Raw genomic sequence first — 69,418 nt, 5'->3', positions numbered from 1 at the left:
TTCAGGCCCCGTTCTTCACTGGAAGAATTGAAGCATATATTAGTTATTTTTTGGGTTAGTTTCTTAATTTACGTGCATAAGATGGTTAATAAGCCTAAGTAACACATCGTACTCGCTCGTTCCCTCAACTGCTGGACTGAAAGAACTCTTTGTTCTCATTATGTTTTTTCATGTTCTTTTAGATTCAGGAGAAAGACTTTCTTTAGAAAGAGGAGGTCAGGTGGATAGAGATAGGTGGACTTCTAAGCAATGTTTGATGGAGTTCATTTCTGATTTGTGACAGCGGGGTACTTTAGAAGCATGTTCTTAACGGCAAAGGTAGGTAATTTAATTACAAGTATGTTAGATCCAATGGCTACTTCTGTTAATTACAAGTATGTTCTTTTTTTTTTTGCTTTAATATATTGCGACTTCTCTCTTTTCCGCGTCTTATTCGAGAATTAACATGGAAACCTTTTAAAAGGGACATCTAGATAGTAATGGTAGGCTCACAACAATATCCATAATTTTTTCCTACATATTTTTATGAGTGAAAATTTTTCATTTCATTCTGGATCAAGTTGCTACTAGTAATTAAATTGCATGTTTCTCATGTTCATACTTTTGACCAATTTGCCGATTCACATACTTAGCACTTTCAAACTCCTCGATGGCCCGACCTATTATTGTGATCTTTGGGATTTTAGTTAGTAAGACCTACTACACAAATTAACACATTTTCCTACAGTTTTATAGAATTACCAATAATCTTGTTGCCTACAGGTTCATTACCCACGTTATAGTACAAAGTTAACTAAATACATTATAAAATGTTGGCCACTTTCAGGGAAACCGTGGGGAAATGCTGTTAGTCTTGTATTAGTAGATGTTTTCAGAATATTATAGTATAGTATAGTATATGCTAGTTCCTTTTTAACAGCAGTAGTAACAAGTAATAACTGGATGTGGTAAAAACACGCACTGTACAAGGAACGCATGGGTCTGCGATTTCTGTTTCTTTCTTGGTGACTCATCATAAGTCATGGGCTGGCAACATATATCTTGGAGCAAGAAAACAAGACGGCCTCAAAAGGCAAGTTAACGTACGTACCCCTCTCCCTGGTGCAGGCATGGCATGCGCTTGCGTGGTCCTCCTCGATCGATTCGATCATGGATCGGCCGATCGATCCATCCTAGGCTAGCTGAGCTGCCGGTGTAGCTGAACACCTACTCCTTACACATCTGATCATCTTAAGTGTCAAGCGCGCGCGCACGCTAGTACGACTAGTACTGCCACTGCGTTGTGAGTGGTGCCCGGCCTTTGTCCTCACGCTCTTGCTGCTTACTCTTGTAGTTGCTGCCTCTGCCTTGCTGTGCGCCGTCCTCGTCCATGAGCAGAGTTTCTGAATATTGTAGTTGCTGCCTTTGAGCTTTTTTTTTCCAATAATGAGAAGAATTCTGACTTCTCAAAATTACTATGAATTGTAGCGTTCTGATCCTTAATACAGCCGGTCTCAGTGCACAATTATCAAGACTGAAAATTTGGTACCTAAACCTATCTGACAGGTGTCATGGGATGAAACTCCTCTCGCATCTGCATCTGATAAAACTCTCTCCTCTTTCTCCTTATAATTACCCTGCCAAGTCAGAATTTTTATGATGTAGCATAAATTAATGTTTATGGAACTGTCATGAAACCTTCATTGAGACTCACCTAACTGTTCCTGAGGCAGGGTTTGGAAATCAAATGGTAATTGATTTTTAGTATTTGCTAGAGGGCCTTGTGAACCAAGGTCAACATGGACCCAAAAGTCAAAACTCTTGGGCATGCAGCTCGTGCTCCCGTCAGAGATCAATTGACTTTTTTTTAAAAAAAAATAAAGATCAATTGACTTTCAGCATGATTTTCACACCCAAAATAAACAAGTATATTGACTTTCCTTCCTTCCAAGATGAGGTGTGGTACGGCCGTACTGGCACTACCACTAGTAGCTTTCAGGTGCTAGCTGAAGGCCTTGTTTAGTTGGGGAATTTGGGAGGTGCCAAATTACTGTTACAGCACTGTAGCACACTGTAGCGTTTCGTTTGTATTTGTGAATTATTGTCCAAATATTGACTAATTAGGCTCAAAAGATTCGTCTCGCAAAGTACAACAAAACTGTGCAATTAGTTTTTAATTTCATCTACATTTAGTACTCCATGCATGTACCGCAAGTTTGATGTGATGGGGAATCTTCTTTTTGCATAGTGTCAAAGTTGGGAGTTGGGAGTAACTAAACATGGCCGAAGTAGAGCATTCATCACCCCAGCCCCCCTGCTTTGATCGGCGTGTCGTCGTCCCTGTGCCGGAGCGCTTTCCAGTTCGGGCGCTGCATGCCCCGCTAGGCTTTCGCCGTCCTATACCTACCTCCAGCCCATGTCCGGCCGGCGACACCGCCCCTGGAAACCTGGCGGCAGGCCGCGGCCATGTGGATTCCAATCGGTGTAGGAAGGGGGGGCTGCATCGCTGTGCGGCGCAAGGCATGCCTGAAAAGAGACGCAGGCCATTGGAGCACACGCATCATTTCTTCGTACCACACCAATTGCACCTGCAGGTTTACAGGATCATCTCTTTATCTGACCGTTGGATCATCAATTCAGATTTCAGGCTTCATGTACATTAGTGGGGCAACTTCAGTAAGCTCCATCCATCACTTCTCTACTCACCTGGCCTACTTACAAAACTATAATGTTCACTTGTACTATATGCAGATCGAAGCAAAGAGTTCTATGTGTAATGAGGTCTTGGCCTGCCCATACGTATATGTTCAGTGGGGCGCATTCTTTCATCAAGAAACAAAAACCTAGTACGGCGTCCTTGGAGGGCCTGATGATGTTCTAATGATTTCGGAACCAAGCTCGTGTATCTTGTGCAGCAGCATTGCCTTCTCACGCTCCAGCACTTCTATGTACTCTTCCTGCTCACCCTGAATACCTTCCATCTCTGTCACCGCCAAAGACAGGGCCTCCGGGTCACCGCCCTCGTCAATCAAGCCTGTGAATTTCTTCAGGCTGTCCCTCATCTGTGGGGGGGAAAAAACACAGCATGTTCATCACACTATCAGAAACTGAATATCAAAAGGAGAGTATTCAGAAGGGTGTGGCGCAAGCAAACAGAATCAATTGAACCAAGCCTTCGCACCTGTGTTGCTATCTTGTGTCCTTTACCAGATGGATCTGTCCCTAGCGTGGTTTTCTTTTCCGAGTCTGACATCGGCACCCTTCGTGCGATTTTTACACGGATTTCTCCACTTTTTACCCCTTGGAGCGGTATCCATTTCTCCGCGGATTGATTTGGAGATAGCATGCTGTATTCGACAGTGCAATGGCCAATGCTAGCAGTTGGAAGGACAGCGTTGTGGTCCTTGACATGCAAAGTCAGGGGTTCTCCGGTTTCTGGGAACTCAAACGTCTGGTTCCACTGCGGAGAGAGTGTTTTGTAAATGACCTGCACATAAAGAACGAGACAGCTTCAACATACTGCAACTTCTCCATACATAGCATATACGAGAACTAGGCCAGCCAGGCGGCCATAATATGTTCTGAACCCAACGCGAGAGGCTGAAAAAACAATGGCAGAGCCATGGCTGCAAGGGTGTAAACTAAAAAGTAACAAGCCTCCTCGCATTACCAAGAAAGTGCTTCTATTATACTTTCTCTACGAGAAACTAATCTGAAGTAACCACTAAGCAACAGGAATGCCAGATGCTACTACAGCACAGAGTTGCAAAGTTGCTCAGAAAATCAGTATGTTTAGCAGCTCCCATTAGGCAGAGATCTCGTGCAAACATAATAAGTCAATAAATTTGTCATCTAACCTTGGTACGTTTCTTCTTGTTCCCATATTGCACCCTGACATAAGGATCACTAGTGCCTCTCAGATCGGCAGCAACAAGATCTCTAGCTTCAATTATAACTAGCTCAATCCAACCAGCTCCAGCGTTACTACTTGAGCTCTGAAAAAGGAAGGACAAACAAAAATTTAGATGCAGAAAAGAAGATTTGCAACTAACAAGGGTAGTGTAATTATCAATGAACTAGCATTGCTGCAAGCTTCTGATATTCAAATTTATAATGTTGGAAGCTCTTCACAATCCAATTTAGTGCTTAAGAGGAGAGCACATATATACCTGCATGCTATTGTTGTGATCATTCTTTATTGGCTCTATTTCAAGCCTGATCTCTCCCGAATCTATTTTTTCAAGTGGGACCCAAACATCGCGGTTAGCACCATCTAAAAGTCCCTCCAAGTTAACCCTTGCACTACCAATGCTTTCATCACCAAATATATCTGCATTATAGCATTTGATCTTCAGGCATTCACCACCAGCGATCTCATCAAACTCAAACTTGTCATTCCAAACTGGACGAACAGTGTGTGACAGCGTTTTTGTTCGGTATAGAGCCTAATAGCAAAATAAAATATTAGAATTTGAAATTACCTTAACCCAATAGTTTGTGGAACTAAACTTCAGCAAGTGCACAACTAACCTTTCCGTACTGAAGTTTCACATAAGGATCACATTTTCCAGATTTACTGTTTGCAGTGAGGGCCCTACCCTCAACAACTCTGACCCTAAGTCTCCTTCCTGTTACGGACTGAAGATTTGGTGATCCATCAAATGGGGATTGATGACCATTGCTCGGAGAATTACTCAATGTAACTGACCCATCTGAGAACTGCCATTCTTTTAGCACAAGGCTTACAGTTAACTGCAATAAAAAGCATTCAGAACAGCTTCATACCATCATTCATACCTCATAGACAAAATAAGCAAGAACGAGGGGGGAGGGGAACAAGGCAAGAAATGGCATTGCTCGTCTTTCTTACAGTTACCCAGTACATAGTCAAACAAGTAAGAATGCATTTCTAATTGTTATGCCCGTTTGATTTTTCTTCTTGTTACAATCAGGATTCTATCCAACGAAATAGTGCACCTAGTTCGATTTCTTAGTTATGTCATTTTGACTTTTTTTTCTTAACATAATGATACACAGCTCTCCTTTGTGGTCGAGAAAAAAAATAGTGCACACCATGAGTAAGATTTAGGACATTAATTGAATATGAAGGAATTTTTTTTTAAAGAAGAGGTCAACTGGTCAAGTAACAACTTAAACAAACAAATAGTGGGATGCAACTTTTTGAAATTTCCGAATGTCACAAGTCTACAAGGTAAATGTACACTACTACTATCAACAGTTTGGAAATAGGAAGGATTAATAGCCATGTTATATAACACAGCATTGCACTGTATCATCAAAATGACACCTAGTTATTCAGCCGTTTCTAAGGAATTATCTACAGAGTTTGTGAAGTCTAATTGAATGAAATTTCATTACTTCCACTGGTTCTTTGAACGTGGATGAATTTCTCTCCAATGCTTTCTCTTTATTTCCCGCTTCAAAAAGTGCTAGTAAATAAAAAATCAGCAAAACTTCCATTTTTGTATATAATATATCCAAAGTTCCAACAATAACGACTGTCAGAGTGACAGTTTAACAGAAAACTAATGTAGAACTTTGGAGAGCAATGGAAGTTTACAACTATAGTTACATAGGTCCTTCGTGTGTGTTACTTCACAACATGTGTAGATGATAATCTCCTAGAAACAAGTGGCATAATGGCAGACCAGACAGGTATGGTGATGACTTGAGAAAACTAGCCAGCACATGCTATTAAATTTCTATCAATCGATCATTCATGTCTTATAATCTTATACCATGTTTAAAAATTAAAGTAGGAATGTAAAGAATAGGAAAGGTACCTCGCCATTGATATCCTCAAATGGAACAACCATTCCAACTTCTTGTCCGCAATGTTGAGTATGCTTTGCGACAACACCAGAGTTATGTCCTATAGCCCAAAATATTGTTGAACCGTCATGAACATACTTGACCTGTTTACATTACTTTTTTACTTGAGTGTCCTTGGATATATAGGAAGAACCACAGTTGTCACAAGAACAGGGGAAATATTCACTAAAATAAGAATAGCTTTATATCTAGAATACCTTTATCTCACAGCTTGTCAAGAAATTGAATTTGACACCACCAGAATCCAATTCATACAGAAGAAACTTGACAATGCCTGTCTCTCCATGCAGTACCATGTTAAATGTACTGTTCCACGTAGGATTTAGACCCTTACTGGTACTTGTTTTCCTCATTAAATTGCCAACTTCTACCTCAACAAATGTCTGTGATACCTTGTTATCAGCAATTCCAGGCATGGTCCCTCCATTTGAGCTTTGACGGTTAGCTGTGCTCTTACAGAGGTTACTAGCTGAAACAACAGTAACTGAAAGAACACCTCCAACTGCTTCTTTTCTTAGATCTACGGCTGGCAAAGAAAAACATAGTCGGCGTGGTTCAACCATTGTTTTCCCTATGGTTTCAGTCAAAAGCTTTACCTGCATGGTCCATGAAGTACGCACTACAAATCATTAGATATTCAGATATAGCATCCAAATTATGTTATGCAATGGCTGCCATTGATGAAGGTGACGATATCACATGGTATTAACAACTTTTTACACAATTTGAACCTTATTCTTGGAATTTTGGCCCTAAATGGCCAGCACAAACCCACCAGCCATGTCGAGACACCTGGCAACTCCATACCAGGAATTGCTTGGCTTCCACCACTTCCAAATGCTACTCCAATCCTGACTTCCGGGGTAGATTCAAAAGAATAGAGTATAGCTTCACCATCAAGTATGGGTGATAGTAGAAGCTGCAAAAATATAATATGAATCAGAGATAGTGCAAAAACTCAATCTGACACAGACGAATGGATGATGCAATAATCGTCACTTCAAAATTCAGACTAATTGTACATATAGCGTGATACAAGGACAAAAGCGTAACAGTTGTAAGCTTTAAAGTGATGAAAGTACTTATGCACCCAAAATTCTCTCCCCTGCAGCAAAGAGATAATATTTATTACTATATTCAGTGAAATAACACACTCGGTGTACCAATTATCATCAAATCAGTTGTTGTCACACCACTATTTCCTAACCACGTGAAACTACAAATAGCTCAACAAGACCACTTTTTATCATTGCTGCTCGTAGTAGCCTACTCAACTCGTTCACAGTGACGGAATTTCTCAGCTTTTGGAATTAAGAAAAGTAATTTACATAATTATATAAAACAATATATAATAAGTCAAGGAACAAGACAATGGAAGAGGAAAGAACATACATCTCCCTTGATGTGAATGCTGTTTATGACAATGCGACAAGTCCCGATCAGTGGCTTTGCTAATTTCGCCAAAAACATTACACTCATCTCATGGCTATTCCAATCAAAACCCAAGCACATGACTTGCTGCGAGAGAGAAAAAAGGAGTTCATATTAGACAAAATGTAGCTACTAAATTGCATACCCCATAAAATTATGTGCAGAAATACAGAACCTCTTCAGCTTCTTAGGAAATATATTAAAGATGGAAATGTCAAACAACTAAAGCTACAGGGGAAGAGCTGAGCTACTTGTTTGTACAAACAAATATTACAAAGCTGACAACAGAATAAACAAAGACGTAATTAGCAGTACTGTAAAATATCCAAATGATTCACCTTTATGATGTAGGACTAGGTTTGATAATAAAAATAGCCAACATACTGACAACAAGCCAAATCACTGTAATATAATTTGGTAGGACTACAAACTGCCTAATACCTCCATATCCGTCTTAACGAAATTATGGGCAAGTGAAACTTTCAGATGCACCTGCATTTCAGAATAATACACAACTAACCTGGTCACCCGAAGTAATCCAGCGCATCCCCTCATCTCCCAAGGTAGGTGGACAAGAGCCAAGTGAGAATTCCAGTAACTCTATTTTATCCTGGTGATAGGGAAACAAAACCTTAGTACTAAAATCAGATGATAAACACATGAAAAGAGAAACAAATTAGAAAAAAAGGAACTTACTATTAATTTTGGTTTTCGATTCTTCAAACGTCTCTGCAAAATCATAGAGCTCTGTTAGCTGTGTATGGACGATGCAAGATTTCACATGTATATGTTCCAATACATATTTAATACATCAAATACAGGAACATGCTAATGAGTATCTTTATCTGGGACCTATCCACTTCCAAGAATCAAATACAACAAATGTCAATAACACAACCTACTCAAAAGCATGTCTTCCCTCTAATGTTAACAATTAATTAACTTACACTAAAATGGAGTAAAAAAATTCAGAACCTCTAAAGTTCATTCCTTAGATTACATCCCCCAAGGTCAAAATTACTAAGGGTCAGTTTGTACTGATGCCACTGTGCTTATTTTTTGAAGAAGTGACTGAAAAACAATTGTCAAAAACCTCAGTTTAGTCGGAAAATTAAACTAAGTTTGTACAAAGTCTGCTAGACAACCCTTGCCTCTCACACAATTATTGGTACATTGAAACAAATCTATATATATGTTTGTAACTTAAATTAAAAGAAAAGCAGTTAGCCAGAACCTAAATTTCTAAAAGCAGTTCTAAAAACAATATTACCAGTATCCACCGTCAAGCAGACCCTAAGTATAACTGACATCTTTCATGTAGCACCTTAGTATCTGGAGCTCAATAGCTAAAGAAAATGCACTCCTCAGCGAAGAGCCATAGAGAACAAATATTCAGCAAGATTGCAGAAACAGACCTCAACAGTAGATTGAAACCTCCTCGATAGTTTTGGTTCCATGTAATTGGGCCAAACTTCTGTTAGAAGTTTGTTTAACCACTCGCAAGGCTCAATCGGTGTGGTAGGCTATAGAAGAAAAAGTAATACGACTGAGAATTTATGAAAAGAAACCAATAAAAATAGGGGTAAAGGAGCATACGGTTGTATTCAGTATCAGATGCTTCCATCTTTTGTTCAAATCTTCTACAGTTATCCTCCTTTTAAACCTCCCATACTGCAATAATAATACAACAAGGTAAGAAGACAAAGCAAAATATAGTAACAGGGAGAGAAACAACTCCTAATGAAAATAAAATGAGGTAGGAGCGAAAGCATAAGGTTGCTTGACATTGATTTTCCCCTGGAATTATGAGCACTTCTGATAACCCAAAGGGAAGATCAGGAATTCAACATGAATAAGAAAGGAGAAATTGCTCGTGCTATTGGTACTTTGCTGCTACCAATTAAGCATGGTATTAAAGAGACTGAGCAAAATTCATCACCATCCTTGAATCAATTCAGATGAAACAACATGGCAGAAACAAATACCTGAATGGTAGCCCAAACGGCAGCAGCGAGGGGAACCCAGTTGGAAAATGGCACAACCCAGCGTTCGACGAACCACGCAAAGAGGCCAAGTGGGATTAGGAAGGGTAGCAAGGGCTGCTCCACCATGACCTGGTTAAAGAACTCCCGAGCATCCTTGCCATACAGCTTCTTCAGCTTCTTCTTCACCATGGTTCCTCCCTTGTCTCTGTAGCTTCAGCAACCAGCTCCTTTTCACAAATCACACCTCTCCTGTAGGAGTCACCTTCACCTTGGTACAGATACCTTTGCCGCTTTATGCCTTTGTTTCCACTTGATCCTGAGTTGCTGTCGCCCTAGCCCTCTCCCTCTCCCCCTTTTGCACTGTGAGTAATGGGTACCTGTCCACCTACAATTCAGGCCGAATTAATACCCACGAGAAGAGCGACACCTAAGAAAACGCATGTTAGATGAGTGCGACACATTGCCCCCACACTAGTTGAGATCTTTCACATCCCAGCTTCTAGAGTTAGGACCTCAAATTTCCTATCCTCTCGTGTTGACTTTTTTAATGGCTCTCATGAACAAGAAATTGACCCTAAGAATCTCTTCAGCCAAGTCAACAGATTAATTATACGACACAAAGAATAGATGTCTTCTAGATCACATAAACAAGAAATGAAGTCTAACATAACACACCAAATCGTCCAGAATAGCTGAATCGGCCACTCAAAAAAATGGGCTTGCAGTAATCGCTGAAGTTGCAGAGCAAGATTGATGGTCAGAACGGCAAAGGGTAGCCAAATTGCAACTCCTCCATGAAAGCAAAATAAAGAAGACGCAAGGCTTCCAGCGATAGAACGAACCAGTTGAGTGCTGTAGATTCCAGTAACCACCTCCTTGCCGATCCAGCTTGCCGGGGACGCCCCTGGGGAGTGGGGACGCGATTGGGCACTAAAACCCCAAATCCCAGAACCAATCACAAGAACCGCTGCTGCCGGCGGAGCCTCCTCTCGAGCCCAGATACCACTCGTTGGGCCCTAGAAGCCGAAGAGGCCGGCAAAGATCGAACCTTTTTAATCCGCGATGAAGGCAGAAAAAGGATCAAACTTCACAGGGTTGGAGCGGCTCCAAAGTCCCAGAGCCCGGAGCAAGGGACAGGAGGGCTCTACTGGTGGGATCGAGGAGGAGGGTTGGGGCTGGGACGCTGGGAGGGCGGAATCGAGTGGGCTTCTGGCACCCCCATTGTTGGAAGGCGTCAAATTTGGAACTCATCGCCTGCCGCGGCCGCGCGCGTGGTCGCTGCCGTTTTCCTTCTTTTTCTTTGCGGGAGTTAATTAATCGACTGTGACAGTGAGATCTGTTTCCTTAGATTTGAGCACATCTTATACGATTCGAGCAGGAACTTAACTCCCACATCACTGTTCGTGGGGACCTGCCCCGATGAACGCCGCGTGCGACCTGAGTTGGGTGGGGAAAAAAAACCTACTAGATCATTTCGAGACGAAAATTCTTGATCCATGAATGTTGCTGGGTCAAGTTTTCAGGTCGGACATTCCGTTCTTTTTAATAAAAAAAATGAAACTAATTATTTGGGCGAGCTCAGATTGATCCGAATTTTTTTGACTGGTTTTTACGGACTACACTCGACCTGACAGCTAGCGTAAACGAGCCAAAATCTACCGGGCTCGGACCACATGGCACCTCCAGCGATCGGATTGGGTCGAGTCGGGTATCTTTCATTCTTTCGAATCGGACAGCCTGTAACCAATCTCCTTTGACCCCGTTTGTTTCTGCTTATAATCGGTAAGCGTACGTGATCCAAAGCCTAAAAGCCTCGTAGCACTGCACTTCGGGCCCGTTTGGATGAACAGAGATTTTGAGAATCCAAAATTCAAAATCTGATCAGCTTCCAAACAGGATAGATTTTGCCTCGAATTTTATGAAGCTAGATTATGGATTCTCAGAATCCCGGAATCCGGAGCGGACTAGCTTCCACTCAAAATCCAGATTCTTTGCATCCAAACGAGGCCTTCGTGCCTTTGCCCTCTTGGGTGGGAGCCGAGAGAGCAGTGGGCGTCCGATCGCTGGAGGTGCCGTGGGGCGTTCATCGGGGGTGGGTCCCACAAACAGCGATACGCGGACTGTCCCCCCATCGAATTTTTGCAATGGCCTGAAGCAACATATATATATAGTCAGAATTGATGTAATAACTTTATACAAGCCACAAAGGTTCTTTGGAAACAAAGGAAGAAATTAATAACTTTTGCTTGTTCTGTCAATGTCAAAGCGCATTTAGGTTTCGTCATTTTGTGAGATTTTTATCGATGAACTAGCGGCTATTTTGAAAAGTAAGCAAGGATCGGAACCTTTCAATCCTATAGGATCCAACAGCAACGGCACCATATGTTCTTGAATGAATCATGGAGCCATTGGCCGCCCTATTTGATTAGTTGCCATCCATCGTCCAATGGGTCAGCATCGATTAGTCATGACGGGTTTGGGTGGAACCGGTGTGCTATCAGGTACGGACGTCAAGGCGAGGGTTCGTTCGACAGCTAGAAAATAAACGTCCCAGCCGGCCGTCGTCGTCTCGTCTCGAGGCCTTTGCGTTTTGTCGACTACGGAAACGGAGAAGCTTCGTAACAGGTTCATCGGTAGCTGCTACATTTTTCACATGTGAACGCTTCTTGGTGCAGCAAAGAAACGCCGCTAGTTTCATATACTGTCAAAGGGTGTTATGTGTCCGCTCACGCCTCATGGAGCAGGCTGATACTGCTGCTGCTAGACTGACCATGGCATGGATTGGGAGGTTGGTTAGGTTAGCATCAAACGCAAGTCAATTCTTTGATGATCCTTGGAAACGGGGTTTGTTTGGTTAATCCTTTGTCGTGGAAGCTTTGTGCACATCAAATGCATGACAGATACTGCATCTAAACACTACGACGCTGATTTTTCATGCAGATGAGCTGAGAAGTTCTTGTCTTTCTTTTGTCCTTGATTATACGTGCTTCTTGAATTCATTTTTCCTTTTTCTCAGGAGAGAGCCCGTGCCGGAATGCTGGGCTGCTTCCGTGTGCTGGATAAGCAACATAGCTTTAGAATTCATTAAGCCCAACTTATAGATAAATAAATTTAACATTTCGGAAGATTACATTCAATATTTTCTGAGTAATAGATCAACATTTAGAAATAGTACATTCAACATTTTTGGAAAAATAACTACTTTCAACATCTTTCACCTTCTACTTCAATGTCGGTCTCAAAAGGATTCAAGCACAACAGATAAAACGGGTGAACAGCTTGTAATCTCTTGAAAAACATCTCACCCTTTACAACAGGGTAGGGTTCTCTTTTTATAGTCACTCGGAGGTTATTTTACATACCGTGATTACCCTTTCTCACCTACTATATTCCTAGAATATGCCGTACATAAAAGTCTTTGGAGGTAATGCGTACAAATTGAACTCTCCTACAGAGTCACGCTTATCATGCCTCCTTGTAGTCATGCTTCCCACACCTCCTTGTAGTCACACTTCTCACGCCTCCTTGCAGTCACGCTTCTCACGCCCTCGATCCCTTAACCTCGAGGCTTCTTCTTTTGTCTAAGTCTTCAGCTTACAACCTTAGCTTCGCGTTGAGAACACTCCTTAGCCTTGTCCCTTCAACCTTGACATGTACAGCTCAGTCCTGACCCTGAGTAGAAAACATAACAAAAGACTCGGTGCTCAAGATTAGCTTTGAGCGTTCGAGGGTAAGTTAGTTCACATCTTTAGCCATTAGCAAATGGTCTCTAGCCTCAGAATCGAAATGACAAAGAAGATGCGAGGTTAATGTAGTTTACATGCTTATTTACAACCTGCGAGGTCAAGAGAGTTTTGTTCATTGACCTTGATCTTGCGAGGTTAGCTAGTCTTTGCCGATGAACGCCGCTCGAGGTTGATCGGTTTTTGGGCGATCCCCAACAATAGCCCCTCGTGGGCGACGGTCGACTTCGACAGGATGAACCCGTGACAAAGGATCGCTCTACCAAAAAATGTCACCATCGAGCGTCGGAGGAGAGATGAGCCAACAGTTACTTTTTTTGCCCTACGTGTTGACTTCCGATTGGTTGGCAGTTCGTTTTCAGCTCGAGGTTCAAGGCGCCCTTTCGTGCCTGCTAGCGTGCCTATAAAAGGCGGAGGGTGCGGGTCGCTTTTAGATTGCCTTCGTGTTTCGCTGCTACTGTGCGCACCGTTAACTGAGCGCTTTAGGATTCGCGCTTACTTTGTTGTTTTCCTCGAGCTTCAATGCCTTGAAGGTACTGTTGCTGTTCACACTTTTTATTCTTTCTTGACTTCGTTTTGTTACTCTTTTAAATTTTCTTGTACTTTTCAGCTGGCTCGTATTATGCAAACGGCGAGGTTGATGTCTGCCGAGGAACATGCTGAACAAGCGAGGTTACGCGACGACGTTGCCGAGGGGCACGAGTCAGGCGAGGTTGGTCAAATTTTGGTTTCTTCTGGTATTGAAAGTGGTGAGGATCTCTCGAACGTGGAAGCTGACCCATCGGAGTTGATGGCTGGCAAGGAAGAGTACCCTTTTACCTTGCGCTTTAGGAAATCACTAATCTCGCAAAACACTATTGACTTCTACATTAGCAAAGGATATTTCCCTGAGGGTGTTGCTAGGTCTCCTGGTGATGAGTTGGTGCCGACACCATAGATTGGTGACGCTGTTGTATTTAGGGATTTTTTTTATTGCCGTCCTGAGGTTTCCCTGTGACAAGACACTGCCTAGGATTATGGAAAGCTACAGTGTCAAGCTTCACTAGCTAACCCCAAACTTTTTTGTTGCACTTTCTAAGTTATACTAGGTTCAACGTACCTTCGATGGTGCAATTGATGTTGATGGGTTTGCGAGGCTGTTCGAGCTTCACATTCAGAAGAAGAGAGTAGAGTTTGATGATGAGGATGGCATTTTTGAAACTCAATTTGGCTGTTGTACATTCACAACTCGAAGAAAGAACGAGAGCAAAAAGATTACTAGGGTTGAGCTTTCCTTGACACAAAAGAATAGATGGGATGATGATTGGCTAAAATATTGGTTCTATGTTAAGATCGACATGTCTCAAGCTTTTGGCTTCGGCCAGCCTTTCTATCCATTCTACACCTCGATGGGTCTTTCCGAGAATGCGCTTTTGTGGTGGCCTCGTCGTTGATCACTAGTCGAGATTTATTTGAGGAGATTTTGGTGGCGAACATTTGGCCCCTCTCTAGCGGATGGGAGCCAAAGGAAATTGTTATGAAGTCTGTGACTTGGTATTCTAGTCCGGTCACCTATCCTATCTTTGGATTGACCTTGCTAGAAGGGTTTAACACCAGCCTTTTAGTTGATGAGGTCGAGAGATGGGTCGTGGATATTATTGGACCCTGCCATGTGAATGAGCACACATCTGCTCATAAGCTTGTTGCACACGGTCTCCTAGTGAATTGTGTGCTTTCGAAGATGGGTATTGAGGTTGAGCCTCACGTCAAGCCTCGTAAGCTCTCTAAGCGGATGCGCGAGCCTAGCGCGACTGGCTTAGTTGAGATTGGGAATGGGGGCAAAGGGAAGAAGAAGAAGGCTAAAGACTTAGCTTTTAAACCTATGGTTGAGGTTGGGAAAAAATCCAAGACCTCCAGCCTCGAGGCTATTAAGAAAAAAGGGATGCTCGGCCAAAGCTCTGGCGATCAGGCTGCTAAAAACTCTACGCCTGTGACTCACAATCCCGAAGCTAGGCCAACAGTTACAAGGCCTGAACTCAAGGCTGCCGGCGCTCTTGCTGGTATGAAGGTGAAGAAAGCTGGGAAGAAAACTAGCAAGCTAACAGCCGGGGGGTCTAGAATTGTCAAAGCCGTGGATGAAGAGGAAAACAAGGGTTTTCTGGATGAGGATTTGTCCCTGGCCTCATCTTAGGGCCCTGAAGCTAAATCTCCACCGAAGAAAACCCAACTCGAGGCTGTTGTTGCCCCTCCACGCACTGAAGCCAATCCTCCTTCGACATATGTGCCGCCCGAGGCTGCCGCTGATGAACAAACAGATAAGCGTGGTCTGGTGCCTGTTGAACCAGGTAAAAATGTTGCTGAATTTTTGCCTAAGTTAGGCCTTGTTGATTCTAGGGGCGCTTCAGTTAAGTTTTCGAAGGAGTTACAAAATATTGTTGGCATAGCTGGAGAAGCATACAGTGAACCCGCGTTGCTTCTTAGGGTGGAACCATTTTCTGAGGGCTCCAGTCTGCCTCCGTCCGTTGCCAGCTATAACAAGGCGTTTGGCACTGATATTAAAGAAAAATTGTTATCTATCAATGTGTCTGGGTCAGGTGAGGATGATGACCCTTACAATCCACCACTGCTGTAGGGTATTAAGGATTCACTCCATGTTGTAGATGAGGTTGCAAGGGCGGCCTTAGGGAAGGCTGAGGGTAGCGCAGACGAGGTTCATGAGGAGGAACCTAAAGAAAAAGACAAGACCAGTATCCCTCAGGTCTCTAAAACGGCTGAGAAATCTATTGAGGATGATGGTGAAGACAAATTTTGACCCTGCAAATTAGTCTTTTTTCCTCCTTAACTTTCTCTGTACTTGCTCTTTGTTTGTTTATCTTTCTTACATGTTGTCCTATTTTGATAGAGTATGAGAAATCCCTTTGTCGCTTCGATCTTGATGATCTGGCTAGGATAACGGCTACCCTCGAATACAAGGTAACATTCTCGCAATTTTTTTCTTCTTTATCATTGCTTTTCTCCAATAGGCTGTGATTGCTAGCAAAGTTGCTGCTAAAAGGCTTGTGGAGAAAGAGAAAGACATGCTCAGCCGCAGTACCAGGTTGATAGAGCTCGAGTCCGAGGTTGCGAGGCTAAAGAAAGAGAACAATGCTTTCTACGACCTAAGGACTTCTCTCTCTGAAGCCAACACTGAGCTGCAGAAGAATAATGATCTGCTTGTGAAGACATGTAGTGACCTCGTTCAGAGGGTAGATGTAATACCTGCCATTTTTAGTCATCAAAGTGACTCTGAAGAAATGGAAGCAATTCATGAAGAAAAGAAGAAGAAATTGACTAAAAAACAAATTCGGGTCAAATTTGACCGAAATTTGAATTTTGAATTCGAAATTCAGAAACATTCGGCAAAAATATGGAATGGAGGTGTAAGGGTGATTAGAACTTAAATATCAAGATTTGGGACAAGACCTGGTTCCAAATACCTCAAGAAAAATCAAAGAAAGAAATTAAAAACCCAAGTACTGTTCACCATCCGACAATAAGGAATTCAGAAAAACAGCAGCAGAGTCCATTTTGGAAATTAATTTCCGACCAATTTTCCAAGTAAGTGGACCGAGACAACTACACAGTGATGAAGTATGGACTTTGGACAAATAGATTTGGGTGTTGTTGATCAGGAACCCTAAGAGGGGCACATTCAAATTTAAGCTCAAAATCATCACTTTGTCACGGTAGGCAGCATTGCTGAAAATGGCTAAGTCTGAAACAGCAGTATGTAGTCAAGTTTGGAGCCAATTTCAGCAAAATCTAGTGTAAAGGATATAGGTGTTTTTGGGCAAAATGGAATCCTTGGATGTTGTAGAACACATTTGGGAAGAAGTTGGACTGCAAGGAAAGGATTTGGACCACTGAAATCATTTGCAAAGTCGAGTAAATGAAGCTGCCGAATGACTGACGAACTGAATACAAGAACAGAAAAGTTCAGTTGCTTGCCAGAGAAAAATTTAAATTTGAAAACATTTGGATGCTTATCTCGGGCAAAGGTTTATATATGAATTGAAAAGCTCAAGATTATCTACAACTTTGGTTAAGACACTTGTGGGCCGTTGGATGCACTTTCGACCGTAATGGAGCTCTGAAGATTTCGGGCGTCAGAAATAAAGGGGGGGAGGATGACAGAGTCAAGCTCGACGTGTCGCCGCCGGCGCTTTCAGTCGCCCGCCAGCGCGGCAGCTACGCCACCTCCTTGCCACGCGAGTCCATAGGTAGGCCACGGTGTCGCCCATGCGTGCAGTAAATCGTTCGTATATCTACCACTCCCGCGCCGCCCGTTTACCGCCGTTCTTTTACCGCCGCCGCTCTTCTGACCAAGCCACCGCCGCCGATTCCTCTCACCCACTCCTCCACAGATACCCCAGCTACACCCCAGTCGAGTCGTTGTCCAGCATCTTTGCCGGTATACCCTATGCCGCCGTCGTTTCTGTCCGCCGTCGCCGCACCTCCTGCTCCCGGTGAGCACCTTCTTGCGCTTGTTCTTTTTCTTCTTGGGTAGTCGTAGGCGGGTCCTTGGGATGCTAGGAAGCCGTAGAGGGAGTCGTTGGGGTAAGCTAAGCCGTCGACGTGCGTAGCCATGACCGGCCGTAGGCGCCGCCGCCGTGGAGGGAGTGGCTCCGGCCATCTCCCGGGGAGCTGTCACCGCGCACGGGTGAGTTAGGGTATAGGGATGCTTCCCCGACCTAGCCCCGTCGCCGGTAGGGCGCCGGCCGGCGAGCCGCGTCGCCCCCTGTCGCGCCGGTTTTTGGCGGGAGGAGGAAGAAGGTACTGGAGCCGCGGGCCCGCGCGGCAGTGAGGAAAAGGAGAGAAGGGAGAGAGGCAGGCCGGGCGCGGGCGTTAGTGGGCCAGCGTTCCGGCGGCCCAAGGAGCCGGTGCGGTCGGCCGTTAGAAGAAAGGCCGGAGGCCCAGGCAATCAGCAGGCCAGGTTTCGCGGGAAGGAAAGAAAAGAAAGAACGGGCCGTTGGGCCGATGCTGGGTTGCGGATTGAAGAGGAGAAGAAGAATCGGCCCAGTAGGGCCCGACCAAGGAAAAAGGGGCCGGCGGGTAAGGTGAATAGGAGAAAGGGTGGGCCCGCGCCGCGGGCCCAGCGCAAGAGAGAGGGGGTAGAGTAGGGTTGCGTGAGAAAAGTTGCCGGGGGTGTTTTTCAGGAAAAATTAGATTTCCTTTATAGAATAATTAGTTTAAATCCGAATCTCACCATTTAAATCACAGAAATTTCTAGGAGTGTCCAAAATTAGTGAAACCAAATTTGTTAGGCTTGTTTTATTTTCCTTTATGCATTAAAATTTTTATACCCTAGAAAAATAATAAAAATTTGAGTATTTGTTTAATGCCTTTCTTTTAAGGTATTTAAATAAATACTTAATCTTTATTAAATGCATAAAATATGGAATAATATTTTTATAATTACAAATTATTATTAATTCATAGGAAATTATGTTTTAAAGCTAGAAAATAATTATAACATTTTCTAAAAATAAAAGAAAAGGCCTTAAGTAAGGATAATTAAGAAAATAAAAATTGTGGGCTAATCTTTTCGGGTTTTTGTGTGTTGGCTTGCAACTTTATCATGATAAATTGTATAGTCCTTGTTGGCTTGCAACTTTATCATGAAGGAAAGTTATATAGTCTTGTATTCAAAAAATTGCATTCCTAACCCCTGCATATGTTGTGTTATAGACACCGAAGCACCAGAAGGAGATTTTCCGGAATATTCAGAAGGATCTCCGGAGTTTGAGGAAATCTTTGAATTGGTCCCCTACGAGGCCAAGCCTTCGGACAGTGCTAACTTTTTTAGCGAACAAGGCAAGCCCCGGTGCATTATACCTATTATTTTGGAGTCAATATTTCATGTGTCCATTATTGGTTATTTGCTATATGTATGCACTAAGTCTAGGAGTTGCTTGAAACCCATTCTTGTGCATTATCATACCTTGTATTAAGGACATCTTTGCCACTTGTTCAAACCTTTAGTAGATAACCCAAGTCTAGAATTGCCTAGTGCTTAAATGCTTGGCTTACCAACCTTAAGGAAAAATTTTGAGTCATACATGTTAATTATGAAAAGATGACTTGGAAATTGAGAAGCGGACAGAAGCTAAGGATGTAGTTCTGTCTGCTAGATTAATTTGGTTAAGGCCGATTCGTTGTCTTAACCTTTGGTCAAGTGATAATCATCTGATCACTTACTGGGTATGGGACCAGTAAAGCCTAGTAGGTTAGTAAACTCTCTGATCGGGAATACTTCGTACCCGTGCTTGACGTGCTGGAGATTGGCAGGGGCGTAGCCTGAAACTCACATGGTGATCGGGCCAGACGTGGGGTCCCATGTGGGGGTGCGTCCCTGGGTCCGGGTAGTCTTATTCCCAATCATTGATTTTGCTAATCGAAAAGTTGTTACGTACGACCTGGACAGTCGTATATAACTGGTGATCAGGGTACTCTCCTGCAGGATGTAATATGATCCGGATCGCTGCAATTCTCGGTTATGAATGCACTTGATCACTGTTGAGCATCGTAGCATAAATTCATGAATGTCATATCTTTATGATAATGTTTGGTGTATGACTTAATACCTTGTTGTTCGCAATTAATCTTTTATCATCATCTAGAATGGTTAGGTAACGACTTAACTCAAATAAAAGATAAAACTAAGGTCTCACTTGTAGTAAGCTTTTCAGCAAAAATGTATCAGCCAAGTACACCGAAAAAGCTATCATATATTTCCAAGAAAAACTATTATATTGGTTAGTCGGGTAAGACTTGCTGAGTACCCCGTACTCAGGGTTTTTCCCTTGTGGCTATTTTCAGAAGCACCACAGGAGTCCACCGAGGAGGAAGCCCTGAAATCCTAGGGTATTGTTACGAGTCTCACAATACCCTTAGAAGAAGTTTTATAATGCTCATCTCCACCGAACCGTTTATGTTTAAATCCTAGAACTCTGTCTAACACTGCACTGTTAAGTTTGCTTCAAACTACGTCTTGTATTAACTCGTACCTCATATATGTATGTAAAAATGTAATATTTGTTGATGCTATCCCATCGCGGATACAATCCTGATGTATGGCTATGAGACACGACGTGGATCCTTCGAGGAGTCCTAGGGACACTCGACGGACGACCAGGCTTATACTATTTTAAGTGCGTTTCGGATAATTGCTGCATCAGCAGCAATTAGACGCATTTAAACCAGTTTAAGTTGGACGGTTCCACCACAGTAGAGAGTGTGAAGAAGAGCTCACAGGACAATCTTGGTGTTTTAGAGAAATTTCGAAACACTATAGAACAGGACTCAACAACTATCTCGTCCTTGAAGAAAGCTTGTGCGGCGAAAGACAAAGCTTGCGAGGAAAGAGATACGGTGATCTAAACTCTTTCCAAGAGCCTCGAGGAGCAAAAGGTTTTTGTTGAAGAAGCAGAACAAGTGTTAAAGAATAGATTCTTAGAGATCTACAAAGGATACGAGGCAGCTCTAGCGGAGTTTGGGGCTAAACCTCTTCCTTTCCCCACCAACGAGGGTGCCAAGGAGATGTTCAATTGGATGGATCAGGAATTCGAGAGTCTACCTGGTGTCATAACTGGAGCTAGCGATTATGCTGCTTCTTTTTGTATTGAGAGCATGCTTAAGCTTGTGGAGAAAGAGAGCTGTTCCGAGTTTCTCAAGTTTGGGGCACATAACTATCAATTTCACTTGGCTTTAGAGCTTGATGCACAGGAGAAGTCCAAGAACATTAGGATTGTAAAGATGAACTTCTATAAACAACTTTAGGCTACTTCTGGATGTGAACACACGAGGCTAGTTGCCCAAGACCGTCTTGCAAAGGTTAGGGTTCTTTTATCTCTGTTTGTTTTGGTTTTGCATTTCTCTTGATTGCTTTTATAACTTATCTTGTTTTGCTTTTTATTTAGGCCAAAGGAGAGGTCTCGAAGGTTGATGACGAGGGTGAAGGCTCTGGGCGCCAAGAGGAATAGTGCTTGAGGCTACGAGGGATCATTGTAGCGGTTTTAGGCTTATGCTGTGAAACATTTTGTGGCTATTGGTTTGGTTGTAAATTGTGATGTAACTACTAGCTATTTAGCTTTAGATCCTTGAACAATGCTAAGTATTCGTGCTAATTGCCTTGTTTTTGACTTTCGCGCTTTCACGAATTCTTTTGCTCCAAGGTTGATTGTTTGCGAGATTTTCTTGGATTTACAGCAAAACTCATAGCATAAAGGAACGAGCGGCGTGTTTCTTTAGAAAAAATGTCACCCCCCTGTTCCTTTATGCGGAGGCTTTTGCCGAGGTTGTTGAGCATCCGCGACTACTACCTTTTGGGTTGTTGAGTTTCTAGGCTTAATGCTTAGCTATGCGATGAAAAACCATTGTTAGATTTGTGGCAAAATCCTGAGGACAAAGGGATGAACATCGTTTTATTTTTGAAAAAATGTCACCCCCACCTATTCCTTTGTGCGAGGGTTTTGCTTGAGCAAACAAAGCTTTGGCGTGTTTGCTCGAGGTAAAGGAACCTTTTTTCATGTATAGGGATGAAACGCTTCTTTCTGTTAGAAAATCTCAACCCCCCCTTTCATTCCTTTGCGTGAAAGAAATTGATTTTTTTTGTTTTAGGTTTCTAGTTGACTTATAACTTAAGTCGACAAAAACTTGTTTTCGAGTTTTGTTGACTTAGCAATATAGCAAGAGCTTGGTTGATGTCGCAACCCTTGGTTTCTTCGACCATAAAGTTTATAAGGGCTCGAGGTTTAATAGATTTTTATTAACTTGATTCCGTTGCTAAACCCGCGAGGTTAGATATGAATTTTTTAACATGAAAGAGTGCAAGGCTCGGTTACTGAGGGCTATTGTTTTTTTGTAGCATTTGAATAGAAACGAATCTTCGCATGTATAATGCGTATAAAAGATGAGGTTATGCAACTTATTGTTGCTTTGATACACTTGCGCAGAAACGCAAGTTTTTCATCACACAGAAATACGAGGCTGGGCATCTTGTTGTTGCTTTGATGCACTTGCGCAGAAACACAAGTTTTTTATTGCACAGAAATGCGAGGCTAGGCAACTTATTGTTGCTTTGATGCACTTGCGCAGAAACGCAAGTTTTTTATCGCACAGAAATGCAAGGCTAGGCAACTTGTTATTGCTTTGAAGCACTTGCGTAGAAACACAAGTTTTTCATTGCACAGAAATACGAGGCTAGGCAACTTGTTGTTGCTTTTGAGATGAGATAGCGTAAGTTAATAGTCTCTTTGAGACAATAATCGAGAGTCATTGGGGGGAATTGCATTTCATTAAACAGTAGAAAGTTTACAAGGATCTGCCTCGTTAAAACCTTACCTCCAGAATGGAGCCCCTCTAGCAAGGAAAAGAGTGCAGTCCGTTTGTGAGAAAGTAAATGCGATAAAGTAAATTTGCTGCCCTCGACATTGTTTATAGTTTCACAAGTTGATGGCGCTACTAAACGTGATGGCTAAGGGTAGTACTTGCGCAAGTTGTCCACATTCCATGTGTGTCGCAACTCCGCTCCAAGCTGGTCTGCGAGGTAGAAAGATCCTGGCGTGTTACTCCGAGTGACAATATATGGTCCTTCCCAAGTTTCTTGCAATTTTCCGAGGTTTTCCCAGTTTTTCCTCTTCTTGATGATGAGGTCACCCACCTTGATTTCCTTTTGGATCACTTTCTTGTCCCTCCACTTTCTTGTTTCTTGTTGATATTTGTCAAGGTTTTCTGCAGCTTGCAGTATGTCAAGCTCTATCATGTCTTTTTCAATTTTTTCATTATCTGAGCTAGCCTCGATTTTCAGCACTCTGAGGCTTTTGTTCTTTATTTCTTTAGGTGTGATTGCCTTAGAAGCAAATAAGATCCAAAAAGGTGTAAAATCCGTTGCTCTTGATGTTGTGGTGTTGTGGGACCAGATTACCCTCAGAAGCTCATCCACCCACTGTCCTTTCTTTTGATCAAACAAACATTTTTTATGCTTGAAAAGATAAGCCGTTTTCTCTTTCCATAGCTCCGTTTGACTGAGGATGATACACCGAGGCAAATTGTACCATTGTGCCAATGCTTGCATAGAATTCCTTGAAATCAATGCAGTCAAATTGCTTGCCATTGTACACTACTAGTTCTCTAGGAACTCCGAATCTGCAAATGATGTTTTGCCAAAAAAAAACTTTTGTACTGAGCTCGAGGTTATGTTTGCTAGTGGCTTAGCTTCAATCCACTTGGTGAAGTAGTCGACTGCCACCACTGAAAATTTGCAGTTGCCTTGAGCTGTCGGCAGTGGTCCTACTAAGTCCATGCCCCATCTTTGCAGCGACCAAGTTGGCAGAATGAGCTGTACTGGAAGCGAGGGTGCATTCTGTTGATTTGCTATTTTCTAGCAAGCCTCGCAGCTTCTTACCAAGCCTCGAGCATCAAGGATTGCAATAGGCCAGTAGAATCCTTGTCTTATAGATTTGCCTACCAAAGCTTTGGCTCCAATGTGTGAGCCACAAAAGTCTTTGTGAATTTTAGCTAGCAACTCTTTCCCATTTTCTACGGTTATGCACCGTAGCCAAGGAGATGATATTTCTAATTTGTATAACTCTCCATCAACTATTGCGTTGCCCCTGGCCCTTTTTTTCAATCTACTCAGCTCAGCTTCGTCATGAGGCTCGAAATGTCCCCTGAGATAGGTCATGATTTTGACCCTCCAGTCAAATCTTGTGATAGCATTCACAGTTTTTGAGGCTAGCTCTTTCGTTGATGGCATACAGATGGTCTCGTAAAATGCATCAGGAGGCATGGGCTGACTTTGTGTGCTGCCTTTGCTAGCCTATCTGCCTCATCATTCTCCACCCTTGGGATGTGTTGTACAGTAAAACCTTTGAAATATTTCTCCATCGTTCTTACCGCGGTCAGGTACTTGATGAGCTCTGGCTCTGTAGCCTTGCTATTCTTTTCAACATGCTCTTGAATTACTTTGGAGTCTGTTTTTACAATGAACACTTGTTGTCCCAGGGCCCTCATTTTTCTTAGCCCCAGAAGCAATCCTTCATATTTGGTGTTGTTGTTTGTGGACCTCACGTCACCTGCGAAGTCAAGCCTTGCAGCGTATCTCATTTTGACACCCGATGGTGAGGTGATGATAGCTGAGACCCCAGCCCCCTTGTCACACCAGGCTCTATCACAATGCATGATCCAAGGGACCTCGACCTCAATTGGCTAACACATGGGGATGTTCAATCTACTATGAAGTCCGCTAAAACTTGAGATTTGATTGCACATCTTCTTTCAAAATCCACAACGTACTCTGATAACTCTGATGCCCATTTAGCTATTCTTTCCAAGGCTTCTCCGTTTGTGAAGAGGTCATGCAACGGTTGGTTGGTAACTGCCACAATTCTGTGACCCTCGAAGTAGTGCCTTAGCTTGCGGGCTGCCATTACTACGGTATATGCAATTTTTTCCAACTTCGAGTAGAACACTTTTGCTCCTGACAATGCCTCCGATGCGAAGTAAATTTGAATTAATTTCAGCTTGCCATCAATCTCCTTTTCTTGGACTAAGGTGGTGCTAACCGCTGAGCTCAAGGCTGATAAGTATAATAGCAAAGGGGACTTTGGCTCAGGCGGACACAACTTTGTCATGTTTGTTAAATAATTCTTCAGCTACTGGAATGCTTTGCTCTGCTGCTCTCCCCACTCGAATTTCTTAGAGCTTCGCAATGCTTAGAAAAATGGTAAGCTTCGTTCAGCTGCCTTTAGGATGAACCTATTGAGGGCTACAATTCTCCCTGTCAGCTTTTGCACGTCCTTCACCGAGGTTGGCTCTTTCATGTCGACAAGGGCTTCAGTTTTGTCCGAGTTAGCCTCAATACCTTTTGTTGATACTAGGCATCCTAGGACTTTGCCTCACTGGATTCCGAATACACACTTTTCTGGATTGAGCTTTAGATTTGCTACTCTCAAGTTGGCAAAAGTTTTTGCGAGGTTGAGTATGTGGTTCTCTAGCTTGTCACTTTTCACGACAATGTCATCAACATAGGCCAAGATGTTTCTTTGGAGCTGCCTGCACAGGACTATTGCTATCATTCTTGAAAAAGTTTGCCCCACATTTTTGAGCCCCTCGGGCATTCTCACGAAGCAGTAAGTTCCAAAAGGAGTTATAAAACTTGTTTTTTTTCCCTTCATCTTCTTTCTTTATTCTAACTAGGTGGTATCCTAAGAACATGTCCAGCAATGACAACACCTCACTATTTGCAGCGTTGTCTACCACTTTGTCTACTCTCTCTAACGGATAATCATCTTTTGGGCAAGCCTTGTTCAGGTCAGTGAAATCTATGCACATTCTCCATTTGCCATTCTTCTTTTTGACTCGCACCGTGTTGGCTAGCCATTCTGGGTACACGACCGGGCATATGACATTAGCATCAAGAAGTCTTTGAACTTCTGATTTTACAACTTGCGCTTTTTCTTCTGACATTTTTCGGAGTTTTATTTTTTTTGGCTTTGCGCCTTTCTTTATTTCGAGCTCGTGCTCGATTATATCTCTATCAACCCCTTGCAGGTCACTGGCAAACCAAGCGAAGACATCTTTATTTTTATTTTAAGAACTCGATTAGTTTATTCTCTTCTTCGGGCTCGAGGTTAGCCCCTATCATCACATATCTATCCATGATGCAATAATCTAGGAGGACTCATTTTGTTTCGCCATCTGCGCTTATTTTTACTTTTTCTTTGTCCCTCTTATGCTCAACGTATGGCGTTTTCCTTTCTTGTTGCTCAGCCTCGTTGGGACTTGTCAAATGGCACACATTTTTCTAGCTGGGGGTTTCACCTTTTTCAGTGTTTCTGTCGGGTTGCTGATCGCCATAAACTGTGATGACCCGTTTTAGGGTTGGGATCTTCATACATAGGAACAGCTACCTTATTGCCGCATCAAACTTGTTGATGAACCCTCTGCCAAGGATAGCAAAGTATGGGTAGTAGATTTCGACAACGTCGAACGTTATGCGTTCCGTTCTGGCGTTGTCTAGATTTCTGAATGATACGGGTAACGAAATTTTTCCCAAGGCTTTAACTAGCCTCCCCCCGAAGCCAAGCAATGACACTTCTGCTGGCTCTAGTAAATGAGGATTAATCTTCATTTCTCTAAATGTGTTTGTGAAGATGATGTCCGCAAAGCTTCCGTTGTCAACTAGGACCTTTCCAATTTTCCACCCAGCTATGATGGCCTCGATCACCATCGCATCGTTATGCGAGGCTGTCTTCAGTTTGAAATGTTCTTCCGTGAAAGAGATAGGCATGTGCGCCCACTCTGGCTTGGCTGGAAGCCCATCAAGTATGATTGTAATCATTTGCCTGAAGTAATCTCTCTTTTCTCTTTTATTTTTGAACTCAAGGGAAGATCCTCCAGCTATTGGCATTATCATGCCATAGGTAGGCAAGGCGTTTTGGCTGTCTTCTTGATGCTCGACTTGCGTGGATCCCCCTAAAATTGGCATTATCATGCCGTAGGTGGGTAAAGCTTTGGGGTTGTTGTTCTATGAGTTGTTGGACTCGGCTTTTGGAATCTAGTTTGGAAGATTTGATGGAGGTAGCAGTATCTCGTGTAGAGGCTGGGAAGGCGTGAAGCTCGCGGTTTGCGAGGCTTGCTGAGTTTAAGGGTGGAATTGTGGTGAATGTTGCCACATCATGGCGGCTTGAAAGTTTGCGAGGTTAGTGTTTGAGAAGTATGGTTGTTGTGGCCAAAAAGTAGTATGGTGGATGGTTTTGGGTGCCGCAGCTGCTTTTTTCTCTTCGGCTATTCTTTCAAAGGTTTTTTTGGTTTCTAGGAAAAAATCAGTTGCGTGGTCAAGCTTCTTGCCATGGAAGGTACAGTAGAACATTCGAGGTTGGTTGTTCTGGTTATGCGGCCTCAGAGGCCCTATGCCTCGGGCCTCGGCCTCTTCCCCTTCCGGCGTAACCGCCTCTCTAGCCACTAGCAAAGTTTAGTGGTGATTGCTGTTGAGGCTGCCTGTTGTGGTTTTAATTTTGTTGCGAGGGTTGAGTACCCTCGATCGACAGCACTTGTTGAGCTGGATATGGGCGGTGGTGTTGCTGCACGTAGTTGTACCTCAAGGCTTGCCAATTCTGATCTTTTTCTGCTTGCCTTTGATGATTTTTTTCCGTCACTCTCCTTCTGTGATCTTCATATGATCTACAATACTTTTTTAGCTCTAAAGACAAAGCGTCCATGGTTTTTAGCTTTTCTCTTGTTAGATGAGAGGTTGTTGGGCTTGGAGTTAGCCCTTTGATGCATGCAGCTATGGCTATGCTTTCGTCTACATCAGGAGTTTGTGACTTCAACAGAACGAATCTTTTAACATAGCTGGCCAAAGGCTCTTTGTCTTTCTGGATGCAAAGGAATAGGGTGCTCTGGTCAGAAACTGCCTAATGGAAACCTTGAAAATTTTGTATCAGCTTGGTCCTGAGATCTATCCAGCTGTATACTGATTGTGGTGGAAGCAGTGAATACTAGTTCAACGCAGCTCCCTCGTAGGCTATAATCAAGAACTTGGCCAAGACCACGTCATCTCCTCCAGCAGACGCTACTGTAGCCTCGTAGCTCATCAAGAATTGGTGAGGGTCATTTTTTCCATTGAATTTTGGCAATGCAACCATCTTATAAGTTGTGGGCCACGGGGTTGTTTGTAAGCCCAGGGATAGTGGAGGGTTCTTGTCGATTGTGGTGTAGGTGTTTGTTATCGCTAGGGTGTTGTGTCCAACGAGGTTGGGATTTGGGTGTGGGATAGGTGTGTCATTCGTGGCATGTCCTGGAAGTGGCGGTTGTGGTGGCGTGGTGTGCAGGTATTGCAGCTCGTCCAGCTCTTCTTGCAACTCTGCTAGCTATCCTTTTGCTTCGTTTAACTTTGCTAACTAGCTGGCTGCTAGTCTTTGCGCCTGTAGTTCTTGAGAAAATTTTTCTTTTTCTTTTTTCAATGTTTCAAGTTGTTTTAGCACCGAGGCTAACTCCTTCTCTGTTTCTCCAAGTGGATCATTTTGTGCGTTTACTTATGGTTGTGTTTGGCTCGAGGTCTCTACCTCAATTCTCTTTTTCTCACTCCTTGTTCTTAGGTTGGCTTCTATTCTTTTTAGTTTTTCTAGCTTGTTCGTGTTGTCTTGCTCAACCCGGACAAGCTGCCTTTCCTACTCTCTCTCATCCTCAATAGTCTTCTTCTTCTTCTAGGGTGGCATCGTGGGTTTTTTTGTGGCTGAAAACACGGTGGGCGCCCTGTTGGTCTCAAAATGGGTGAACAACTTGTAATCTCTTGAAAAACATCTCACCTTTACAACGCGGTAGGGCTCTCCTTTTATAGTGACTCGGAGGTTATTTTACATACCATGATTACCCTTTCTCACCTACTACATTCCTAGAATATGCCGTACATAAAAGTCTTTGGGGGTAACGTGTACTCTCCTACAGAGTCATGCTTATCACGCCTCCTTGTACTCACGCTTCCCACGCCTCCTTGGAGTCACGCTTCTCACGCCTCCTTGCAGTCACGCTTCTTACGCCCTCGAGCCCTTAACCTCGAGGCTTATTCTTTTGTCTAAGTCTTCAACTTCGTAACCTTAGCTTCGCGTTGAGAAGACTCCTTAACCTCGTGGCTTCAACCTCGACACGTATGGTTTAGTCCTGACCCTGAGTAGAAAACATAACGAAAGACTCGGTGCTCAAGATTAGTTAGCTCACATCTTTAGCCAGTAGCAAATAGTCTCTAGCCTCGGAATCGAAATGACAAAGAAGATGCAAGGTTAACATAGTTTGCACGCTTGTTTACAACCTACGAGGTCAAGAGAGTTTTGTCCATTGACCTTGATCTTACGAGGTTAGCTAGTCTTTGCCGATGAACGCCGCTCGAGGTTGATCGGTTTTTGGACGATCCCCAACATTCAACATTTGGACAAACCCGGTTCGATATTTTTCCAAACAAGGATCAACATTCCAAAATTTTGTATCTTCTTCAACCTTGAGGCAGCTTCTTCCTCAACCTCAATGGAGCTCGGCGCGCGCTAGGGGCGGCGGCGCACGGGCCGGGGTGGCGGCGGCCGAGCCTGGCGCGCATCAGGGGTGGCGGTGAAGCACGTTGATTTGAGGGAGATGAGGACGATATCCAACGGATGTAATTTCTCGCACGAATCTTAACACACCGGAACCCACGTAACATATAGGCTTCCGGAAGGCGGATAAGATTGGCGGGAATGCCTATTCATCGATTACGTGCTCGAAACCTGATCGTCGTGGGCCGTATCTTTGTCCACCTGTCCCCAAAAAATCCTGATTTACAAAACATCAGCCCAAATTTTAACGCCGGCCCATGTGTGATTTTTTTCTTGGGAATTTGGTATGGCTGCATATATGTAGATTTTAGCATGATGAAATGGCACACCTATATGAACTTTTTTCCAAAAAGACTTTTCTTTTCATGATAATTTTTCACTGTATCTTTTGGAAATGCTTTTAGGAAAAGATTTATATAAACATGTTTAGAAAGCTTTTCATAAAATATTTTCATCCGAGGCATTTTTTTTCTTAAGAAGCTAGGCAAATTAGATTTCGAGAGACGTAGTAAGCAAAAAGAGGGGAGTCAAGAGATGACTTGGGAGGATGGAGAAGCATTGAGTTGGTGGACCTCATCCATGCGAAGGCAACCATGCATTGTCCTAGGTATGCACTTGTGTTGACGGCAATTAGCGCGTCAATTCATAAACCGCAAGCGCACGGATCAGTTGTAGCTTTTCTCTTAGAGTATTCCCCCAAGGTTTATCAATCTGTGGAACAAGTAAGTTGCTAGCTCTCACTTTGTACCAATCTTGCTTAACGAAACTGAGTGTACGTATTATGTAGAGAGACAAACTAAACTAATAACAGAGATTGAGGCAATATAGCAAAGGTTGACACTAGGAGATAGAGATAGATATAAGCGTTCCCTCCCTAGGATTCAGGTTCACAAGAATATGCATCTACTACACAGATGGATGTTGTCCTCAATAGTTATTACAGTGGTTACATGCTCGCTCGGCCTTTTCCTCACTGCATGCTATCACTACACAAGGATAATCAATCACCTCGCTCACACACACACTATATCAAAGCATCCGTAGAGTTAAGCTAATTACCACGATTATCAGAAACTCTACTAAGAACATATGTTGTACATGATAGAGATCTCACATATGTAAACGAAGCATTGCAACAACACAGACTATGATGCATTAATGGGCATAAAGAACATGTAGCAGTTACATATCAAGGACCATATCAACCTTAGGAATGAACAAATGCTTTACCACATGATCTTACACATGTTGACAAATAAATAGGGTAAGGAGCACCTGGAGAACACCCTGACCGAAGATGAAGACAAGGGGAGGCGCAAGCAACTAAGCCACCCTAGGCCGATCGGCCTAGGGGTTTCCTCCCTCCTTTGGAGGTCCCTTTCAACGACGCAGTTCCTGATCAGATTTAAATCCCTATTTCTTCTCTTGTGGCGGCGACGGCTAGGTTTAAACTCGTCGGGCTCCTCTCCTTGTTGAAAGTTCTTATAGTTGGCGGCATCAGTTGGGGTGCCTTTGAAGCCAAGTTTCTGGAAAATAACGCTAGGAACGTCGTGGGCGCGAAAGGGCACGACGATCGGGGTCGAAAACGGACCAGATCAATTGCCCTGCCCTGTTTTGGTCTCCAATGCCCGAGTGCTTCATACAAAAATTGTAGATCTCGTCAAGCTATGCAATTTTCCATATAAATTCGCCCTAATCGGAGTTCGGATGAGGAAGATATGACCCGTGCAAGTTTCAGCTCCTCCTGTGGGCCTGCAGTTCAATGTTCGTGTTTGGGCCTTCCAATATCCAAAGTCCAGGCCCAAATCCAACTTGTAGAAAAACCCTTCATTTATGTCATATTTCCTGTGATTTTGCAATATGGTTCAAAACACAACACATATGCAAATATGAGATTATTTTAGGTACCAAGTGGCTGAAAATACTAGTTAAATGGTACTAAAAGTGTGTCAATAATGAGCGTCAACAACCTGCAACCAAGATGTGCATGCGTCAATAATTAGGTATGCCAAGAGAAGAGAAATGCTGCATTTAGATAAGAAATTGAGTCTACGATGTTGAGAGAATTCACTAGTTGATACTAGGAAAATGACTCGTTCCTTCTTTGGCGCTGAAAATTTCTTCCTTCCTTATTTGACACTGACTTCAACTTTCATCTCTAAAATGACATCGCAGTCAATTCTGTTAGCTACCAACGTGAAAGACCTGCTTGTTTTCTTGTAGTTGGACAAAGTTACCCCTACCAACCGAATAGATGGAAGCAATCCCCTTCTGGCTCCCTTTCTTCCTCACTCGTTAATCTCTCACCCTCAAAATCGGGAGGCAGCAGCGGCAGGGGGATTCGAAGGCGGCGGGGCACATATGGACGACGACGACATGGGCCCTGACAGCCTTGCTGCGGCGGCGGTCGTGGGCCCCATCACGTGTGTTGTTGCGGCAGTCGCGGCCCTGTTGGCTGAGCGGAGGCGACTGCCGTGGGCCCCCTTGACCGGCCGGACGCGGCAGGCGCGAGCCCCATCGGCCGGGACGACATGGCGTCCGAAGGCCACGACGGGCGAGCCGATGCAGCGGCCGCGAGCCATAGTGCTGGGACTTGATGCAAAAAATGATGCAGATTTGCTCATTAATATGCAAAAATATGGTGAAAAAAGAAACAAATTATTCAATATAATAAAAATTAAATGTTGAAAAAAATGGGCAACATTATTGCTACAAGTACCCTACATGCGCAACAAATAGTACTATCGGTTAGAATTTAGTTATACAACTATATGAGGGGCAAAAGCATCTTTTCAACTGGCACTTAACGATGTTATCTAACGGAATTGACTGCGGTGTCATTTTAGGGATGAAATTTGAGGTTTTTCAGGACCAAGGAAGGAACAAGTCATTTTACTGGTGTCAAATAGGGAATTCTATGTGTCACATATCTAAGGAAAGCCATGAGCCACTCCTACAACAAGAAAACTGATAATCTAATGAAAGATGTGGTGTACGAAAGGTTAGAACTTAGACGTGACAAGCTTGAGGGGGTGTTTGGATCCTGGAGCTAAAGTTTAGTCTGTGTCACATCGAATATTCGGAGGCTAATTAGGAGGACTAAATATGAGTTAATTATAAAACTAATTACACAAATGGAGGTTAAACGACGAGACGAATCTATTAAACTTAATTAATCCATCATTAGCAAATGGTTACTGTAGCAACACATTGTCAAATCATAGACTAATTAGGTTTAATAGATTCGTCTCGTCGTTTAGCCTCCATCTGCGCAATGGATTTTTGTAAATAGTCTATGTTTAATACTTCTAATTAGTATCTAAATATTCGATGTGACAGGGACTAAAATTTAGCCCGGGATCCAAACACCCCCTGAGAATGAGAGCAAAATGAAGCTCCCTGAATATAACGCCTAAAATATATCTTGCATGTGTTGCGCCTTTCCCATAAATGCACAAGGACAATATATAGCTATAAAAGTTTTTGAGGCATGTTTGGTAGACCTCCTCCTAATTACTTTGAGAAGCCATTCTATTTTTATGTGTGAAGTGATACTGAGCGGAAATTGAAAACTACTTTTTTTTCCAACTCGTAGCCCGTTAGTTCATTCAGAAAATCACTTCATGCAACTTTGAATCACTCCTCTCCAAATTTATTTTGACAAGGCTCCTAGACTGGATTCAACCTAAAAGCTAGCTATTTGGATAGCTCTGCCAAATCCCTGGTACCAGTAGAAACATTTCTCCTTGGAAATCATCATCTTACTAGGGTGGAGTATCCGGATCTCCCGAAATGATTTCATCTCCGGCAATCAAGAGTCAGTCCAAAGCAATGTTTGGATCAAGTTCAAGCATGAATTTGTCATGCTTAAGTACAGACTCGCAGGTTATCAAGTCCGAAGCCGCCAACTGGCCAACCAAAACTGTATTGGCACTGTAAGTCAACGTTACTGATGTATCAAAAAAAATTTAGTAATGCAAGATTCCCTCATGTCCCAGCTTATTATTTATTTTGATTTTTCTACAACACTTATTATTTGTTTTGATTTTTCTACAACACTTTGACTATGTATCTAGATGTAGGTGTATCAAAATGTGTATTTAGAAAAGCGAAAACAAATAGTAATATTGCCGCGATGTATCTTTTGCTGTGCCCGGCTTTGGTTTGGTCATCCATATGTACAAGATTTTTCTTAAAATAAAAGATGGGCAGCCATTTAATACCATGGTGACGCAATCGCAGCTGCATGGTCGTACTTGCCCGTTCCACGGCGGACACAGTGATCTCAGGCGGGGCGTTGGCAGGCACGGCATGTGGGCTGACATGAATTGCTTCTGGACGGCAAGATCATTCATTCATTAGCCGAAAGAATCTGCTTACTCCCACGATTCGGATCCAGAGGGATTAGCCATGGCTTGGCAGGATTCCATCTCGTCCTCATCACGCGTGCAGCCAGATCGATTGGCAGCGTAGAAATGCGGTGGTGCACGTGGCGTCCTCCACCCCCCACAGCCACAGATCACAGCGTCATCTCATCACCTACCACCTTCAATTCCACCCGGTGAATCACTTCTCATCTACACGTACAGAGTACTCGCTAGAAGTCTACGTGAGTATCATACACGTGTACATATCCGTCACGTTTGTTTTGCCAATAAAAAGGTTACCAAGGACACCAGACCAGAGTCAGTGATGACCTTGCAGATGCCACCGTAAACGAGCCGGCAGCCTTTTGGACACAATTGTACGTGCCGGAACCATATCCATATCCAGCTCGTATCTCCATCACCAAAGTCGTTTCCAAAACCAACACGATCCAAAAGCTGCACCAGGAGAAAAAAGGTGAAAAAATTTGGCAACCAGTTCCAGAAGAGTACTCCTACGCCGGGTAAGCAAGGAAACGGAAAAAAAAAAACCGGGGAGCAGGGAGCGCGGCGACCTGGCCAGGAGGAGGGGGGCCGGGCCGGGGTGGGGGTGGTGGTGCAGTCCACGCGACGCACGCGGCACCTCGGCTCGCCGGGCGCAATAAAATCCGCCTCGCCTTCGCGTCCTCGTCCCTCTCTCTCTCTCTCTCACCCCTGCCAGAGCCAGCCTCCTCCTTCCTCTGCTCGGAGATCAGGAGACGACGACCCTGTCCTGACCCGCGCGCCCTCCCGACCCCCTCCCCTCCGCGCGCGTGCCGGCTATGGCGATGGACGACGTCGCGGGGGCCTCCTCCTCCTCCTCGATGGCGGCGGCCGGCTCCTCCGACCCGTCGCACGGCTGGCAGACGGTGTCCTACCCCAAGCGCAACCGCAAGCAGGCGCAGGCGCCCCGCGCCGCGGCGCCCGATCTGGCGCTGCAGGCCAACGGCGGCAAGGCCGGGGTCTTCGACGCCGTCGAGAAGCGCTCCCAGGAGCGCCACCGCGCGCTGCAGCAGCAGCTGGCGTCCAGGGCCGCCGACCTCGACGGCGCGCGGATCGCCGCGGCCACGGGGTTCGCCGCCGACTCCGACGACGAGGACGACTCGGACGAGGCCGCGGCGCCGCGACAGGAGGGGGAGCCGAAGAAGCCCAAGAAGCCGAAGGTGAAGAAGCCCAAGGTGACGGTCGCCGAGGCCGCCGCGCTGATCGACGCCGAGAGCCTCGCCGCGCACCTCATCGAGATCTCGGTAACGCTCTCCTGTCGTCCCCTTGAAATTGCGGTCAGATCTCGGGTGGGACGGTACGGATCAAGGTTTTGTCCGTTTGCTGGGGGTCGGATCTGGGTAGGGTTTAGTGTTGGATCTCGCGGGGTTTGATGGAATTCCGACCAAATGCTAGGTCCGACGGGGTTTCGGATCAACACGATTCAAAATTCTATCTAGCTCCTATAGTGAAAACAAGCTTTTACAGAGAGTTGGATCTTAGTGTGTAAAGTTGGGATCTCGGTGGGAGCTTTGGGTTTTGGCTCAAGGATTAGATCCTGCAAAAGGTTGGAACCTTCTTCTTTTTTTATGTATACACAGATTCTGATCATGTGTTCTGTGTGCAGGGATCGTACGAGAATCAACAGGACATTCAACTCATGAGGTTTGCTGACTACTTTGGCCGGGCATTTGTAACTGTAAGCGCAGCCCAGTTTCCATGGGCGAAGATGTTCAAGGAATCTCCCGTGTCCAAGATGGTTGATGTGAGTTATCGTTTCCCTAGAGATTCAGCGATCTGTTTATGCATGTGATGCGATTGCTGTTTGTAGGATGGTTATTATGCTTTCGCTGTAGATTATTATTGTGTAGCCATACATACTGATGTATTTGGAAATTATGTTTTCGCGCCAAAATTTAGAAAATCCATGCACCAGCAGCTCTGGTTTGGGAAACTGTTATGGTACTTTTGTCGTAACCTCCGTATCATTAACAAACTGAGATAGCCTACCATAAGAAGTAACCAAAGCCCCTAGACTATTACAGTCACGGGTCTGTTCCCTGCATGGTGGCAGTACCAGTATGCAGGTAGGCACCCTGATTATGTGTGATTGAGTCCTGATTGGCCATCAACGTGATGATTGTAGCGTGCATGTCAAGAATATCGGCTTGATTACTCCAATTTTGGGTGTTTTGGGATGTGTAATTAATTGTATCACAGTATACAGCTGGATCAGGTCATTTAACAACTATTATTTACGCCACATGCTTCATATTAGGATGGAGTTAATAGTCTTTCATTGATCTCATTGATCTGCTACTATGTGCCTTCTATGTCGCTAAATGGGTAGCTATGCGTGCAATTAATGTTTCCGTATACTGATGGTGGTGGACACTGCTGTTTTTGGCTTGGGTAGCATGGTTGTATTTGTACCTTGCACTGAAAATATTTAAGCATGGTAATGCCTTTGATTTCTGTTCGTTGTTTATTTTTGGTCTGCACCTAACTAGTTGCTGTACTGAGCAGATCCCATTGTGCCATATTCCTGAGCCAGTCATCAAGACGGCTAGTGATTGGATCAGTCAAAGGTCTTCTGATGCCCTGGGAGACTTTGTCTTGTGGTGTATCGATAGCATCATGTCTGAATTGTCAGGCCCAGCAGCAGGAACTAAGGGTTCAAAGAAGGCTGTCCAACAGTCTCCAAGGGCTCAGGTAATTATAAATTTAGAGTCTCACATACGAGGTATAATGTAGATGTGATTAAGTGTAAATAATATTCTATTTAGAATCATATTCTTTTTGTTTGATATTACTGTACTGCGCTATTCTCAGCATCTTGGGGGAAAAGATGAAATGTACATCTGATTTAATTAACTTTATTCATCTGCTACTTAATATAAGAAAATGGATAGATGGACATGGCATGCCATTTGTTTTAATCATATGTAAACTGGATCCCTGTTACTGAGGTCCAGCAGTAATCTATTGTGCTAGTGTATTTATAGACTTGGATAGCTAGGAGTATACGCTTTGTAGTGGCATGTACATCAGGTTTCTGATTGTGTATTAACAGTTACAAATAGCCTGCTGTGGTTCTTTTTAGACCTCCTTTTTGTATGAGTAAATAACTGGATGTTATTATAGTTATTCGATCAGATGATCACTATTCACTAGGACTGTTCCAATGTTTAATCTAGTGTGCTTTTCTTCATCATCTTATCCTGAAATTTTAGCGATAATTGTGTTCACGACTTGTGGTTTTGAATTATTAACAGTTACAAAATATTTGTTGTAAGGTCTTCCAAGATTGCATCAGTCGTATGTGTTATATGATTAAATCTTAAATTGTTGTTTTTGTATTTTGACAAAACTCACTGAATTATATTGGCCTTTCGTCTGTAACGATGCACAGATTCATCTTTCTTTTTGGCTGGTAATTTTTTACTGAATGTTACTTTTGACAGGTTGCAATCTTCGTTGTTCTTGCCATGACTTTAAGAAGGAAGCCTGAGGTACTAACAAACATTATGCCAAAGATAATGGGAAACAATAAATATCTTGGACAGGAAAAGCTTCCCATCATTGTCTGGGTTATTGCTCAGGTACACTTTTGCGTGGTACCACTTATGCTAGTTACTTACACTGCCGTAAATTTTACCATTTTGTAATTTTGTTGCACCATTCTTTTCTGATATACCACAGGCATCTCAAGGTGACCTAGTAACTGGCATGTTTTGCTGGGCTCATTCCCTATTTCCCACATTATGTGCGAAGTCAAGTGGTAATCCCCAGGCAAGAGATTTGGTTTTGCAGTTGCTTGAAAGGTATTGCTTAATGTAAAATCTGATTAATTGCATTGTGCTGTTGCTATATTCTCTGCTATATTGCACATTCTTGTTATATCTTAATACACTTCAAAAATATTTGTGTGTAGAATTTTGTCTGTCCCCAAAGCTCGATCAATCTTATTGAATGGAGCTGTTAGAAAGGGGGAGCGCCTGGTTCCCCCTGTTTCATTTGATTTGTTCATGAGAGCCACATTTCCTGTTTCTAACGCTCGGATCAAGGTTTGTTCTGCTATTTTCTATGCTCCTGTTTACTAAACTTTCAAATGATTCTTGTCCTGAACTCCTAAAGCAATCCTGTAGGCTACAGAAAGGTTTGAAGCGGCCTACCCAACAGTCAAGGAGTTGGCTCTTGCTGGTCCTCCTGGCTCTAAAACTGTGAAACAAGCATCGCAACAGCTTTTGCCTTTGTGTACAAAGGCAATGCAAGATAGTGAGTGACAGTGTTTTATTAACTTGCTTTGCAACATATAGTCTGTTTGCCTTGTTTTGATACACATCTAATTAGCCTTTTGTGATATCATATTCAGAAAATGCAGAGCTCACCAGGGAGGCTGTTGATGTATTTGTTTGGTGCTTGACTCAAAATACAGAGTCCTACAAGCAGTGGGTGAGTAGTCTAACCTGTTTGGTCTTGTATTTTTGCCAGCCCCATGAAAGAAAGTTGTGACTGAATAATCTTGATTTTCAGGAAAGAATTTATGCTGAAAATATTGAAGCCAGTGTTGCTGTCCTGAGCAAGATTGTGATTGATTGGAAGGATGTGTCTCCTAAGCTCAATGGTGAAGCTCTTAAGGCAACTGTGAAGAACTTAAAGGCTAAGGTAAGACAAAATAAGTTGCTTTGTTCGACTATTAACCTTGTACAGTTTAGATGTTTGCGTCATCCAAGTTTTGCTTTGTGTGCAACTTTATGTTGCCCACTGAAATCTGAAACTTCAGGAGTAGTTCGATGAATGTTAAGTTTAAGTCACTTCGAAGTACCTAAAGGCTTTATGATGTCAAAATGAGATGCATATCTGTGACTGTCAGGAACTTTCCACTTTGAACCTTATGCAAAGCCAGGTTTAGTTTGATTGATGCAAACGATATTATTAATTTGAACTCTCAGTATATTTATATCTCCAGATATTCATGTGTTCTACTTTGTTCATCGTTGCTATTGCAGAATGATGCAGCGCTAGAGACAGCAACAGATGCTGGAAAACAGGCATCTATCAAAGAAGCAGACAAGCACTGCAAGGTGGTCCTTGGAAGGCTGACGCGTGGTGCCACCTGTCTGAAGAGCAGCCTGGTGGTGATCGCCCTTGCTGTTGCTGCTGGCTTCATGCTATCTCCTGACATGGACCTCCAGTCTGAGTTGGAGAAGCTCCAGGCGATGGTCTCGTCGCACCTGTCGTTCTAAACATACCCGTCCAGATGTCCATCAAAGTTATACAAGCCGTCCAAATGGGATGGCTCGCTCAGCAGTGAAGAGAGCTCAGGGGGTGTGACATAATAAGAGGGGATAGATGCTAGAACCAAAAGGGGATATAGTTTCGTGAGTTGCCTGTTTTTTTTCCCGCATCTCCTCCCAACAGCATCAGAGCCTGGGAGGAGATGCAGTCACTTTGCAGAGAGTTGGGGTAATCGGTAGACTGATGAGTGCGAAGAAGGTTCGGTCAAATGGGCTCAACCAGAGGACTAACACTTTGCTTGTCTCGTTCTGCATACGAGATGATGATGGCAAACAGTTTTGCTTTTTTAAATCTAGAATCTTGAATCGTATTCCATGTGCTGTGTTCTGGTCGGCTAAAATGTATCTGTTGGTGTTGATATCCGGTTAAATTGCGTGTGATGCTGTGCCCATGTTTGGTGTGCTTTTTTTGCCCGAGATTTTCCTTTTTGCAGGGGTGTGATGTTGGATGGATCGTCACGGTGTCTAGTGACTTGTCCAATATCTTACATTTCCAGATGGTGTTTGGACGAGGAAGATAAAGATTGTCTGGTGGATTTCTGGGATCTCGATGAATTGGACTGAATCTCAAGGACCTGTCTATGGGCTATGGCCCTGTCGGTCCAGTATTTCTTGATGTAGATGATAAAGTTTACTTAATGACTATTTATCTGCAATTTATCTGAAATTGGACCAAATATCACGGATTTGCCCGTGATCTCCCATTTTTTTGAGGCCAGTGACCAGCTCTGGATTTTTTTGTGGTTAAAAGTAGAATGACCATACGGACAAGTTTGGATTCAGATACCGTGAACCCAGACATTCTTTCCTTGTGGGAAATCATTTACCCCTGGGCAGCGACGTGTCGAGGCGGAGGCGCCGTGCCGGCGGCGAGGGATGGCCGGACGGGGACGGAGATCGGACAGGGGGCAGGGGGTAGCCCCCGCCCCCTCACATGGCTGTGCGTTGCTTTTGCTTGACTCGTGATGCAATGGAGTCAGCGCCAGCAAGATGCTGGGTTGGGTTGGTGCGGCCGGTGCGCCCTGCCCACGCGTCGGCCGCCACCGCCCCGGCCGACCTCCTCCGGCGGGGCCCCCTCCACCGCCCCGCCCAGCATGGCAAGGCAGCGCGCGCGAGTGGCCTAGTAGATGAGTGCTGCGGCACGCCGAGCCCGGGTCGCCTGAGTGTGCTCGGCACTGTCGCAGCGGTTACAAGCTACAACTACAAAGGCCACTCACCAGCGCCCGGCTCGAATGGCAGCTCACCACCTCCCCCACCTGTCCTCCCCCGCGCCCGCTCCGCTTCGGCTTCCTCCCGAGACGTCCTCCCCCGCGCCCGCTCCTCTTCGGCTTCCTCCCGAGACGACATGGCGCCCTCCTGGGCGTCCCCGTCCGCCCTCGCGCTCACCTCCGGCACGCGGGTACGTAGCCGACTCAAGACTGAATTCGCCTGTTTTACAGTCTCAATCCGGGGTATGCAATTAGTTGAATAGCTCTGGCTCTGGTTCGCTGCAGGTCAGCCTCCCGCTGGCGCTGGCGCTGCGGCCGCGGCCGGAGTCGCGTGGCCCGCGCGCGAGGCTCCACTCGTCGACCGCCGCCGCGTGTTCCTCGTGGTCGCGCCCCCTGCTGCCCGAGCTCGCCGCGGTGTCCCCTCGTGCCGGCACCCGCCGCGGCGCTGGCAGGGCGCCGCCGCTGTTCCGGCCTCGCGCGTGTACGCATTTTTCCTCGCCGGACTTCAACAGTTCGATTTTGCTAGCGCGAGCTTAAAAGCTTGGAATTATTTGCTTGAATTTCCCTGGGTGAAATGAATCGTTCCCTTTTCCAACAACAGTGATGACGACGTCCCAGATTGCTAGTGCCGCCTTCACATGGGGCACCGTCGCCGTCCTCCCCTTCTACACCCTCATGGTCGTCGCCCCCAACGCCAACATCGTAAGTCACTATCTTCCTTCCTAACTTAACAGCACACACCATGGCGGCCTCCATGCTCGCTGTCACCTCATCTCCCTGCTCTTTTGCGCGCAGACCAAACGCACCGTGGAGAGCAGCGCCCCCTACGTCGCGCTCGGCCTCCTCTACGCCTACCTTCTCTACCTGTCATGGACACCGGACACCCTGCGCGCCATGTTCGCAAGCAAGTACTGGCTCCCTGAGGTACTAGTACTACCACTGCTACAACAGCATCACTGAAAACTGAACTACGAATTGTCTGAATGTTCTGCTGCTGTTAGCTGCTGCTTAGAGAAATGAGTCACTTTCATCTCGTGCATTCTGCAGTTGCCGAGCATCGTCAGGATGTTCGCGAGCGAGATGACTGTCGCCTCTGCGTGGATCCACCTCCTCGCCGTCGACCTCTTCGCGGCAAGGTCAGGCACGCCACTGAATCATGTCATCGCAAAACACTGAAGAACTTGTTAACATCTGTGTTTCTGTGTTTGTAATGCAGGCAGGTGTACCACGACGGCCTCAAGAACAACATCGAGACCAGGCACTCGGTCTCGCTCTGCCTGCTCTTCTGCCCGGTTGGGATCCTGGTTCATGTGGCTACCAAGGTACTGGCAGGGGCAGTTGGCCGCTCACATTGATGATTGGAATTGGGTGGTTGTATGTAGGATTCCATTGTTTAGCTGGTGGATTTTGTGATTTGAATATCAATAAAATTGATTCAGTGTGCCGATTCTTTTCATATACAGGCTCATAGCAATTATCGCCAACTGAATTTACTTATCGTTACGTTAGGGTCTCCTAGCAGTTCATGATAGTCTATGTTTTTTTCCCTTTTTTTTGCAGGTAATAGTCTATACTTTCTCAATAGCTACTGATTACATATACTGTAGTAAATTCATGTGATCTCAGACAAACCAAAAAATTTAAGATACCAATAAGCCAGGAAATGAGTGGAAAGAATTACATTATTGAACTGCACTTAACTTTTTTTAAAAAAAACTACTGCACTTAACCTTGACAGAACAACAGAAGGACAATGCCTACGTATAAATTAATAATACATAAAATAAGGTTTATAATTACAAATGCAGAGAAATGCATCACTTCTCTGGATGATATGCTTACTTATCAGAGTTCATGCTGATTACTAAAGTAGTAATGGACCCATCCTTGTAATAGAGGCAACAAAGGATAATCAGCCCTATATTTCTGTTGATTATAACTATTACTGTACTTGCAATAGTCTATCATCTGCTTTATCCCCATCAAAGATCCGGTTAAGTATCAACGCCAATCTGATGCCAGCCTGTGCTAGCCTCTTCTCCACAACCGGATATCGAGTGAAGAAATAATCATCTGCAACCCAGAATGCAGAATTTCTAAGTATTGTTACCCAAAACATAAACACGAGATGGCCGCGTGATTCCATTCATATCAGTGTGCGATGTATGCGTTGCTTACCTCCTAGAGTAATGTCTTGCTCCACATCTTTATAGGCATAGTTGCAGGAATAATGAATGCTCTCAATCGCATAGCTGCATGATATGTTCATAATGTCAGTTCCTGTCTATAACTGTAGTACTCATGACCATATTGGAAATTTCGGAATTGAGTCCCTACTCGTTTGCGCAGGTTGCCCATTTGTTCTTGCAATTTTCCCAATGTGTAATGTCGTCAGACCATCCACCCTACAACTTACAGCCTTAGAAACTAGAAAAGCATCCTAGCTTATCCATGAAAAAGAAACCAAGATATCGGCATAGAAGTGCTCTAGTATACTCACTGTAAGGTTCATCTTGAGAGCCTCTACCATGGTATCCATGCTTCTGTTGTAGAAGTCCTTGATTGCGGTGTCTATGATGCTGACATCCCACACCTAGAAAAACACAAGGGTCTGACTATCAGACTGAATATCTAGCAGAGTACATATGCAGGTAAATTTAATTTCTATGAGAGGTAAAAGAACAGACGTGGTGCAGGTTTGTTTTCCTCCGGTACCAGTGCACGATGATCGTGTTCCCGCCTTCGTCTTCCTCATAACCAACATGGAGCGGCTGGTGCACGTCGCCGACGAAGTGTGCCAGGAACATCAGGCTCTCTGTCAGGTTATCTGATTATGCATATGAACGTTCAGGAATCAGAATCAGTTCTCTTTCAGCGTGCTAGAATGGACACAGTTTTGACACGTGCTTGAAAAGAGTTCGGCACACACTTACACGAAGTCTTCTGGCCATAGCTGTAGAGCTGTTCGGTGTAGTTGTTGATGGCCCCGACGACGCACATCCCTTTCTCGCCACGAGAATTGTGGCAATCACCTGAAAGGTACATTTAACTGCCTTATTACATGCTTATCGCTGCTTCACACCATCGCTTATCTCTTTTAACCTTGCGCCTGGATCTTTTCAACATCTCCGTCAGTCTATCACTGTCTGTGTCTGGTTAAGTTTCTGGGTTGCCAGATACGTCTCTTTGATTTGCCACATGAATATTACCTCAAGTAACAGATAATTACTTGCTAAAACAAGTGATTCAGCCATTCAGCGAGTATCCTCTTGCACTGCCAATCGGATTTTCCAGGCCATTTAGCATCACATGTAGCGTATCCAACTATAACAAGACTACAAGAGATTATGCGTGCACATGTGGCTGCCGGTTGCCGGCGACGTGCTCGCCGGTGGTCACATTCCTGGTCCCGTAAGAACGTGGGCCAAAGATATCAGGGCACGAACAATATCCTGTTCTGAACCGGGACGAAAGACACAACTGTCTCGCTGTCTCACTTGTCCACGTGCAATTATTAGTTCACCCCCTTTTTTGTTTTGTTTTAAAATTATTTTTTCCCACCGGCATTTCACTGGACCAAGAAGAGGAAATTTGAGAGGGGTTAAGATTGGTAGCAAAAAGTAGTGTTATTTATGATGAAAGCGGCTGTTTGAATAAGATATGAGCTTAACAATGAGGCCAGGCATGTGGTGATGCGTGAAGCAAAAGCAGCTTAGAGATCTGCATCTTCACTCAACCCCTTGTCCTCTCCAAGAAGCAACAGTCTTTTGGCTGGCCATGGAACTTGAAGATGCCTCAGCGTGCATGAGCCAATCGGCAAGGCACAGGTTTTCAGATTGGACATGCGCTGCATCTCCATCATAAATCACCAATTTTAACTCAACTTCTCCCACGGGCGATGTCCATTAGCGAACCTTGCATTGCTCGCAAGACAAGCAACCAAGAGGTGGGAAAATGCTACGATGGACATGCGCCAATGACTAGAACATGCGGCCAACCTGTTCTATGAACCTAAGGGAATTCAAAACCACACGGAAATTTGCTCTCTTAGTTTGAAGTTATACTTCCTTCAACGTCAGATAGTCCAACAGATGTCCCACTTCGATGAAATATCTATCTGGCAATTTGTAGTCTTATTAAAAAAGCACAACTACTTGGCTAAATTATGCTCCGGATCTAGAGAAAATTCCTTATTTGCCATCGAAATTTACATCACTTCCTTATTTGCCACCGAAAAAGTTTGCCTTCCTTATTTGCCATTGGCTCAAAATTGCATTCCCTATTTGCCATCAACGTAGTTAAGTTGAAAAAAAAGACGGTTTTACCCTTATAATATAGGGACATATTGTTGTAAAATTTAACTAGCTGCATATGCATGGTGTCATCAACACATCTTTAATAAACATTTGGCTGGTATGAAGAACGCAAAATCAATTGGATACGAATTTTACAATGGATGTGCCCTTATGTTATAAGGGTAAAAACATCTTTTCATGTCCAACTTAACACTGTTGATGGCCTATAGGGAACAAATTTTGAGCTGATGGCAAATAAGGAAGTCAAACTTTTTCGATGGCAAATAAGAAAGCGACATAAATTTTAATGGCAAATAAGGAATTTTGTCCCGGAACTACGCCTGGCTCCACTACACTAGATACCGCTTGGCTTTACTCACGGAGATACTAAATTCCATTGACACGCTGCACTTTTATGCCTACTCTTATTTTTTGAAGAGAATGCATTTTTTTTTCTTTTTGGCCGCACGTAGTTCGTTCAACTAACCATAAAAAAAAGATCATGCAACTAAACTGCTGGCCCTGCTTACTGCACTTCAGGAGAATGGCCCCTAAAAATAACAAGGGTACCAAACATTTTTTTTAACAACGCTCGCTTCTGGCTAGTGAATTGTGTTAGAGCAATTAATGGATGGCAATGAAACCTCGAGCCGTTTACAGTGTGCACGAAGCTGGGGGCAAGATGGAAGGGAAGCGGAGGAGGAGGAGGGGACATACGAGAGTACTTGAAGTTGCAGACTTGCGGGGTGTTGGCGTAGTGGAGTGGGCTGGACCAATGGTAGTGCCAGCGCACCTCGTCCGCCCACGGGCACACCGTCGACAGCTCCCCGCCCGCCGACTCCGGCAGCAGCGCCTGCACCGCCGCCGCCGCCTTCTCCGACAGGTACTTCTGCACGCCACGGGAGAGGCACCCCCATCAGAATTCAGGAACGAAATAAGCAACTCTGCCCTGCTCTGCGCTGCGGTTTCGATCTGGCTATCCCAGGGTGGAATCGGGCGCGACCTCGGCGATCTTGCAGACCATGATGTGGCCCTCCTTGCCCCAGGCGTCGGCGCGGGGCGGGGCGAGGAGGAGGAGGAGGAGGAAGATGAGCGGGAACAGGAGCAGCGCCCGCTGGTGGGGCGGGGGCGCCATCTCTCTCCCTCAGCTCTCGGCTCTCCTGTCCTGCCTACCTCCTCTGTTGCGTTGCCGCTGACGAGACGACGGACAGAACGCCGCTGTGTCCTTTTCTTCGTGGATGGAAAGGATGGAGTTGGGCTGGTATTTATCGACGGTCGAGAATATTTTGGGCGGAAGAAACGTCGTACGTGGGCGTAGGGCCGGGCCCGGCCCGGATGAAGGCCGAATAGCGTCAATGCGGATTCAGGCCCAGTAGCAATGGTCGCCTTTATGGCCTCATCTGATGGATGTCGTCCTTTTTCTTTTTTCAAAGTTTCCGGAGTGTGAATGCTCGAGCGCTTATGCACAGGCGGCAGCATGACAGCATGACAGGGATAAAGAGGAAACGCTCCCATGGATGCAGCAGGCCGGCAGCGGCGTGCAGCTCCGGTTCTTTAATGCTGGCTAGAAGTGGAGAGCAGTCTGAACACGGTCTGCAGATTTCAACGAGGTGTGAGCGCGATGTGCCGATGAGCGTTCATCGCCCGTAATCCGACAGGGATATCCGACATTTGTGATTTGTGCCGTATCTCCATCCAGCCGACCAGTCCTCATGGCATTCCCGTTTTAAACCCCCGCTTTGCTGCCCAGATCGATCCCTCACACCGTGTCCATCTCCGTCGTCTTCTCCACCTTCGCTTCTCACTTCGTTCCTGGCCCAGGATGGAGGCGGCCGCGACGCTTCCGCTTCTTCTTCTGCTGCTCCTGGCTGCGGCGCTGCCGGCTCCGTCGCACGGCTGGGGAGTCGACGGCCATCTCATGGTCTGCCAGATCGCACAGGTACGCGTGCTTATTTCTTATTTACTCCTAGCCTGCGAATCCACCCTGCATCCTTCTGAAACAGTCACGGGGAATGCTGTCCAGGGCCGTCTGAGCGGCGCGGCGGCGGCGGCGGTGAGGGACCTGTTGCCGTCCTACGCCGGCAACAACCTGAGCAGCCTCTGCTCCTGGGCCGACGACGTCAAGTTCCGGTACCCCTGGTCGTCGCCGCTCCACTACATCGACACCCCCGACGGCCTCTGCAACTACAGCTACGACAGTAAGCAACCAAGCGCGCCGCTCATTATTCCGAGTTTCTGAAACTCTCTCTGAAACTGACGCGCACGCAAACGGCACCGAATCTGATTCAATCCCGCGTCGTTTTCTCTTCCCCGTTTCTTTTAGGAGACTGCAAGGACGAGGACGGCGTCAAGGGCCGGTGCGTCGCCGGCGCCATCAACAACTACACCACGCAGCTCCTCACATACGGAAGATCTTCTGCTCCCCAATGTAATGTACTCTAATGTTCGACTCCTGCAATCTTCTGAACAATTTCAGTTGTTGCATAGTCCCGTACTCCCGTGACAGTGATTTAAAAAACTTTCTATTGGAGTTCAGATAACCTGACGCAAGCGCTCCTGTTCCTTTCACACTTCATTGGAGACATACACCAGGTAGAAAGTAGAAACAAGACTACTGTGCTCTGCTCCCTGTGACCTGAACTGTAGTTTATCACTAAAAGCTATTGACTGTAACACTCAACTGCTACTGTATTTTACAGCCACTTCATGTGGGGTTTACCTCTGACAGAGGAGGGAACACCATCGATGTCCACTGGTACACAAGGAAGACTGTCCTTCACCATGTAAGCCTACTGTTCATGCTAATCAAACACCGCCATGACTCTGAAGAAACCTTCGAGCTGGAGCTTGTTTTCTGCACCATTATCAGGTTTGGGACGCCAACATCATCCAGACGGCTGAGGACGACTTCTACGGCGACGGTGTGGCGGATTATGTCGACACGCTGACGAAAAACATAACGGTGTGAAGCTAGGATTAAGTGTTGATCTTTTTTACATCTGCCAAGTGATTGGATCACTGAGACCTTCATTCATGCTGCAGGGAGAATGGTCGGAGCAAGTGCCTAGCTGGGAAGAATGCGGCAAGAACCAGACTGCATGCCCGGACATGTATGTATGCCTTTCTTCAAATTCAGAATTTACTTGGGTATTCAGTTTATTTTTGTACGCTGTCGCGACAGCTTGACATTTCGTGCATCAATTCAGTAATCGTCTAGATCTTTCTTTATGTTTCAAATTCTTCTCGTGACTTATGACTGGGTTTCTTGTTGTAAATGCTGCAAGATATGCATCTGAGAGCATCACCGCAGCATGTGACTGGGCGTACAAGGGTGTGGATCAAGACTCGACCCTTGAAGGTACTAGGAATGCTGTTATCGTCTGATTGAAATTGTTTTAAGACACTGTGTTTTTAACAAAAAGACACTGTTTAGGGGGTAAGAGTATCCTAATTGCATTGTAATTGTGCTGTTGGTGCACTGCAGATGCCTATTTCTCCACCAGGCTGCCGGTCGTCAACTTGAGGCTAGCGCAGGGCGGCGTTCGATTAGCTGCTACTTTGAACAGGATATTTGGTTAACGATGGACGTTTCTGTACAAGAGGATAAATTTAATTTTTGTTTCTCAAGTTTGTGTCACAATGCTTTGAGTTATACACTACTATGATGTTTCCAAAAAAAAAAAGGTATTTACGGGTGCATGTGCATGTGCTGAAAACAACATGCGAAGGAACAATGATGTACATTTCTATTTTCATAGGTTAAGACTTCTAATACTTAATTAATTGTTTGGTACAAATTTTCTAAAAAAATAATATTGAAAAATTATAATATATATTTTTAACATGATGTCTATTGTCACCTGTGAAAATTTAACTTAAAATTGTACGTGTGCATGAAGAAACGAAAAAGAAAAATCTTATTAAGGGGTAAATTAGATGAAAATCAATATAATTGTGGTAGTAAAAATAGTTCTAAGGTTATTCCTACCTTTTTCTATACTTGAGGAGGTAATTTGGACCTTAACCCTTTAAAAAAAACTAAATCCATCGCAGCGACCTTCCCTGACTCTGTCATTCAGTGCTAACCCATCTCTCTTCAGTCCCGAATCTGCTACTGGCCTGCTGCTGCTGCGTTGCGGCCGCCTTGGGCCGGAGGACAACGGAGATCGACAACGAACGGGCAGCCCAACCCACCACACGGACACGCACGGGCTTCATCGTGATGGGTGCTAAATGTTAGTTTCGGCCTGTGCCCTGTGGGCTGCTGTGTGTCTGTTTCGATGACAACGGGGCAAGGAGTTAAAAACGCATGCAGATTTCAAATTGGTGAAGTAGACCATACGCATTATTAACATTTTTAAGAAAAACATTTAAGCTAAAAAATCAGAATTTAATTGCATCTCTATACTTTTGGAGAATTTTTGAACTGGGAGAGTAGCATACTAACCCGCAAAAGAATAGTACTATGGCCGGTTTTTTAAATTTACCAATAGCATTAATGATTTTTTAGAGAACGACAAGAAGAAAGCAATCTGACTCCGGGGTCAAACCCTACCTAGGAGGGAAGGAAATGGATATAATTTAGGAGCGACACAACATAACATAGGCCGATCGAAGCTGGATTAAAAAAAGTATCCGCTTCGTGCCAAGCTAAACACCCCAAATGGGTGTTCAGAGCTCAGCTCCATATGGAAAGGGCGGCATTAGTTAACCTCAGTTTCGTATACCGTACCCTCCTTCAACGAAGTAACGAATGCTTTTTCTTGGCAACATGCAGTACGGACGACGAGAGTTTGAAAATCAGGAGTTCGGTGTCCCCTACTTTCCTACTAAACTTGTAACTTGCGTACGTGACAATATGACATGTTCATGCATGCATGTACCTGACCAGCAACTCCGTCCCAACTGACACTTAACCTAGGCACACATTCCCATCGTACACGTACAGACGGTTGCCCTGATGGGAACTTGGAACTAATCGTCAGTAATCCCAAACGGATCCATCCAATTGAACATATATACCATGTTGCCCGCAGGTCAAAACAAAATGCATGCGTCCAAGAGATTGTACATGCATGCATCTACATGTTCTTGCTTCTCATAATTGTCGCACAACACCCGGCCATCTTTGGATAAATTTGAGCTTTGAAAATGCAGCAATGCATGATTGGAATGCGGCCAGGGTGATGGCGATCTACCTGGATAATCACTTTCATTTTTACTCATGGGCGGTTGTCCTCTGCGTTGCAGTTTGTTGTTACGTCCATGGATTGGGCCGGTAAGATTACTTGTTGCTAGCAGTTGCTGGGCGATTTAGGGTGTGTTTGGTTGCATGCACTACATGATGCATGCATGGATGATCCTGGATTGGATGGTTCAAACAATTTACTTGTACCATATGGTTCACTCTAATTAGTAGAATAATGTATTAAGTGGGATGGCCTCATCCTGGATGAGTTGGTCCAATTCACCCAACCAAACAAAAGGATCATTATTATTTTGAATCATTTCATACATGAATCAAATGATACAACCAACCAAACACACCCTAGTGTATGCAACAGGGTCGCTGGCCTGGCTATTTTAATTGATGAACACCCAATAAACGTGGCGAGAGGAAAGGTCCTTTTGATGCGTCCGAATATGAATAAGCTACTAGCTCCTCTAGCTGCTAGCAGCAAATGTGTAGGGGCGTCTTTTCCAGCTACTTCGGTTCTCTCTTTTTGGTTCTCGTTGAGATTTGGATGCTGCGCAGACTTCTTTTTCCTAGCACCTTGCTATTTACCTAGCTGTGATTCCACTAACCCCTGATCCGGTTCAGTACGTGTGAATTGAATATGTCATGTTACATATTGGTTTCTCCAAGCATCAGGAACATTGTATGGAAACGTGCAGAATTCTTGGATGCGTGATGGAAAAGCATGCATGAGATTAACTAAGGAGTGGTCATGATCATCAGTCAAGAGATGGGCCGGTGCAAGTGCAGCACGATCAAATTTAGGCTTTAATCGCTGTACAAGCGCGCATAGTCATCATCGACGACACATATTCGCTGGAATAAGGCTGGCCGTGGAACATAAGCAAGAAGTAGCGTGTTCAAGTTACGGTCGTCCATGGACTTGTCACTTCAGCTCCTGCCACGTTTAGGCGATCACATGCCGATGAACGACGGTGGTCGCCGTCGCCCTCGTCGGCGTCACGGTCGTCGTCGGCGTCGTCCGCGCGAGGTGCGCGTGTAGGTAACCTACCCTAATGTCATAGGCTTAGACTCTTGGGATCAGAACCACTTGAGCGAAAGGCAAGTGGAAAAGACGTTGGTATATCATCCGATCCGTGCATGGGGGGATGGAAAAGGAGTTGAAGAAAGGTTCAATGGTGGCGATAGACCTCTCTTCTCCTTTTATCATCATGTTGCACCAGTGAAAAAGAGATCAGGGAAATGGCGATCGCTTTCGGAGGGGATTGGAGGAAGCAAACCAGCAGCATTCGGAGCGCAAACCTGGCTGCCATTTGTCGACCGTGGAACGCAACCAAGTGTTGGTTTCAAGGACCTGCAGGTGAGGTCAAATCAACGTAAAGATGTGTACACGTATGGTGACAAGCAAGTGGTGTTGTAACAGTAGTATTTCGCACAGTAGTTTGAAGAAAACAATCACCACCACTAGAATTTTACCACAGGGCATGCCGGAAAAAAAAATCTGATGCAATTCAATAAAACCTTTTACAATTTGGTAAAACCATATTCTAATTCGATAAATCATGTGCACTAAATAAAATGATAAGTCTTAAATTCAAAGATTAAGTTAGAAACAACAAATCACAATATAAATAGTTCAAATGAAATACAAATAGTTCGAAATATAGCATAAAAGAAACTTACAATATTACTTGTATGCTTTGTTTACCCGTCGCTTTTTGAATGACATGAATGTCTTGATTATATCATCTTCATTCATTTGGAAGAAAATGTCCCGCTCAATGAATGTGACTAGATAATCGTCCAAAAACTATCACCTAGCTTATTCCTTGACTTTGTTTTCACTTTAACCATTGCAGAAAATACCCTTTCAACACTCGTTGTTGCCACTGGTAAAAGCAATATCAATTTGAGAAGCAAGTAAACCATATCATACACTTTGTGCCTCCATATTTGAACAAGCTTAACTGAGAGATCAACGATGTTGTCTAGACCCTTGAGGCTATCATCTCATCGCATGTCATCAATATAATTATCAAATTACAATTCAAGTTTTAGCAAATCATTGTTGGAGAAGTCCTTAGGATAAAATTCAACCAAACAAACATGTAATGATAGAATCATGTTTTAAACTTCCGGATAGAAAACTTACAAATCACAGCCTCACAAGATATGAATTTAACTATACAATGGGAGGAGCGATGGGATCCGGGGTTGTGACGCGGCTTGCAGTTGTAGCACCCGGTCGAGGAAGATTGGAATTGGATCTCTGTGAGGACGATACGAGCTTAGGCGCGAGGAGATCCGATCGGCAGGCTAGTGGTAGAGTGGCATACGAAGGGGTGGCGGCGCAGAGAGTGATGTGGAGAAGGTCCGATCGGCAGGGAGGCGATATATGAGAGACTGATCGATGCGATATTTGTGTGCCAACGGATGTTGAGGGACGGCCACGGTCCGTGATTTGTGAGAAGACAATGACGGCATCCCTGCATGGATAATCAAAGCGAGGGTGGGGTATAGCTGGGCCCCAGGGTATGCCGTGCCCACCCGGCATACCCTGTGGGTCCGCTCCTGACCACTACAGAAATAGTCATCACCGCCAGTTTTAGGTGACTGAAGGTGATGCCTTTTCACTGCCGGGTCAAATTACAATTGGACCTGGCAGTGAAAAGGTATCACCACTGGTTTGTATTACGTTTTCTTTAGAAAATGGATAAATATCCGGTCTCTGCGACCGCACACAGCCAAGTTTTACAATATTCAATTCTCAGAACATCATCTAATCACACAAGTAAGTGTAATAGTACGCAAACGACAGGAAGAATCAAAAGCAAAGTTTATTATTGCTTCTCCATCCATTCTTGGCAAAGATATCCAAGGCGATGATCTCCAACGCCTTTCTTGCCAAACAGATGGTCTCCCTTGCTTCCTCAGGCATCTCCCTTGCTTCCTTAGGCTGCAATAGAGACCAATATCGCAGCCAATATGCTCCCCTGAAAATAGCCTGTATAAAAGAGGTTAATAATTTTTTTCAAAAACCATATCATTACACGGAAACCAAATTTTCCCACATCAAAGCTGCAACCCCAACGAAAATCAAATTTCTATCTTTTTTATTCATGCATGTTTACCGATTTCCAAGCATGTGTTGTATTGATCTTGGTGGGGTTAACCTAGTAGCTATAGTTACAACCCTCCAAATTATCTTAGCATGTTGACAATCAAAGAAGAGATACTTAATTGTTTTGTTACAATCACAGAAACAATATTTTTGACTCCAGTCCAATTCCTCTTAGCTTAGTTATCCTTTGTTAACATAACACCACGTTGGAGATACCAAAGGAAGATCTTTATTTTTAGAGGAATCTTTAACTTCCATATAAATTTATTGATGAAAGGAGTACCCTGGTTAATGAGATATTGATACATAGTCTGAACAGTAAATTTACCTTGTCTATGCAAATCCCAGGTAAAATTATCCCTCCCATCAGAAAGCTAGTGAGTGGCTACTTTAGCTACAAGATTATACCGGGCAGTCAGTTTATCTCCGACTAAAGCTCTTCGAAATGATATATTTAGCGGCATTTGGTTCATAACATTTGCCACTGTTACGTGGGGATAGTATACTATATTATATAGAGTGGGAAATTGCTCTTTGAGTGGTGTAGAGCCTACCCATATATCCTCCCAGAATCTAGTTTGGGAACCATTTGCCACTATTTGGGAGTCAGTTTGTATTACGTATCACCACTGGTGTGTAAAAAGAGCTGACGGTGAAACTCAAGCCCGCAAACCTGAAATTTCAGTGAATTGCGATCTACTCTGCACAACACACGTCTACCCATCCTCCTCTTATCCACTCCTGTCCGCCCGTCTCCCTCCCCACCCGTCCCTCTACCTCCCTCCCCGCAATCCCCGCCCCTCCCCCCTCCGCTCACCCCTCACTCGCATAGGGCCGTGAGGAGTAGCGGCGGGGCGAGGAGCAGTGGCGGATGACGAGCAGCAGCCCGTGGGGCAAAGCAGGCGCAGTAGCACGAGGTGCAGGGCCCTCTCTCTCTCTCTGTGAGGGTGGCCGGTAGCGCGAGGGGCCGGCGGGGGGTGCACAATGTTTTTTTGTTTTGGAGAAAAGGCATCACCGCCGGTTCCCAGTCCGTTGGTGATAGCAATCCCTATCACCGCCGACCCTAATCCAACTGTACCCAAAACCGGCAGTGATGCTTGGTTTAGGACCGGCGGTGATACAGGAATGTGGAGTAGTGAATATAATCTAACGAATAATAGGGCATCATATACTAGTATGGTGTGGAAATCCTTTTCGAACCTCTAAACATGTTAGGCGACTACTTTTAGAGGGACATATTAGCTACCATTTTGAACACTGATATAAAGGAGACAGTCCGCTTGGCGAGCAAAGCAAGTCGTTGCTTTGATATTTTCGCTAAAAACGGTTGGTGAAGCAACAATAGACTTTGCTTATGATTTTTTCCTCTCCTTTGTGCACTATTTTTCCTATTAGTTTTATCAGCATTTGAGCTAGAAATGATGTGAGAACTTGGTTGTGGTGACCGGAGACATTCCTTTTCAAGAAGGACATGTTACTAAAACTAAGTTAATGTCTCATGGTCATCCTAGACCTGCTTGATCTGTAGCATTGGATATATACTTCCCCCATTTCGAAATGTAGGTCGTTTTGACTTTACTATGTATTTAGACATAACTCTATATTTAGGTGCATAGCAAAATCTATGCATGTAAAAAAGCTAAAACGACCTACATTTTCGTATGAAGGGAGTATAATTTATCAGCTCTATAAACTTGTTTAAACATTGCATGCAGAATATGCTGGAGTACAAGATGTGCCAATCATTTATGAACGAGATTAGATATCGAGTCATGTATAATAATCTTGAAGTTTTTGCCGTATGTCTACAACCATTAAAATTTAAACCATCAAGAACTAGTCTACTAATTTTGACTATCAATATATAAAATTATATATATATATATATTGACAACACAAGAATTGCACTATTAATTAGATTCATTATTAAAAAACTTTCATAATATAAACTCTACATTTTTTATAGATATTTCTAGTCAAAGTGTGATGTTGGAGACCATGTCAGTGTCTTAACGGGCTTAAGAGCTAGAGAACTGATTCTTGAGCTGCAGCTGCTAACTTCGAATGTGACATGCAACTTGCATGTCAATTGAAGGGGCATCATGGCTTAGTTAGGACGTAAAACTAACCATGGACCATTCGAAAAAAAAAGCACCACGTACGCACGAGCCAGAACAAAACTTGCAATTGGACGCATTCTGATGAGACAGATGATCACAAATGTATTTCTGCACGTAAAACTACTGTACACACACCTATGTATAACGCCAAAGAAAAAAAAGTAACAATTCACGTGTCCTAGTAGCTATCCCTTAAAAATAATTTTTTTCCAGAGTCTAAAAAAAAGCTGTAAGCTGGCCTGTATCCAGACTCCAGTGCATGCTGATGGACATGTTTATTTAATTTTCACATTGCTTTGTAGTAGTTTGCAATAGAGTTAACTATAGCCTATTATGGAGTGAGCGTTTCGTGATGCACACGGATGATAACTCCTTGGTCACCGTAGTGCGTGGTCCATTGCATAAGTTTGCTGGCACACAATATAAGCAAGTGTAAAATTTTGGACCACCAATTGTAATTTTTTTTCTTTTCCTTTCGAGCTAGTTGATGTTTGTTACTTTCAGCTGGCTAGAATTATCGCGAGTATTCCTAGCTAGAGTACTCGATCCATCAGCAACCTAGGCTGGTCCATTTTACAGCTATGTACACACAGATGATCTGTACCATCACGCATGTTCTAGTTTATTGATTACGGACAGTTGTTAAAGAAGCAGGTTTTGCAACTGATAATTGATTGAACTAAGGCAATGGATCACCGCAAATTAGCACTGATCATACCACCTGGGTACGCTGTGTTTCTAGACAAAACTGCTGGGGTAGGTATATACTGTAGCACAGGCATGATTATCCTTAGTCCTGCGTTTCCTAGTTTACATTAATGATGCTTATTTTCATAGAATACCTGTTAGACTAAAAGGCATTACTCGTGACCCTTTTTGAGATGAAAGGAGTACAAAAGTTTTCAAGCAAGGTGTGGTGCCAGTGCCACACACGTGTGATTTGTTCCAAGTGCGGGCTGGGCTTTGAAACATTCATGGATCGCAAGGCCCGCGATAACTTAGGTATATACTTCCTTGAAATATATGTTGCTGTTGAATTTTCCTCACAAGATTTGACCATTCGTTTTATTTAAAAAATTATTATAAATATATAAAAATAAGTTATGATTAAAGTATCCTTCATCATAAAGTAAGTTACAAATAAATAAATGATATTCCCTCCATCAAAATATTTGTTGATATTGATTTTTCCTCGCAAGTTTTGACCATTCCTCTTGTTCAAAAATTTATTGCAAATATAAAAAAGATAAGTAATGATTACAATATAATTGATGGTAAAGTAAGTCACAAATAAAATAAATGATACTTACATAATTTTTTTTAAAAGACTGAATAGTCAAATGTCATGACCAAAAGTCAACAATCACAAATATTTTGATTTAGAGGTAGTACTTGCATACTTTTTTTTAAATAAGACGGATGGTCAAATATCACGATAAAAAATCAACTGCGACAAATATTTTGATACGGCAGTAGTATAAGATTATATGATTTATTTGATGTCTCATATACATGTGAAATCAACCGTCTAAACAAAGTAGTAGCAACAAAATCAAATTTGGTACACAAACAGTTTAGCAACTAGGTTTTCTTGCAAAATTAGGGGTTGTTTTAGTAGGTGGGGATTAGACCCAACCCAAATGGTTTAGAGCTAATTTCTTGGCCCATTCTGACGAACCCTTATGGTCAAATGTTCACTTCCAATCAACTGCAGCTATGTGTGTTACTTGTTGACTTGTTATGATTTTTGATCGAACATTTTTTGTATAATTTATTGCTCTTTGGGTTAAATGGTTAATGATATAATATATGCCTTTTGCTGCTTAAAATCAATATTCTTTATCGGGATGTTCATGCATGACGCGCGCAGTGTGGCCTCTCATTTGACTAAATTTTGAAGTACATTCACGCATGCTCCAAGTAGAACTTCTCTTCAGACTTTAGAGTGATTTGTTACACAGAAAATTCAGTCAAGGATGCTGCAAATTGCGAAGCCGCAAAACAACCACTTCGGACGACACATTAGGTGCAGCACAAGGATTTGACCGCCACACCCCATGTCATTCATGCAACTGTGGCAACATCATATGGACGAACTGTGTTCAAGCTGCTAAACCTTTGAATAGATTTTTTTTTTACCAGCGTGCCTGACAGTTAGGTCAAGAATCATTAGGTTCTACGAATATTTTATATCATTATCCGGGAAACATGTAGCATTCCTACCTAATCTTTGCTTACTCCCCAGGGTGCTGTCTCCAAAGTTCAGTGTTTCATTAGCTTTTTGAGAAAACAGAGCTGCAAAAGCTATATGCTTTGCCAGCAGAAGTCTCCCTGCTGATTGATTGCTTATTCTTTGCTTGAAGTAGACTGTCTCTGGCCAGATAATTCGTGTCCAAATCGGTAAATTATTACGCACCACGTTGTTCTGATTCAAGACAGTTCAGTGTCGATCATAGGCTCGTAGGCGGCTGCTTGAGTGAAGAAACATCTGCATTTCATACTATGGACATGGAAGTGTATGTGTGTCTGCTTTGGACAAATTAACATACCAATGATATGAGGCAGAAATAAAAATAAAATGTGATTGTAGCATGCATGTGTACGTGTAAGTCTTAGATTTGATCTTATCACAAAGAGTATTAAAAAAAAGAGGAATAGTATTTAGCAAGTTTGTTTTTTTTTTCGCGATTTCTTTATCCCAGTCATATTCAGTGCAAAAGGAAGGAGGTGCGGTTCACCTCCAGCATGTGTGTACATCCAACAATTTGCCCATCTCTCCATGTCACTCCCCTCTCTCGTCTAATCCCAATAGTGCAAGGGTGACAAATTGTTCAGTCAAACACGCTTCATGTAGAGGAATCTAAAGAGTGGGCACTATTTCAACAAAGCCCCTCTCTCTCTCTCAGAGTTGGTTTCTCTCTCATAGACAGAGTCGGAAGCTTTGGCCCTTTTGGTGTGTAACTGCACTAGCACTACACTTGGCCTTCTTCCCCTTCTCTTCTCCAAGCACAAGAAGCAAAGGTAGCCAAGCAAGCCACCAAACAACCCTCCACCCTCTCCTACCCAGTCCTCAAGTCTTAGGACTTGGGATCAGAAGCTGCCCCCTGATCAGGCATCGATCCCTGCATATGATTGCCACAAGTCATTATAAAAGGGAAGCGACCAATAAGTTCCCTCTGTCTCTGCATGCAGCTAGGCCCCTCGATCCTCCTCAACTAGTTGGTGTTCTTCTTCTTCTTCTAGCTGATCACCCCCCACCTTTTCTTTTCCAAATCCCCTACACCTACACACCCACCCACAACTTTAAGGTAGCTGCTAGTGCTAGTGCATGGCTATATATAAGCATCTATAAGTAGGTTGCACCCTCCCAGGGGATCACCATCCATCACCTTACAAGGTGAAGGGAGGCATGCAGGCCACAATCATGTCTCAGAGGAAAGGGGCCGCCATGGCTGCAGTGGCGACCAGCAAGCATGAGGAGGAGATGATGGAGCTCAGGAGAGGCCCATGGACGCTGGAGGAGGACAACCTCCTCATGAACTACATTGCTTGCCATGGCGAGGGCCGCTGGAATCTCCTCGCCCGCTGCTCCGGTGAGTTCTTTGTTCTTTCTTCTTTGCATCCATGCGCACACTGCTTGCTTGTTCTATTTCTCAGCAATTACTTGCATCTCTCTCTCTCGCAAGCCATCTGATCTTGATTTTCTGCTTGGATTAGGGTTGAAGAGGACCTGTTATGCCCTAGCCTAGGATCACTAGAGCACATCTAGTCGGGTTCGAGAGAGAGACATGAGAGACTAGGAGTTCCTGGTGAGTGCCTAGTGTGAGAGAGGGGGAATTGGGGTACCTTCACCCCTAGGGGTGGGAGCAGCGGAGCTGCTGGCCATCGCGGGTTCGGTTGGTGTAGTTCTGCGCAAGGCAGCGATGCGCAGTGTAGTCCGGTCACCGGTGAAGTGGCAGTGGCGCTTCCCGCCGCTGCTGCGCAACCTAGATCGGTAGGTGTGTTGGTGGGGGCGGCTGGCTGCGGCGAACCTCGTGAGCCGAGCCGGGTCCCCCCACCCTGTTTATATAGCGCAGCGCGACAGGGGCCCACTACCCATTGATAGGGTAAGCGCCCCCGATCAGGGCGCAGATCAAGGTCCTGATTGGCCTTTGGGCCAATCGGGAAAGAGATCAATCTAACATTCTCCCCCTTGATCTCATCATTTACTTTTAGCTTTATACTTTTCACTTTTATTCGTTTCATCGTAGATTAATATGCAGAGCATGTTTCATCGTCACAGCTTGATTGCCGATAGAATCAACAGCTACAACACACCTCTCTATTTTGAAACAATTCTGTTTCTTTTGGGCCTTATCTAATCCAGGAATCATAGGCTTTCCCTTAAACCCATGCCGGCTAAGTGTTCCCTGAACACATTGGGAGGTAAGCCTTTTGTGAGCGGATCCGCAAGCATATCTTTTGTTCTTATATGCTCGAGACTTATAGTGTGATCCTGGATTCTGTCTTTCACAACGTAAAACTTTATCTCAATGGCTTTGGAAGCATTGCTTGATTTGTTGTTGTGAGCGTAGAATACTGCTGGTTCATTATCGCAGTACATCTTTAGTGGTCTGTTAATACAGTCAACCACTCTCAATCCGGGTATGAATTTCTTTAGCCACATTGCCTGCCCCGTGGCCTCATGACATGCTATGAATTCTGCGTGCATCGTCGATGACGCAGTTACTTTCTGTTTTGAGCTTCTCCATGAGATAGCTCCTCCTGCGAGAGTGAATACGTATCCAGACGTGGATTTTCTATCATCCTTGTCTCCCGCAAAGTCTGCATCTGAATACCCTTTTATCTCTAGGGAATCAGATCTCTTATATGTAAGCATGAGTTCTTTTGTGCCTTGCGCGTAGCGCAACGCCTTCTTTACCATTTTCCAGTGTTCTATTCCTGGATTACTTTGATATCTACCGAGAACCCCGGTGACAAAAGCTAAGTCAGGGCGAGTGCACACTTGTGCATACTGTAAGCTTCCGACAGCTGAAGCATATGGAACCGCTTTCATTTGATCGATCTCGTACTGGTTCCTGGGACATTGAAAATTCCCAAAACTGTCGCCCTTGACTATAGGAGCAGGTGTGGCTTTACTCGCATGCATATTGTACTTCTTTAGAACCTTTTCTAAATATGCCTTTTGCGATAACCCTAGAACCCCATTCAATCTATCTCGGTGAATTTCTATGCCCAAAACATATGTTGCTTCACCAAGATCCTTCATATCGAAGTTTGAGGACAAGAACTTCTTTGTCTCTTGCAGTAGATTGATATCACTGCTTGCAAGCAAAATATCATCTACATACAGGATTAGGAAAATGTATTTCCCATTTTTGAACTTTGCATAGACACAATTGTCCTCTATATTCTCTTGAAACCCAAATTTCTTTATTATATCATTAAACTTTAGATACCACTGTCTTGAGGCTTGCTTTAATCCGTAAATGGATTTCTTTAGACGACATCCCATGTGCTCTTTGTCTTCCATGACAAAACCCTTTGGTTGTTTCATGTAGACGTTTTCTTCTAAATCCCCATTTAGAAATGCCGTCTTTACATCCATCTGATGTAACTCTAAATCAAAATGCGCAACTAGTGCCATTATGATTCTGAAGGAGTCTTTACATGAGACAGGAGAGAAAGTCTCATTATAATCTATTCCTTCTCTTTGTGTAAAGCCTTTTGCCACAAGTCTCGCCTTATATCTTTCTATATTCCCTTTGGAGTCACGTTTAGTCTTGTAGACCCATTTACAGCCTACTGTTTTGGCTCCTTTAGGAATCTCCTCAAGTTCCCAAACATTGTTGGAACTCATCGATTTCATCTCATCTTCCATGGCCTCTAGCCACTTCGATGAGTGAACACTTTTCATGGCTTCTTCATATGAAGTGGGATCACCTTCTATATGAACTTCTTCTGTGTTATAAACTTTATAACAATCAGGGATGGCTGATTTTCTGACCCTTTGAGACCTTCTAGGCCCCTCACTTTCAGGCATATTTTGTGCCTCTGCTTGTGGCACACTATTCTGAGGTGGCTGCTGCAACTCTTCCTCGTGTGCAATGATGGGTTCAGTTGGCTCCTGAAGGACAGGTTCCAAAACTTCACTCATCGTTTCCACGGGTGGAATCACAGCAGGAGCCTGCACCACACTATCAGGAACTGTAGCAGGTGCCTGCACCACGACCTCAGGAATTATCGGTGCGGGAATAATAGGTAGTGAGAAGTATGGTTCCTGAATCATCGGATTGGGTGCACACACCCGCTTCTCCTCAAGATCAATTTCTCGAGCTACCATGCTCCCCCTCACCATCTCATCCTCTAAGAAAATCGCCTGTCTCGTTTCTACAAACTTTGTGAATCTGTCTGGACAGTAGAAACGAAAACCCTTTGATTTTTCCGGGTAGCCGATGAAGTGGCAACTAACTGTTTTGGGATCTAGTTTCCCGATGTTTGGGTTAAACACTTTGGCCTCAGCTGGGCTCCCCCACACACGTAAGTGGTTTAGTGAGGGTACTCTTCCTGTCCATAGTTCGTACGGTGTTTTGGGCACCGACTTACTTGGTACTCTATTAAGGATGTGAATGGCGGTCTTCAGCGCCTCCATCCACAGTCCCAATGGTAAGGTGGAATAGCTCATCATGCTGCGCACCATATCCATCAGTGTACGGTTACGCCTTTCAGCTACTCCATTTTGCTGAGGTTCGCCCGGCATTGAATACTGGGCTACTATGCCATTTTCCTGCAAGAACCTTGCAAAGGGTCCAGGAACTTGGCCGAATGGGGTATGCCGACCATAGTACTCCCCCCCACGGTCGGATCTTACTATTTTGATTCTTTTGTTATGCTGATTTTCAACTTCAGCTTTAAATATCTTAAATTTATCCAAGGCTTCTGATCTTTCTTTGATAGGATAAATATAACCGTAACGGGAGTAATCATCCGTGAATGTTATGAACAAGTCATAGCCATCCACACTTTTCACAGGAAAAGGTCCACAAATGTCAGTGTGGATTATCTCTAAAATTCCTGTGCTACGTTTAGCGCCTTTTTTAATTTTCTTTACAAATTTTCCTTTAATGCAATCAACGCATTGTTCTAAGTCTGAGAACTCTAATTGAGGAAGAATTTCATTCTTAACTAGTCTTTCTATTCTCCCCCTCGAAATATGGCCTAAACGACAGTGCCATAATTTCGACGATACTTCTTGAGTTCTCTTTCTTTTCTTTGTTTCTTTCTCTGACGAGGATACATTCATATTCACATCACACACAGAATTAACTTTTTCACGTAATGATAATAAATACAACTCATTGTGAAGGATGGCAACACCAACACATGCATTATCGAACCAAATGGCACACTTTCCATTACCAAAATGACATTCATAACCATCATGGTCCAAACGTGAAATACTTATTAAGTTTCTGTGTAATGAGGGAACATAAAGCACATCTTTAAGTACAAGCATGAAACCATCAACTAGCTCTAAAGAGACATCGCCAACAGCTTCAACTTCTGCTTGGACTCCATTTGCGACTTCAACGCATCTTTCGCTTCTTTGCGTAGTCCTCGTCGAATGGAATCCCTGTAAAGAATTTGCAACATGAACAGTTGCACCTGAGTCAATCCACCAAGTAGATTTCGAATACTGTGTATACAAGGATTCATTTACAAAAGAAATAGTATTCTCACCTCTTTTTGCCATTATTGACTTTAACCAGTCGGGGCAGTCTTTCTTGAAGTGCCCCTTTTTCTTGCAATGTAGACATTGGTCTTTGTCTACTGGGAGAAGCTTTTGGTGATTCTGCTGCATAGGAGCTTTTCCACGTGCCTTGAAAGAGGGATTAGCAATCTTTTTTCTGTTATCCTTCACATAGTGCAATGAGCCACCATGTGAGGATCTAAGTCTGTCCTCTTCCTGCACGCACATGGCAATCATTTTCTCCATGTCCCACTGTTCTGGCTGCATGTTGTAATTGACAACAAAAGTGTCAAACTCTTTAGGCAGAGAAGCAAAAACCAAATGCATAATGTGCCCAGGCTTGAGCTCAAGATCCATAGGCTTCAGCTGCGCTGCCAAGTTATACATCCTCATGATGTGATCTCTTATGCCAGTCCCTCCGCCATTGTACCTCTCTGTGGCCAGCTGCTTGAACAGCTGGGTAGCATATATCTTTGAGGAACCAGTGAACTGATTCCTTATCTTGTCGAGGTACTCTGAAACGGAGTCACACTCTGCGATCGAGCCCAAAATGGCAGGCTCAATCGTATTCTTTACCAAAGCCATACATTTCTTGTTGGCAGTGGTCCACTGTTTATTCTCAAGGGTGTATGCCAACTCCAGTGGAGCATAGTCCCTCTCCTTTTGCTGCCATGCAGCATCATCATCACCATCAGCCCTCACTGGCTTCTGTGGAGCTTGTGGCTGCGGTGTGGTCAGTACCCAGTCAACTTCTCCACAAACGAAGGAGAACTCAATCTTCTTCCTCCATTCTGTGTAGTTGTTGCCTTTGAGAATGGGTATCTCTTTGAGACACGCCATTAAGTTGAATGATCCTGAAATTCACAATCCATAAATGCGATCATAACGACAATTGCATGAGTCATTTCCAACGTTGGTCAAAAAATAAAACATACAACTGTTGATGCAATTTAAAACTATATCACCGTTGGGCAGAAATAGAAATAAAAGCATCAAAATAACTTTTTAAATCATGATACAGTTATTAACAACGTTGGTCAGAAAATAACAGCACCATGATCTAATTAACTTTATCATGCTCTCACAAAATTTAATTATCTCGTTGGTTCAAATTAAATTTAAATAGAGCAATGAATATTACTTTTGCAGCGGAAACTGTGAAATAAATCTATTTTCAGAAGCAAAACTCTGTACAAAAATTTATTAATCTCTAATACAAATTATCCCGTTGGTTCAAATTGAATTAGAGACTAAAACTGTGCAAAAACTATTAATTAAAAGCTTCTGGAAATAGAAAAAAAACAAAAAAAAACAGAGGTTACTGTGCAAAACGCGAAAGTCGGCCCGCGCGCGAAAACGGCCCACGGCCCGTTCCCGCACGCGGCCCGCTTGCGCGTAACAGGCGGCCTGCTCGCGCGGCGCCTGCGGCCTGCTCGCGCGGCCCACGAAAACGGCTTGCCGCCGGCCTCGCTCGCGACGCGCGCGCGCAGGCCACAACCTGGGCCTGGGCCGCGAAAGCGGCCTGCGGCCGCATCCCGCCTGGGCCGAATCTGGCCCGGACAATCCCGACCGTCCGTCCAGATCCGACGGCCAGGCGCCATTTTCGGCGGAACAAAACCGGCCGACGGCCGGCCCCTGGAAACCCTAGCCCCATTCTTCTTTCGCCCGTTCGCTCTCGCCGCGGCTGCGGCGGCGGCGGGGTCGTCTCTCCCGCGCCCGGCGATGGCCGGCGGCGGCGGTGGAGGGATGGCCCCGCCGGCGCACAGCCGCGGCAGCCCCCTCCTTCCTTTCTTTTCTAGCCTTCCTCCCTTCCTCCCTCCAAAAACCGAAGGTTCGAGATCCAGATGGAGAAAAGGGGCGGCGCCACCGCGGGTCCCCTCGCCGGCGAGCGCGTCCACCCGAGGGTTGGGCGCGCCGCCGTCGAGCGGTCCTGTGGTGGTGCTTTTGCGCCCTCCCCCGAGCCCCGAGCGGTTGCGCCGGTGGTTCGGGTGGACGTGGTCTCCGGCGAGCCCGAGGCTCGGCCGGCCTTTGCCGCTCGCCGTCGGTGGACGTGCGGCGGTGAAGGCGACGACAGGTAAGTTTCCCGGCGTCGCTCGTTTCTTTAGATCTAGGGTTAGGGTTAGGGTTTCTGTTTCGGTTTCTTTTTCGGTTTCTTTTCCGATCGTCATTCTTTTCTCGATCTACTGCTTTTCCCGATCTAGAATAGCTTCTAGGAGGTGTCTGATACCAATGTTATGCCCTAGCCTAGGATCACTAGAGCACATCTAGTCGGGTTCGAGAGAGAGACATGAGAGACTAGGAGTTCCTGGTGAGTGCCTAGTGTGAGAGAGGGGGAATTGGGGTACCTTCACCCCTAGGGGTGGGAGCAGCGGAGCTGCTGGCCATCGCGGGTTCGGTTGGTGTAGTTCTGCGCAAGGCAGCGATGCGCAGTGTAGTCCGGTCACCGGTGAAGTGGCAGTGGCGCTTCCCGCCGCTGCTGCGCAACCTAGATCGGTAGGTGTGTTGGTGGGGGCGGCTGGCTGCGGCGAACCTCGTGAGCCGAGCCGGGTCCCCCCACCCTGTTTATATAGCGCAGCGCGACAGGGGCCCACTACCCATTGATAGGGTAAGCGCCCCCGATCAGGGCGCAGATCAAGGTCCTGATTGGCCTTTGGGCCAATCGGGAAAGAGATCAATCTAACAGGACCGGCAAGAGCTGCCGGCTCCGGTGGCTCAACTACCTCAAGCCTGACATCAAGCGCGGCAATCTCACGCCGGAGGAGCAGCTCCTAATCCTTGAGCTCCATTCCAAGTGGGGAAACAGGTAACTGATCAATAAGCATAGAGTTTATATTGTAGTATGAGCATGTAAAACATTGATTTGGATCATTCAGTTTATATGATTTCTTTTTCTTTGAAAAAAATAACATGTATATGCATATGTGTGCAGGTGGTCGAGGATAGCGCAGCACTTGCCGGGGCGGACGGACAACGAGATCAAGAACTACTGGCGGACGCGGGTGCAGAAGCAGGCGCGGCAGCTCCGCGTCGACGCCAACAGCGCCGTCTTCCGTGACGCCGTCCGCTGCTACTGGATGCCGCGCCTGCTCGAGAAGATGGCCGCCGCCACCGCCACGAGCGCGCACCAGGTGGATCCGGCGCTGCTGCACCCAGCCGCGCACATCGCCGGCGGCATGGCCTCCGCCGACGCCTCCTCGCCGGTCCACGTCGGCGGTCACCAGGACGCGGCTACTAACGCGCCGGGCAGCGGCGGGTACAGCCACCACGGCCCCCAGCGCTACCCCGTCGACCCGAGCCCGAGCACGTCGACGTCCGGCGGCTCCGGCTCGACGTCGGCCGCCGCGCTCCCGCCGGTGCCCTGCTTCTCCGAGCTGAGCTGGGTCGACCAGTACGGCCCCTACGCCGACCTCGACGGCGGCGCGTTCGACGCCGCGGCGCTGGGGGGCCTCGGCCTCGACGGGCTGGACCTGGGCCCGGCCGACTCCGACTTCTACTCGGACTCGACGCTGCTGGACTACCTCAACTCGACCTGCTGCACCGGCGGCGGCGCCATGATGACGACGATGATGAGCGGCGTCAACGCCGCCCACAGCAGCTGCGGCGGCATGGGCGGTCAGGACGGAGACTACGGGTCGTCGTGGCGGGCGGACGACATCTGCCAGGCGGCGGCGAGGAAGCTCGGCGATCACCAGTGGGGAGGAGGAATCTAGAAGCAATCGAGAGGTTAAAGCCTAGCTAGCTAGCTAGCCAGAAGCACGATGGGTGCATCAGGTTGCTTCTTGCGACGTCTCTCTCTCCTAAAGCGACGATCGGGATGTCACACTAGTTAACTAGTGGAGCTAAGCTAGCAGCTACCTAGATGCATTGGTGGCGATCATCAAGACGTCCCGGACCGATCCATCGATTGATTGATCGAGATTCTCAGCTGTTAATTTGATCGTTTCATGGTTTGTGTAGAAGCTGTAGTTGATGGTGCACGTACGCATATGTGTGTGTAGTTGTGTACACGTGTTGTCACTTTTCAATGGCGCGTGATTTCAATTCCATTTGGAGTCGTAATCCAGGTTCGTGTGCGTTGCTGCTTTGCTTCCATTGGCTTCATCATCATCATGTGATCTGCTTCGTTGTTGAAAGCTCGTACTATATACGTGCTGGTGTTCATCTGGGAGCGACGACCGAGAGGTCGTTGTCCCCAAGTGATCGATGGAGAGATGAGAGAGATCGATCGATGTGGTCTTGTGCGTTGATGGGGCTTGTGTACGTGGTGAGTGGTGGTGCAATGGCATCGTCGGATCGATCGGATACGTACGTGAGCGATCGAGATGGTCTCGATCGTACCTGCGTGCTCGCCAGGGAAAGTCGGCAATGACATGTCGCTTCGAGATCGATTCTCTCCATCCTCGTGTGGTTGCCAAACTACCACTGCTGAAGAATCGACCACTGCATTAGTGCCCGGTTACAACTGGATCCGGTACTAATGGGAGCATTAGTACCTCGTTCCCCAAGAGCCTCCCGTAACCACCTTTAGTACCGATTGGGGGTTACAACTGGTACTAAAGGTTGTATATTAGTACACCGGTTATGATGGGACTTTCCCCAACAGTAGGTGGCAACTGCTTTTTGGAGGGATCGATCAAGCTCACCCCAGCTTTGGACTGCATCTGTCCGTGGATTTAGAGTGTAATCATGCATGAGCAGCGGGTTCTAGGTTTTTGAACACTCCACACACTAAACTGGGAGGACCCCTTTTCTTCCTCAACTAGGGCTATTTTTTTTTCACACCCCTAGCTAAGCCTACTATACTTTGCACCCATTTTTACTCGAAATTGAATTATCTTTATTTCATAGCCATAGCTAAGCCTACTTTGCGCCGATTTTTTCTCATCATAGGATGATATTCCACACCTCATATGCTTCAATGGATCCTTCAATTAATGATGCAAGAATGCGCAAAGGCCGGTGAGATTTTCTTCAAAGAGAATTTTTCATCGCCGGGCTTAAAGGGATGTCGCCAGGTGGCAAGACAACCCAGCTATGGTAGTGGACATGGATGCGGGTGCAGAGGATATGATGGCCAGAGGATGTTATTAGCCGTGAGTTAAGGAAGACCGTCAGATGTCCATGGCATGGCAGGGTTCACTAGTGGAAATAGTTGCTTTGGCGACAAACAACTTTTGACATTGTGAAGGTCAAATTCATCACAAAGGAAGTTATGTGACGAATTAGTGACAAAATTGAGTTCTTTTAAAGACGGAGCGTCATGTTTGTACTACCGTGATGAATTGGTAAAAAAGTCACATAACTGTTTCCATTAGTGACGAACACACTTTCATCATAGAATCGTATCCGTTTATGACAAACCGAGAATTTCATCACAGAACTTCCAAATCCACGTGGCATCGTCCATGGTGGCAAATGACGTGGCATCGTTCATGATGGCAAGTGACGTGGCGTCGGCCACGTTGGTACATAACGTGGCTTCATCCATGCTGGCAGGTGATGTGTCGGGCAACACATGTCACAGAGAAGACCGCCACGTGACCATAAGTGTTCAGTTTCTTGGATGGGAATGAGAGTTTGAACTTTCAAATTGAAATAAATAAGCTATCAGATACTTCAACTTTCATGAATGGTGCATCATTATTATAATTGGACCTACCGTCAGGCGTCAGCCATGTCTCAGTGGCTCGATGCGAGCTTGTTAGGACAAGGATTATAATCTTCCCAGGGATACGTTTTTTTGGATAATCATATTCAGATGGTATAATGCTCTAGAAACGTCCACTTTTGAGACAAACCAGGCCTGTTAGTATAATGTGAAGATTCATATTTTCTACATTTCCATTAGCTCTAACCAGTACTACCTCCGATTCATTTTATTTGTCGTTTCAGACAAGGGAACAGACCTAGGATCAAGCCAAAATTTCTGTCCTCAACGTCAAGTAAAACGAACCGGAGGTGGTATTATTTTGTATTATTAGCTAATTATAAACTATACTGAAATTAATTATTTCGTAGTTTTACTCATTATCATAGGAACAAATTGCCTTTCAGTAGCAGTCATACAGTCCTTATCAAGAAAATGCCAATTGTACCATGATGAAGAAAATGATGTAACATATCAACACATCAAATCTAATGAGAGGGCAAATAATTTTGCATTAATGGCTACAGATTTCCTTTCTTCATTATTTATTTGTATGGATGGGGAAAGGCAGAAAAGAAAATCGTACCTATAGACTATAGTTGATTCCAACTTGAAAAATGACTTGATAAGACCCATGGAGCTTTCAAGCACACTGTACTAGTAGACTTCCTCTTAAAGGGGGTGGGACATGGTATATGAAAGAGAATGAAAGGAAATAAAAGTGTTGTGATCAGATGGAAAAGGGAAGGCCTTGATTGGAGAGAATGATAAGTTAAGATGGATTCCTTTTCCTCCCCTTTAACTTTTTTTTTGCTCGAAAACCTGTGGGAGAGTGCCCCCACACAGTGGAAGCTATTTTATAAAATTAGAGGAGTGTATGTGCAAGAGGAAACCCAAAAAAGAGCAGGAAAAAGAAACTACACAAAATTGTCTTGGAACGATTGTATTCTAGAAGCTAAATTACTTTCTTGCTCTCTGGAGAACCAGTGCAAGTTCCTTTCCTGAATATGAAGTAACGGGAAAGAACTTTCAGGAACAACAAAACTTGAATACACATTCAGTAAATAAGATTTCAGGATACGTTGAATAACCAAAACAACACTTGTAAGTGAAAGAAACGATAAATTTCATGGTGCGCAAAATTTTGGATACAGATAAGGAATAAGTTAAGTTACATATATAGCTCTTGGTTGGCTTGGGACATTATTTTAGCCTAGTCCAACTAGTCAACTTTTGTGGAATATCTCTATTTTTAAGAAGTTCAACGTGTGTATTTCATTTTTTATACTATATTCAAT

At 44.6% G+C, this 69,418-nt stretch overlaps 6 protein-coding genes across 7 annotated transcripts; 4 read left to right on the top strand and 2 right to left on the bottom strand.

Moving 5' to 3' along the window:
* Positions 1-2,542: 2,542 nt before the first annotated feature.
* On the bottom strand, positions 2,543-10,548 carry LOC101760839 (synaptotagmin-5). Of its 2 annotated transcripts, none has more exons than XM_004968014.4 (15): positions 10,091-10,547; positions 9,249-9,633; positions 8,860-8,934; positions 8,679-8,786; positions 7,960-7,992; positions 7,784-7,873; positions 7,225-7,350; positions 6,608-6,751; positions 6,030-6,428; positions 5,784-5,915; positions 4,510-4,731; positions 4,149-4,424; positions 3,837-3,974; positions 3,161-3,466; positions 2,543-3,041 (listed from the first exon to the last, which is right to left on the bottom strand). In XM_004968014.4, exons 2-15 carry the CDS (start codon positions 9,435-9,437, stop codon positions 2,823-2,825), a joined length of 2,457 nt encoding a protein of 818 aa, XP_004968071.1. In that variant the 5' UTR covers positions 9,438-9,633; positions 10,091-10,547; the 3' UTR covers positions 2,543-2,822. The 2 variants fall into 2 exon arrangements, with proteins under 2 accessions (XP_004968071.1, XP_012701889.1); XM_012846435.3 differs by having other exon boundaries at positions 2,695-3,041; positions 9,249-9,625; positions 10,091-10,548.
* Positions 10,549-34,149: 23,601 nt separating this feature from the next.
* Positions 34,150-39,153, top strand: LOC101761241. Its single transcript, XM_004968015.4, has 10 exons — positions 34,150-34,747; positions 35,110-35,247; positions 36,009-36,194; positions 36,947-37,084; positions 37,185-37,306; positions 37,417-37,549; positions 37,631-37,760; positions 37,858-37,937; positions 38,019-38,150; positions 38,495-39,153. The coding sequence occupies exons 1-10, from the start codon at positions 34,283-34,285 to the stop codon at positions 38,729-38,731; spliced, it is 1,761 nt and encodes a 586-aa protein (XP_004968072.1). The 5' UTR covers positions 34,150-34,282; the 3' UTR covers positions 38,732-39,153.
* Positions 39,154-39,683: 530 nt separating this feature from the next.
* On the top strand, positions 39,684-41,448 carry LOC101761630 (protein MAO HUZI 4, chloroplastic). Its single transcript, XM_004968016.4, has 6 exons — positions 39,684-40,181; positions 40,276-40,471; positions 40,592-40,692; positions 40,786-40,914; positions 41,038-41,126; positions 41,207-41,448. Exons 1-6 carry the CDS (start codon positions 39,717-39,719, stop codon positions 41,343-41,345), a joined length of 1,119 nt encoding a protein of 372 aa, XP_004968073.2. The 5' UTR covers positions 39,684-39,716; the 3' UTR covers positions 41,346-41,448.
* Positions 41,449-41,657: 209 nt separating this feature from the next.
* LOC101762043 (endonuclease 2) lies at positions 41,658-45,522 on the bottom strand. The gene is made up of 8 exons (XM_004968017.2): positions 45,289-45,522; positions 45,003-45,174; positions 42,924-43,022; positions 42,678-42,817; positions 42,491-42,583; positions 42,328-42,395; positions 42,169-42,242; positions 41,658-42,063 (listed from the first exon to the last, which is right to left on the bottom strand). Exons 1-8 carry the CDS (start codon positions 45,418-45,420, stop codon positions 41,933-41,935), a joined length of 909 nt encoding a protein of 302 aa, XP_004968074.1. The 5' UTR covers positions 45,421-45,522; the 3' UTR covers positions 41,658-41,932.
* Positions 45,523-45,778: 256 nt separating this feature from the next.
* On the top strand, positions 45,779-48,019 carry LOC101762462 (endonuclease 2). The gene is made up of 9 exons (XM_004968018.3): positions 45,779-46,224; positions 46,309-46,483; positions 46,609-46,713; positions 46,822-46,877; positions 46,985-47,068; positions 47,155-47,247; positions 47,328-47,395; positions 47,570-47,643; positions 47,770-48,019. Exons 1-9 carry the CDS (start codon positions 46,108-46,110, stop codon positions 47,862-47,864), a joined length of 867 nt encoding a protein of 288 aa, XP_004968075.1. The 5' UTR covers positions 45,779-46,107; the 3' UTR covers positions 47,865-48,019.
* Positions 48,020-64,819: 16,800 nt separating this feature from the next.
* LOC101762862 lies at positions 64,820-66,498 on the top strand. The gene has a single exon (XM_022826497.1). It carries the CDS (start codon positions 65,548-65,550, stop codon positions 66,181-66,183), a length of 636 nt encoding a protein of 211 aa, XP_022682232.1. The 5' UTR covers positions 64,820-65,547; the 3' UTR covers positions 66,184-66,498.
* Positions 66,499-69,418: the final 2,920 nt, after the last annotated feature.

Source organism: Setaria italica, chromosome V (genome assembly GCF_000263155.2).
Source record: "Setaria italica strain Yugu1 chromosome V, Setaria_italica_v2.0, whole genome shotgun sequence".
NCBI classification, from domain to species: domain Eukaryota; kingdom Viridiplantae; phylum Streptophyta; class Magnoliopsida; order Poales; family Poaceae; genus Setaria; species Setaria italica.
Note: the sequence above shows the minus strand (reverse complement) of the source record. Positions and strands in the feature narration are given on the sequence as shown.

What these genes read in the sequence shown, in the direction of transcription:
- LOC101761630 (XM_004968016.4), top strand. Translation starts at nt 39,717, where the DNA reads ATGGCTGTGCGTTGCTTTTGCTTGACTCGTGATGCAATGGAGTCAGCG. An exon ending in CGCTCACCTCCGGCACGCGG is followed by an intron (nt 40,182 to 40,275) that starts GTACGTAGCCGA and finishes GGTTCGCTGCAG; the next exon opens with GTCAGCCTCCCGCTGGCGCT. An exon ending in GCTGTTCCGGCCTCGCGCGT is followed by an intron (nt 40,472 to 40,591) that starts GTACGCATTTTT and finishes TTCCAACAACAG; the next exon opens with TGATGACGACGTCCCAGATT.
- LOC101762862 (XM_022826497.1), top strand. Translation starts at nt 65,548, where the DNA reads ATGCCGCGCCTGCTCGAGAAGATGGCCGCCGCCACCGCCACGAGCGCG.
- LOC101762043 (XM_004968017.2), bottom strand. Translation starts at nt 45,420, where the DNA reads ATGGCGCCCCCGCCCCACCAGCGGGCGCTGCTCCTGTTCCCGCTCATC. An exon ending in TGGGCAACCTGCGCAAACGA is followed by an intron (nt 42,243 to 42,327) that starts GTAGGGACTCAA and finishes CATATCATGCAG; the next exon opens with CTATGCGATTGAGAGCATTC. An exon ending in GCAAGACATTACTCTAGGAG is followed by an intron (nt 42,064 to 42,168) that starts GTAAGCAACGCA and finishes TCTGGGTTGCAG; the next exon opens with ATGATTATTTCTTCACTCGA.
- LOC101760839 (XM_012846435.3), bottom strand. Translation starts at nt 9,437, where the DNA reads ATGGTGAAGAAGAAGCTGAAGAAGCTGTATGGCAAGGATGCTCGGGAG. An exon ending in CCGTTTGGGCTACCATTCAG is followed by an intron (nt 8,935 to 9,248) that starts GTATTTGTTTCT and finishes TTATTATTGCAG; the next exon opens with TATGGGAGGTTTAAAAGGAG. An exon ending in ATCACAACAATAGCATGCAG is followed by an intron (nt 3,975 to 4,148) that starts GTATATATGTGC and finishes TTCCTTTTTCAG; the next exon opens with AGCTCAAGTAGTAACGCTGG.
- LOC101762462 (XM_004968018.3), top strand. Translation starts at nt 46,108, where the DNA reads ATGGAGGCGGCCGCGACGCTTCCGCTTCTTCTTCTGCTGCTCCTGGCT. An exon ending in TGGTCTGCCAGATCGCACAG is followed by an intron (nt 46,225 to 46,308) that starts GTACGCGTGCTT and finishes AATGCTGTCCAG; the next exon opens with GGCCGTCTGAGCGGCGCGGC. An exon ending in AAGATCTTCTGCTCCCCAAT is followed by an intron (nt 46,714 to 46,821) that starts GTAATGTACTCT and finishes ATTGGAGTTCAG; the next exon opens with ATAACCTGACGCAAGCGCTC.
- LOC101761241 (XM_004968015.4), top strand. Translation starts at nt 34,283, where the DNA reads ATGGCGATGGACGACGTCGCGGGGGCCTCCTCCTCCTCCTCGATGGCG. An exon ending in CGCACCTCATCGAGATCTCG is followed by an intron (nt 34,748 to 35,109) that starts GTAACGCTCTCC and finishes TTCTGTGTGCAG; the next exon opens with GGATCGTACGAGAATCAACA. An exon ending in CAGAGTCCTACAAGCAGTGG is followed by an intron (nt 37,938 to 38,018) that starts GTGAGTAGTCTA and finishes CTTGATTTTCAG; the next exon opens with GAAAGAATTTATGCTGAAAA.